We start from the raw sequence: 72089 nt of genomic DNA on the forward strand, positions 1-72089 counted from the left end.
CAATCACAAGTACCAAGTATACATGCATTAGACATATGTATCAGATAAACGTATTTGATACATATCAAAAACTTGTGTTTCCTTCTCATAATTTAAGATAATTTAAGGATGATACATATGTTTGAAATATATATATATATATATATATATATATATATATATATATATATAAAAGATCTAATGAAAAGTTTTAAATTTTAATTTTTCTTCTATTTTAGAGATTCTCTCCATAATTTACTCTCTTAAATAAATGCAATTCTGTTACTTCCTTATTTAACTAACCGATGATTTAAAATGCATCAAAGACGATATGTATCAAGGCTTAAAATATGCATCACATAATGAGATTTGAGATTTTTCATTATTATGCAAAATTATGATAAAAAAATGTTAGTAGCTCCTTAACTTATGAAATTTGTGTAAGTTACCCAATTTAAAAGGTTGACTGGCCGTAGTGTGGAATAACTTTGAAACGACCACTTTCAATGAAAATAGTTTGTAAAACTTACATAAATCCCGATAAGTTTACCCCTAATTATTCTCTATCCGTACTCTTTGCTAAATTAAAATTAATTTCTTATTTTGAAATTTTTAGATACATAATTAACATCGAGAAACATAATTTTGAAGTTGAGATACATAATTTTTAACTTAAGAATGTTATAGTTAGTTACTCCATTTTTGCCTTGGATACATAATTTTGAAGTTGAGATACATAATATATTAACTAGACCAAAGGGAGATACATAATTAAAATAATATATCCGAAAGTTTATGAATTTGTGAATGTATCCAGCTATTTTTATAAAAAGGGATACAGACAATTAATAAAAAGGATAAGGATTTTATGTTGTTTAGTAAAGATAAGTTGTGGTATTATATAATTTTTCAAATAGTTTTTCAAAGCGGTCACGTGGTGGCCTTTTCTCTTTATTAGTAACTTGTCTATATTATTTCAAAATAGTTAATATAAATTGAATCAACATTATCACGGTGTTTAGTTCCGTCAACTTATGCCCCATGTGAAATACCTTACACTGAATTGTTTTTGATTTCTAAAAAGCTCTATGGCTTTTCTTTTATTGACTTTCTTGAGTTAATGTCGCATTTTGCGTGCTTGGTTAGATCTCCTAACTTAATGTAATGAACGAGAAGGTGCAAAATTCAGTCTTAGCTAAGCGGGTAAGAGAAAAAATCTTTCTTTCCCTCTTATTCTACAATATTATTGTTTATTCTGTTAAGTGATTACTTTTCATTTTATATAGTTGTAAAAGCTTCCTTTTTCTTTCCCTCTATAACTCTTGCCTGTGAGGCAATCCATAGGTGAGGGACTCAAAAAGACTAATGACCATGGGCAATATTTTCAAACAAGTTATACGAATCACTTGATAATATAAAAAATTATAGAAAATAATAACTAGATCAAATGTGTTACACTTACAAACCCCCCATCCTCTCTAGGTTTGTGAAGGTCATCACATTGTTCACGATTTGTATCATAACCTCGTTCAGTTGGTACGTTATCATGTTGTTGAGCTGATAGAGTATCACTAATATTTGGGCTTCGGCGCAACACCAATATTTTGGCAAATTTTTGAATGGAGAACATATAGATGTTGGGAAATAACTATGACCGCTTGGGCTCGTTTCTTTCAAATCCTTATCTGGTTTGAACTTTCCTAAGAGCAATCCATTAATTTTTACAAATTTAGACTTCAAAAACTTATTTTCATCTACTTCATTATGTATTAAATTAGGAAATCCTCTATAACTAAGGTAAGACTTTAGCTCAAGCAATCAAAAAGAACAACTTATAGTTAGTTACAATCGATAAAGATTGATAGAGTTAAGTAAACAACAACATAATCACTATATTTTCACAAAACGAGTATAAATTAATTATATATCCAAAAATTACAACACCTTAGAGCTAAATTTATCTAAGAAAATTGTAAATTTAATCAAAGAACATAAAACATACCTATCTTGTTTTGCATATTTTATCCAAAGGAGTTGTAATTTATCCAAATGTACCTTGTAAACAATTTTTAAAAATGTCAGGAACAATGAAAATGAAAAACTTACGAAAAGAGAATCCATATTATTCTGCATATCTATGTCTAGGTTTAGGAGACAAACTCACAAAGACAGAGAAATTGTTAAAGAGAGAAGAGAACCAAAAGGGACGCAAGAAATAGAGAGCAAATAGCTCATGAAAGAGAGGGAGATACGTGAAAGAAAAAGGGCAAAATTATATTTGTCTAATATATAGAGTATAATCGAAGGAAGGTTATTTTGTAGAAGATTTTTTTTTATAGGAGACAAAAAATGAAGACCACCTCCCCATTTAATTTCCTGTATTTTGGGTCAAAGGTATTAATGGCTTAAAGCCAAATTTTATTAAAGATCTTAAATATATACACAATATACAATAATAATTTAAAGTTGCCTTTTTTTAATTTTTGCCTACTACTTGTTTTGGCATACTTCAGGTAATAATAATATTATTTATAAAAGTAAGGATTAATTCTAGTTAATATCATGTTAGTCATTTTCTTGTAATACATTATCTTGAATGTTATTATAAAAATTTTATTTATTAATATGAAAATTTAGAATGTGTAATTCAAAGTTATACAATACCATTTAGTATACGTGCTTTGCACGTGCATATAACGTTAATAATAATAAACACATGAAAAAAATAAATTATTATGTTCATTATATTCTTAAGTACAAAACTTTAAAAATATAATATGAATAGAGAAAATGATTACCTCTTCACTAACTAAATATTATAGTTTTTCACGTACCTTCATTTTGCTAACGACCTTCGTGTTGTTTAACACCTTTTTCGCTCCAAAATATTATCTTCTTTACTAAAAGTAGATCATTTACAATACTTTTTCTGGTCTTTTCTAGCTGTCATGTTTATTGAAAATAGTTGTTCCCAAATACTAATTACTTTAAAAATCAAGATAGAATTAATATGACTATTTTGTTTTCTCAAAAAATAAATTATTTACAATTATATAGTAAATATAATTTTATCTATTGTAGAGTATTATCAAGGGCAAATATATTATAAACCTAAAAAGATTCCATCATAGAAATGTTAGGTTAAGCATATTTATACATTTGTAAAATGGTAAGTTGTTGCTTGTTCATTTTCTTTTAGTTTGTAGTATTTAAATTTTCAAATTTTTGTTGCAATGGTAAGAATTGTAAGAGCATATACTCAAAATATTTAGTGAAAGCTGATTATTGAAGAACCGTTAATTTTGATGTCTTGTATCTAAGTTTCTTGCTTGAAAGATTCAAACTATAGAGGACTAATTTTTAAAATTTTATATCGTAAAAATTATGTTTTAAATATTCTATTTAGTTTAAATTTTCCGTGCATAGCTATTCAAACTACGCAACAAATAAATTTTATTTGAGTGTTTATTCAAAAAATATAATAATTGAAACTTTGAAAAGAATAGACAAGAGTAACTAATTAGTAGTTGGAGAAGACTAAATTGTACTTGAACTACAAATGATAACGTAACATACTTATCCCCACTTGAAAAACTGAAAAATATAGCAAACAATACGACAATCAAGTATATTAGAACAAAATGATTAAATCTAACTTTCACACCAAAAACAACATATATTAACAAAATAAAAACTATAACCAAATAATAAGATAATTGAGATATCATAACAACATGATTATACCAAATCTTTACATAAAAAATTCTTAAAGTCTAATTGATCATTCATCTATCACTTGTAAACCATAACAAATAATACGAAAATTGAGATATAAGAAAAATATCATTACATCTAACCTGTACACAATTCATCAAAGGTCGATCGAACATTCATCTACCACCTCTAAACTAAAATAAAAAATACGATAATCGAGATATAAAAAATAATATGATTAAACCTACCTTTTACGCACCCACCCTTCACGAAATACCTAACAACTTCAACCAAACAACTTCAAACTATAGGCACTATAAGAAAAATAAATATAGTACAAATTAATACAAACATAGGGTACATAATTACAACATATCAAGAACTAAATATTACTAAAATAATATATCAATACATAGTCTCGTATTTAGAATTTTTTCATAATTGCCATCTCTATATGCTCCTAAACCAGGGATCAAAATCATAATTTGTTGTATTTGAACGAAAATCGTACAAAAAATATCATCCCTACTATTTAGAATTACAAGAATAAAGTTATATATAAAAATACTTTTATGCAGTAATTTTATAATATTGAGGAAAGGAATTCAAATTGAAAAAGAAATCAAAGCTATAAAAGTTAACGTGTTATAAATATTGAAAGAAAAATAGAAACTTTTTACCTAACAAGCCTATGCATAATTATGATCTGCGAGCGTCTTTGCATCATATAATTAAAGGTTTTTTTAGGACTTTTTATTTAGTAACATATATTTTAGGACTTTTTTTTCATTTACACGGAAAAAAAAAAGACCCACCAACACTAATTCTCCATATTCTTTTCTTCTCTTACCTTATAATTTAGGACTCCTAAATTTTATAAGATTATAATTAATATTATAAAATTAATTAAATAATAATTGGAGGAAAAGGATAAAAGATAATTTTGTCTAAAGGAGAGACTTTTAATGAAGGGTAAAAAGTTTGAATCACTTTTCTAAGGTTTTCACACTTTTAATATACTAGTTTAGTATACATGCTTTGCACGTGTATATTGTGTTAATTAATTAGTTAATAATAATAATAATAATAATAATAATAATAAGGTGCAAAAATTAAGTGTAATGAAGTATTGATACACAAAAACATAATTTATATAATATGGTAAAGGAAAAACATACTACATTATATATGGGTATAATAATATAATAATTATTCTGCATTTCCAAATAAACTATTAAGTGCAACTTCATTACATGTTAATATACACAATTTGAAGTTACAGAATATACAATATTATATTTATTTAAATAATGAAATGCGTTCTTCTAATTTGAGTATATGTGACTATAAGCATAATTTAGATATGAGCATAATTAATATAATATAATTTTAAGTATTTACCTTAAACAATCATACCAGGCTTTCCAAACATACCTTTTTATTAATTATAATAATTAAATAAATTACTATTACCTTCATTCACAACAAAACTTTGCTTTTGATTTATATTTGAGCTCGTACCTATTTCTCAACAAACTTTTAAATTAAATGATATCTCCATATCTAAATTTCTAATATATGACTTGTTGACACCCAATTTTGACCTCTCGATACTACATTTAGGCTGTTATATTAATAAAATTATTAATTTTTAAATATTAGTATTTTTACACATTTTTCTTGCATCAAACAAATTCCTGACATCTCAAATTCACAATTTAAAAAATGCATAAATTATTTTATTATCTTTTAGCATCATTTTTAAAATCAAATACGACATTTTAATAATTAAATTACGCAATTGTGCACACTTAAATTTTTGAAAATACATTATATAGTTTTTCATTATTTAATGCTATTTGTTGATATTATTATTTTGATTTTTTATTATGTATTGACATTGTTATTATATATATATTATTATTGATTATTATAATTTATTATTTAATTATTATTATTTATTATTTATTATTATTATTATTTGTTATTTATTATTTAATATTGTTATTTATTATTATTATCATATATTACTATCCATACTTTAATTTAAGTAACAGCCTAATTATATTATCCATACTTTAATTTAAGTAACAGCCTAAATTAAAACTACCGTGCACAATTTATTTACCTTTTAGTCCAATATTGTTCAAATTCCTTACAATTATAGCCTGTTCAACTCAATCCATTACAATTTTAACCCAATTCCTTGCAATCCTAACCAATCTAAATTCACATAGTCTTAAAATCCCAGCCGTTGATCAAAATTGGTCTAACGGCTGAGATTTGATCTACACCTCTCTTTCCTTTTTAATCCAACAACCCCAAAGCCCTTAATCTCATTACCATTTTCATCAGCCTCCACCCCTCTCTCTTAACTCTCACCCTCTCTCTCAAAAACCTCTCCCGTCGCCAGTTCCCTCAGATCCCCCTCCCCGTCCCCGCTCTGTCACCAATGACGACAACAACACTGCCTCCCTCCGTCACCCAGCGCCTCCTCCGTCGAAAACAGCCATGCCAGCGCCGACCAGCCATCCCCCCGCTCCGTCGCCGCCAACCAGCCCTCTCCGTCGCCGCCTTCCACCAGCTCCATCAACGACAAAGCCCCTTTCGCCGCCGTCCCCGCTAGCTCCGGTGAATCAGCCATGCAAAGCCATCACCGGCTTCCCTCTCCGCCGAAGACCGCCTCCAAAGGCATCAACAACATCACCGGAAAAACCCCATCGCGGTTTTAATATGATGGATTCTCGAGAATCCATCCCAGGTTTGAGGTTTTGTTAAAATTTCCTTTTCTACTTTTTCTTTTCTTGTCTTCTTTCGATTGATTTAGGAATTTGATGAAATGTGACCTTAAGTGTTGAGTTAAATCTTTGACCCTCATGCCTGTCTGTGTGCTTAAAAAAAAGTTCCAATTTTGATGAATCTCATTAACCCTACATTGCTTCAAGATCGGAACTGATTTGCTTAAACACGTTATCCCGTCTTGTTGGACTGATGTGCTAAGAATGTATCTCATTCAAATACTTGTGGATTTGTTTTATGAACTCCGAACATCCCATGTTGTGATTTACTATGCATGACTGATTGACGCATGATAATCCCGTAACTTAGCCTTCGTATTTGACCTTTAGTGATTTTTTTTACTTAATTCCCTTGATTACTACAACTTTGACATTAGATTTGTTAAATCATTTCGGCAATTGTGGCACTTGATTGACATGCTGGATAATATTTTTCCTCTTTCATTATGATTTGAGTAGGGAACATTTTAGGTGATTGATGAATTTACATTTATGGTAAGCCTACCTGTTTAAAGACTGATTGATTTTCTTTTCTTTGAGACCGACCTTTTGTTCTTCTTAATGGTACTAGAACTCTTCTGTTATTGATAGTTATGGTAGACTTTTGTCTTATTGGTAATAATCGGAATAATTGATTTCCTCCTCCTCTTATATTCTGGCTAATTGACATGTTGATGGATATTTCTTTCCTTCTATTTGTTTGACTGATTTTATGTGGAAACCTTATGTTTAAAAGGAAATCCCTTTGATTGAGGACACAGAATATTTTATTCCCTTCATTGCAACGATACCCTCTCACTATATAAACCCCTCCCCTTTTCATTGAAGGGACACTTCTCACGACTCAAGTTCACAATCCACAAGTTTCACAATCACAATTACTACTATTATCTCTAAAGCAAATAACAACCAAAGGGTTCTTTGGTTTTCCTTCAAGGCTTGCTGAAAACATCTTGTTATTATTCTAAGTGCTTGACACTATTATTATCTTTGTTGCTTTTGTTTGCTGCTTACTGGTAAGTCTTCAGTCGACGCAATTCTCTTTTCTTTGTGTGTTGACTGCATCATGGCGTGACAACCTTTAGAAAACATGTCTATAGAAAATTTCGATGTTTATCATATATTCTTGCTTTGCTTGCCATTACTTCTTATTTCGCAGGTCTAAGTAGACAAGTAGACAATTACGGGGCTCTGAAGAGTTGCTAGAATAGTCATATAATTGGATTGTATTAGTTTAGTTGCTTTCTTATTATTGATTTGTAATAATCTTTAAAGACACCACTTGTTATTATTGTAATAATAAATTTGGGCACTGCTTCGGAGGGCGGGAATTACGTGCCCTGTGAACGATATAAGTAGGCACAACTTTGGATTTTACGTGCTTTATGTGCTACATGAGTCATTTAGGCACATGATTTATTTAACGTACGAATCGTTTAGACTCTTGAACTATGGTTTTATAATTGTTCTTAATCGAATTAAATCAACGCACCGCATTGATCGACATTAAGCACATTAGTACATTATTTGACATCAAGAACGTTAGCATATTAATATATTTGGTAGCATATTAAATATAAGTATTAGGCATGTTCATATATTTTCAGCATGTTGACCCCTATAAAACGAAATATTGATGCAATTTTCACGCATTAGCATATTGATTCAATTTCAAGTATTTTCAGCATAACTCGCAATAGATTAAATAGTTTTGACATTAAGGTTAATTACGCTATCAAATAGTTTAGTATGTAAATACAAGTTTGAACATGTTAGCACACTTCTAGCAGCATTAACATAAAATTCCTGCGCCTCAATATATTTTTCAACACGTTAAAATGGTGTCCTATACAAAATAATTCATTCCCAGCATGTTTTAATTAATTTTCAGCATGTTTTTAATTAATCTTTCAGCATGTTTAATTAACTTTTCAGCATGTTTAAATATAATATCGGCAAATTAACTTTTCAGCATGTTTAAATATAATATCGGCATGTCAAAATGTTAGCTTTTAGACATCTTTAGTATGTTGGTACATTTTCAGCATGTCGCCATGAAAATTCCTGCAATAATAGAACTGTTGGTATGTTAAAATACATATTTTGTGCACTTTTCGATATTTTTAAACACTAGAATAATTATATTATGGCATCCTTAACATGTTAATGCCTATTCTTGTTGACTTCTCCCATTCTCATTAGTTTATAATATTTAATTCACATACATTTCTTGACACATTTACCACACTTTTGACACCCCTCATGAACACACATTACATTGTTGGATACACGAATCACAATCGTCCTCTATTACTACTTGTTGAACATTTAGATATAATATTTATAGGTTAACAACATAATATATAATTATTTGTCTCTGCATGTAATCACACTAGTTAGCGTTAATTAATCAAGAGGCTAACTTGGGATTATTATGTACTACTTGTTGTCCAATATGTTTGCGCTTCGAGTCCTAGGAAACATAGCGTTCTTTCAATCTAGAATACAAATTCAAAATAGCAAAGTTCAATGCCTCTTGGACGATAGGTGGGACAATAAGTATTACTAAAAACGTTAGTTTTATCCTTGTCATAGAACGCTCTTAGACTTGACATTCATCCTAGGTAGGGTGGGACGGGTAGTCATTCGGAAAAGATGATCCCAACAAATATTAACGGCGAGGCTAACGACATTATTACGTGTCTAAGATTTAGTCCCCTGGGTCGGATGATGATTAACAAGTTGGGTTTTTGATTCGAATAAAACCAAAGCATTTCTTTGTTTGACTTGAATAATTTCTGTTTTAGTCTTTTTCTTTACTTTGCATGTTTTTTTTGGGTAGTTAGTTTATTACATGAGCAGTCCCCTTTATCATGAATTGTCTTGCCTTCTTTTTCCTCGCTTGTCTTATTTACATGTTTTATCTATCTTTATCACCTAGATAATTGACAATTAGAATTAACAAATGACATGTGTTTGCTTATTAATTATTTTATCGCTTAGCTAAATAATAAACTAATGATAAAATAAGAGACTTTATTTAAAGTATGAATTCAGTCGGGAACCACCTTTGTGGACCTCGAAAGGTACCTAACACCTTCCTTTTGAGGTAATTTGAACCCTTACCTGAACTCTGGTGAACTAAGACTAAAATGACAAAATAGGTTCGTAGTATCCTAGACCGGTGCCCTAATACACTTTAATACGTTAGGTGGCGAATCTCACACCCTGTTAAATGCATCCTAAAAAGAATTTGTCAAGTTGAATCCTGCCTTCCGCGAGGAAAATGGGGCACGACAAGACCAAAATTATTTTTCTCTAACTTTTTTTTTGGTCATACAAGCAAATTTCTCCACAATTTTTTCTTCACATAGCAATTTTTTTAAAAAGTATTAAAAAAACACCTAATTTTTTTGTGTTTCTGGTAAGTTATATTACATTAATATTTAAATATAAAATTATCATTTTCTAGCAATTTTTTTGATTGAAACAGTTCTCGTAGCTAGACTCTTGAGAAAATTGAAGAAAAGGTGTATTTTAAGTCTTGACTGAAGGATTGGTGACATTGACCAACTTTAAGGGAAAGCATAATTAGAAAACTTGATTAAGTTAATTGTGGACTTGATTAATATTTTTAAAACTTTCTAAATCTTTTAAAAAATATAAATCAACCCAACCCAGACATCTCTTCAATCCAAATAAATCAGTCTCTCTCCTCTCTCTCTCCACAGCTTCTCTCAACTCTCTCTCAACCAACAGTTCTGCAAAATTTCTCCCTTTAATTCCTGGCGACTTCAACCTCCCGTGACAAATAGTCGGGCGAGTTCCTTTTCAACTTTCAACTGTCAATCGACGTAAAGACTTCTCCGGCGACAACAACTTCAAGTTCTTCGTCGTCCCATTTCTTCTTTCATGAGTAAAAAGTTATGTCTTTTTAGTTATGAAGAAACAGAGGAAGTTGAGCCAACTTCTCTTCTAGTATTGGTTACCAATTTCAATATTTCTTGCTTAAATTTAAAATGTGGCCTGAATAAAATCCTAATTTTTGGTATTGTTTCTCCTTGTTGTTGAACTGTTGATTCAATTTGTCAGTGATTTTTGGTCACCGTTGATGTTATTAGAGTGTGTGTGTGTGTTGTGTTGGTGTTGCTGGATTGATTTATTATTTTTCTTGGTAAAAATGATGTTGCAACAGATGAACCAATTGATGCAACAGATGTACCATCTGATGCAACAGATGTAACAATGAAAATCTAATGTAACAGATGAACAATCTAACAGATCATTCATCTATTGTGACCGACGATTCTTCTGTTTGGAAAAAATCTAACAAATAACTCATTTTGCAACAAATAACTCATTTTGCAACAGATGAGTGACCTATTTCAACATATGAGTGATCTATTTTAATTGTTTCCAACGGATAACTCATTCACTGCAACAGGTTGGTTATATGCTGCAACAGATATCCTACCTAATGCAACAGATGAGTGATCTATTTTTACTGTTTCCAACTGATTACTCATCCATTCTAACAGGTTGGTTATATGTTGCAACATATAACCTTCCTGGTGCAACAGATCAGTAATCTATTTTTACCGTTTTCAATAGATTACTCATCTGTTGCAACACGTTGGTTATATGTTACAACAAATAATCTTCCTGGTGCAACAGATAAGTGATCTATTTTTACAGTTTCCATCTTTTGGTGAAAAGATGTAGTCTATAAAGGAGCAAGCCATAAGGACTTTGTAGATCGCGAGAATGCATGTTCTAATACTTGTACGGGCTCATCTGCTTCCAATAATCCAAACGAATTACTCATCCGTTGCAATAGGTTGGTTATAGGTTGCAATAGATAAACTACCTAGTGCAATAGATTAGTGATCTATTTTTATTGTTTCCAACGAATTACTTATTTATTGCAACTGGTTGGTTATATATTTTATTGTTTCCAACGAATTACTTATTTGTTGCAACAGGTTGGTTATATGTTGCATCAGATAAACTACCTGTTGTAACAGATTAGTGATTTGTTTTTATTATTTTCAATGGATTACTCATTCGTTGCAACAGGTCGGTTATATATTGTAATAGATAACATACCTGGTGCAACAAATGTGTGGTCTGTTGGAACTGTTATTTTACTGCTGTGTATGTTAGATTTACTATTATCCTTTTTAATGATGCATTAATTAATTATAATTTATTTTATGTTCCTATTAATTTAAGATAATATGGCTTCAACAGAGCAAAAATTGAATCAAGTCCAAGTAAAGGAATAAGTGAAGCAGCTAGGCTACATCCACCACTCTATGAGCTTGCTTTACAAATGTTATCTCAATCAGGAGTAGAAGATAATGAACACGGGGAGGAGGAATGTTTCAAAAGAGATGATCCAAATGCTAATAGCCCTTCCACCGAAGAGTTGGTCAAAATCTTCAGCATTGATTGTTATCCTGTGAGAATGTAGTGCGATTGTGCGACAGATTTAACAAGTGATTTAGTGGTTAAGTCGGCCATGGAAAAATCTTACAACACATTCAGAAAAATGCTTTGAGAATAAAAATTGGATTCTTATTTCAGGAAAAGGTGCTTTAGGAAATATCTTGATTTGCCGGAGGATAACAATGCTCGTTTCTAGATGAAAATGGTATATGATCTTCTCAAGCGTAGGTTTATGTATGAAAACAAAGATAAGATGGATGATGTGTGGATAAATTACTGTAGCATGCCTGTTTGTTTTGGTTGGAAGGAGTTTGACATATTTACTGGACTAAAATGTTATCCTCATTCTCCATCTCCTTCTCAAGTTATACCTACTTTAACCCAAAAAAAAGCACCCCGCACATCCAAAAAAGGCAAAGGCAAGTCGAGTGATCGTGATAATCTAGTGTCCATTGTTGGTCCAAGCTTCAAAAATAAAAATTTGATAGAAGCGTTGAAAGATAAAGGACTTTCAAAGAAGCACAAGAAATCATTGTGCTTGGTTTGGTTTGTACATAATATTCTTTGGGCGAGAGACGTTAACAACAATATAAGCCTCGGTTTAGGATCTTGAGGCATTTAACACCTATCCTTGGGGTTATGAAAGCTTTAAAATGACTGTCAAATATTTGTTGACTTCTTAATGCCAAAGACAGTCAACTTATATGGCTTTTCATGATCTTTCATGGTAAATATTTCTTTTATTATGATATGATTTATTTTTTTATTCAATAATGCTTTTGATTTATTGATGTTATGTTATAAGCTTGGGCATTTGAAGCCATTCCTTATTTGAGACAACAAGTGAACTACCAGAAAGAAGTTTTCTGTCCAAGAATCTTGGGATGGTTGTCGGTCAAAACTGATAAAAATACAAAATTTCTTGATCTTTTCAATTATTTGAAAAAAGCAGTAACTCTAATTCTAATCAAGCTTTTATTTTAATTAATAATTATTTTAAATAATTTTATCATCATTCTAATATATGTACTGATTTATTTTAGATTATCCATCCATGGCTTGTTCTGACCAATCGAGAATTGAAGATGCCATTTTTTCTTACTTTACGATCTGTGCAAACTTTATCGGACCCTAAGGTCGTTGATAGAATAAAAATAAAATTGTTTGGAGCAACAACCATCATAAGAAAAATAATTTTTGAGGGTGGACTTTTTGTTGTTGATGATGATAGTGGTAGTGGTAGTGGTGCTGCTGTTGGGGCTAATGATACTCCTCTTACAGTTTTTGAAACAACAAGCCATTATGATTATGATCATACTGGTTATACAGATTTTCTCCAGATTTTACCACATCTAGCGAATGTTCTTCATACAAATGTCAAGACTGCAAGACGAAACATGATGGAGTGATTAATGCTATTAATGCACTAACTGCTTTTGTAAAAGAAATGACATCTAAGAGAGGTGTCATTCCATGAAAGAAGATTTCATATCCATACACTCCACTAGAGATCAAGGTGGCTAAGAGGAGAAGGAAAGATATTTCCAAGGCATTACCACGAATTGAAAAAAGCAAAATTACAACGGTTCTTTCTTTGTCTTGCACCGATGTTCAATAGACAAGAGCCACAGAAGAGCAGTATGAGCTGAAGAAGGTAAATGTATATCACTTGTTCAAATAAACAAACAAGCATATATCCGTTTCAACAGATGATACATCTGCTGAAAATTATAAAATAGATATATACATCTGTTACAGCTATTGTCTAACCTGTTGCATCAGATGGGTTATCTATTGTAATATATGTCTGTCTATTTGAGCAAATAAAATAGGTTTTCGTATTATTTTAATTTCTACCAACAGATGAGTCTTATGTTGCAATAGATGGTCATCTGTTTGAAATTATTGTACCACTCTATTTTACCTGTTCAAATTTTTCCCAACTAATGATCCATCTGTTGTAACATAAGACTCATCTGTTGCAACAGATGGACAATCTGTTGTATATATGTAATTAGCATTGACAATTCTGGCTTTCTAGGTGGATGTCACAGTAGAAGCTACTACTGAAGAGCATAATATCACAGTTGATAATCTATCAACTGCTTTCAAAGAAGAAGAAAAAGTGGAGCCTGTCAATTTGGGAGAACAAAAGAATTACCCATTTGAAAGGTTCAATATCTCGGACGAGACTCCAATAAAATAACAAAGTTGATCAACGACTATTCAGAATGGATTGCCGATGGAATGTTAAAGCATCATGCCGGCAGGTACATAAATTAATTTTAAAGATATTGATTTGTACAATTTCTTGTTGTAATAACATGGCATTAACACATAGAAATCATCATTTAGAAAATAAAATAACAAACACTACAAAGTGAACGAATCGACTCTTGGTTTTGATATGTTCAACTTTGTTGTTGCATATCCCAGAATGAAGAATTGGTTCTATTTGGTGTCACAGCCCCAAACTTGTTGAAATGATAAGGTTTAAATGCCATACATAATAGTATTAATTAATACTTTATTTAATTGCATCTGCTTATTAATTTTTTTATCACATAATCTAAAATATTTGATAATATGTGCAACTCATCGATGTCATTTTTTACTACCTCCGAAAGAAGGCCAAGTTGCAAACACAAGAATAATATAGATACACGATAAACAATTATTTGTACAAAGTTTACATCAATAATGCCTACAATAGGTATTGTCAACAACAGTCGAAAGTTTTTCGAAATGAGGAATGCTTAATCAACATCAACAAAGGTTTTAACATTCCAGCTGGCTTACCTTAGCATTTGGTCGACGAAGTGTACATCCCAATTAATTGTGGTGATGAATTCTATTGGGTGCTGGCTGTCGTCGTTCTAAAAGAGAGGCGCATCTAAGTTTATGACTCGATGTTGTGAAGGATACATTTTGGGCCGTCGTCTGAGATACAAAAGCTGGCCAAAATATTACCTACTTACCTTAATATAAGTAACTTTTTGGACCAAAAGGTTCGTACTGATTGGTCAACGATTGAAGTATACCGGGATAAAATGGGTAATCCATTTGACGTACAATATATTGAAGGAATGACTCAACAAATCATAAGATATGGATTTCACAATGCTTACATGAACTATAAGATATGGATTATCTATTTTTTTAAAATGCAAAGATTACGGTCTTTTTATTGCCGCTTACGCCGAGTATTTGAGAGATGGATTATAAGTATTAAATGATAGACTTGATGTCGGATTACTCCGCAAAATATATGCTGCTATTTTATGGAAATACGGAAAAGCGAATGCTCAAAAACTGTATGCAAGCGACATTAAAGATCTACGATGACCAAACCCGAATTTCGTTGCACCGAATGAAGAACAAGTTGTCTATATTGAGTAGATCTTTATAGCCTGAGTCTGTAAAAGTAATAATCTCTCCTCCTTGGTTAACTTGTTGATTTATTTATAGAGTAGATCATTTGTATCCATAATAATTTTTTTACATTTCATTTATTTATTGAGTTATTTTATGTAATTTCTGAAGGCTTTAATTTATTTTATGTTGTCTATGAATATAATTTAATCCGTAGTTTTGTTTTAAACTTGTTAATTAAAATGAAATACTAGATTCAAATACTGCAACAGATAATACATCTGTTGCAACAAATGACATCTTATCAAATAGATTTAGACATATGTTGCAACATGTAGGTCATCTGTTGGAAATTATATAACAGGTCTTCCTATTTTTTTGATTTGTTCCAATAGATTACCTATCAGTTGCAACAGATAGATTATAAGTTGCAACAGATTGTATATCAATTGTGATAGATCGACTGAGAAATATCTGCATAATGCAATAGATGACCAACCTATTGCAACAGATAATCAGTCTGTCATAACAATTATAATTTCTGTTACAACAGATAGACAATCTGTTGCATTATAAAATTCAACTTTCGTCGAACATAAAAAATTGCCACTACATGTAATATAAAGTGAAGTGGCTTGAAATAAAAAATTATTATCGTGTTTATATTTGTCTTTGTACATATACTTCTTTATACGCGGGCTTCAAGCATCTTGTTAGTACCCCATAACCCCAGACCTCTTGCATTTTTATCACAACGGTGTCGCTTAGACCGGCCATTTCTGTGCCGGTCAGCAAACATCCAATGTATGCAAGCGAGTACGACCCGCACGCGGCACCAGTATTATTTTTTTGAAGTTGGATGTTCTTATTTAGACCATCAAAATCCCCATGATTTCTTCCCTAAGACTTTCACCGAAAAATGATCTATTAGCTTACTCTGCGTCAACAACTTGGAGAACAACTTCATGAGTGGCTGCACGTGGGCTAAAAACTTGGCCTCCTTGAAGACAGGTAAGTTGCAGTCATAAACCTTAATCTTTCCCTCGTCGAGTAGTATCTCAACAATGAGAAAATGTTTGACTTCCACGTTCATGACTTCAAGGATTCTCTTTGCCTTGGTCCAGCTCTTGCCGTGTGTATATGGCCTCTTCCCTCTAACATATTTAATTATGTATTTATCCCATTGGAACATAGAAACTAACCGATCAATTCCTGACCGACTGGGATGAGCTTGCCTACTGAGAGCATCGTACCTACTTTGAAATTATTGTAGAAGTGAGGTCCATTATCCTATCGACAGTATCATAAGCATCCGAGTACGCTAATTGCCTGCCCCTCATGAGGCAGAGAATTTCATCAACATAATGTGGTATAAGAAGACAATTTTTAAATAGTTTACTAATTGTAAATAAGAAAAACACAGTGAAAAGATTCTGTTGCAGAGGATTCTCTGAATTAGCTCACAAATTATCTAGCTAACGCAATATGCAACAGATGTATATTATGTTGCAATAGAATACCCAGATGTTGCAACAAATTACATATCTGCTCGTAGCTTCTTCTTCATAGAGTAGATAGGAAGGCTAGGTTAGGAAAAGTAAACTTACATTGTCCACGTACCACTCACGCATATTTTTTATACTCATGAAGTCTTTGGCAGTAAATGAATGCATGGTGTATTCTTCTGGAACCTTTAGCTTATTAGTCATGATTTCTTGCAATTCCTTCTTTTTTTTATAGGCAAGTGTTGTGTATATGTCCACTTTCTTCAGCGGCACCTAAACTTCAACAACTCTTGGAGCGGGAGAAGTTGCAATTTTTTTGGATTTTTGATTGGAGAGTACTTGGCTAATTGCTCTTTTCTTTCTCCTAAACCTTGTTGTAGGAGTGTATGGATTTTTTACCTTGTTGGAAGGTATGACACCCCTCTTGGATTTTAAATCCTCGGCAGCTTCAGCAATAGCCTCTATTTTTCAAGGATTTTATCCTTTCCATCCTTGCACACTTTGCATTTGCAATGAGAATCTAAAGGGCGAGAAGGGGTGAGAGGGACCTGTTTAAGGGATGTTTTCAAACGTATTTATTTTTTCTTGACAACCAACTAGCTCATAATCATAACTAGAAGCAACAACAGTATCAGGATGGCTGTCTCCATCATCAAAAACTCCACCAGAAATACCCCCAGAAGAAGCACCCGAATCTATTGCAGTAAAAAGTTAGTTATGAAGAGCTTTAACATTAGGATGACCTTGCCTAACTTCTCTTCTTATGGCTGTTGATCTAGCCAATTTCTTCTTTATTAACTCCACCGTTGGGTCTACTTTTCTATTAACAAGACCTAGAGTAATAAAAGAAGTCATCCCAAACTCCTGCTCAGTCGGAACGATCCAAGGATGGGCAACCTATATAAAAAGATAGGAGGCATTTAAATCATATAATAATAATTTGCAGTCAGTTGGGTTACTTGTTATTACAACCAACTTATGCAACAGACAATCTAGCTGCCGCAATAGCTGATCTGTATGTCATAATAGATTGACAATATGTTGCATCAAATTACCCATTTATTGCATAATTTGCAGTAGATGGGTAATCTGTTGAGTTGGGTTTAGAGAACCAGAGCAACAGATGGTTAATCTATTGCGAAATATGGATTGCCTGCCACAATAGATTACCCATCTGTTGCATCAGTTGTAGTTGATGAGTAATATATTGTAATAGATAACCCATCTATCACAATAGATGGCACAACTGTTTCAATATCTTTCTTTAAGGCAAATTATTTTAGTTGAAAGAAGACGTACTGCATCATCTGGAGGGTTAAAGAGATCAACCTCCTTAATATTATTTTTGCTGCCGTTTGCAGCCAATCACCTAAGGATCCTTAGATGAGAAACCTTATCCGGGTAATCCTTAAACTGCTTTCCAAGGAAAGGAATGACTTCACATGCCCAAGCCTAAAAAATATAAATAAGAAGCAAGCAAAAAAAATCATAATAACTATATTCAATATAAATTAATGGATGAGTAAAAATAGTGGTCAATTTTACTATGAAAGCCCAAGGAAAGCCGTATAATGTGATCGTCCTTGTGGATAACTTTATCAGTAAATATTGAACAGTCAAGTAGTAGCTGGCATATCCCCATGGATAATCGTTGAATTTCTTAAAATATCAGCAAGTGGCAACAAATCATCTTCTATGACTTTCCTGATGTCTCTTGCCAATAAAATAGAATGAACGAACCAAACTAAGCACAATTTCTCCCTGTAGTGCTTTGGTATGTTTTCATCCTCGAGATCTGCCATCAAATCCTCTGCTTTGTAGCTACGTCTAACAATGCCCAACAACCCATCTTTTTTCCCCTTGCGTTTGTTGGACCCTTTGTGGGGTGTTTCCTTAATGAGAGGTTCTTCTGGATGATGGCATCTCAAGCCGGTCACTATGGCAAACCCTTTCAATCCAAACTAAACCGGCATGCCACAATAGTTGATCCAGATTTTATCCATCTTTTTTTCGCCCTCCTTCAAATCTTTATTAACCCCTGCATGCTTGATCCTGCGCTTGAGAAGACCATATACCATGATCATTGAGAAACAGAGAGTGCGGTCCTTAGGCAGCTCAAGAAAGTATGTAAAACAGCTTCTCTTAAAAAGTTCATCTATGTTTTCACTCTTCATAATACTCCTAAGTTCATCAAAATGTTTCCCCAACTGATATTTAAGTACAAGATTACCAGTTACTTTTTTAAGGCTATCCATCGGCATTACAACTCGAAACCTGTCGATACTAATGGTTTTGATAGAATCATGCTAGGATTTCTATATTAATTCATGCCCCATTGGTGGGAAGGAGTTATCACTTTCCTCATCTTTATTTTTCCTTACTGAGATTGTTCAGGAAGTTTCTCCGAATCTATCTGTACTCTAACCTTTTTTGTTGGGTGGTCAGAAGTTGATCCAGTTTTAGTTTCTTTTCTTTAGGAAGACATCTTTTAACTATAAATAATAGAAAAATAAAAAATACATTGCATTTGACATTTGCATAATCTTTTAAAAAAAGGTAAGACAAATTTCACTAAATTATTCTACGCCACATTACAAATAAATATTCAAACGGATAACCCATCAGTTGGAACAGATGGGGAATCTGTTTGAAGACCTATTTAATATCTTCCAACAGATCTTCCACCTGTTGCAATAGATGTACCACCAAGACCACCACCAACACCATAATTAATGCCACCATCAATGCCACCAAGACAAACACCAATGCCACCAATACCAATACCAAGACCACCAGCACTACCACCAAAACCCCAAATACCGACGCCACTAACTACACCACAAACACCATCCAACAATACCACGATAATCAACAAAATATTGAGATAAAAATTAGGGTTTTCTTGGGTGCTTCATACTTTTTTAGCATCAAAACTCAAAATTATTAACCTATTCTCAAAGATAATACAACTAAAAGTCTTATTTTTTATCATTAACTAAAAGCCCTAATTTTAAGAATAAAAAAAAAAGTAGAATTCTTCTCAAACTCTGTTACCCACAAAGACAGTGAAAACGACAGATAAAAGTAAGAATAAAGTCGAAAGTAACAACTATGTGGTCGAAAATGGGAAGAAAATCAATCGGTTTTGAAGGGTTGAGAAATATGTTGAGTAGTTGTTGTCTGTATTATTGAGAAAGAGAGAGAGAAGAGCAAGAACTTCAGATTTGAAATGAGAAATTTTTTTTCACGCAAATGGATGATTTGTATGGGTTGATTCATAATTTTGAAAAAGAATAACAAGTTTTGAAATTGTTAATTTGGTCCGAGTTGATCTTAATTAATTTTTAAAATTTTAATAGATATAGTTTTTAAAATATTAAGTTAATGAGAATCTTTTCAACTTAGAGTGATCGATTGACGATTCGGGTCAGGATGAGCGCAATACCAACACTATGCAATTGGAAAGACTCAATTGAAGTTGTAGTTGACTCTACGAACTCATTCATCCCTAGTTTTACCTAAATCAATTAAGGTACTATCTTAACATTAAATTAACGAGAATTTTTTCAACTCAGAGTGATCGATCGATGACTCGGATCGGGATGAATGCAATACCAACATCATGCAATTGCAAAGACTCAATTGAAGTTGTAGTTGACTCTACGGACTTATTCATCCCTAATTCCACCTAAATCAATTGAGGTACTAGCTTAACATTAAGTTAATGAGAATCTTTTCAACTCAGATTGATCGATTGACGACTTGGGTTGGGATAAACACAATACCAACACTATGCAATTGAAAAAACTCAATTGAATTTGTAGTTGACCCCATGAAATCATTCATTTTTTCGTAGTTCTACCTAAATCAATTGCCATAATCTTTGTTGCAACAAACGACTTAGCTATTGGAAATTTTCAAACAGATATTCATATCTGTTGTAATAGCAGACATATCTGATTTAATTGTCAAATAGATATTTGCATCTGTTGTGACAGATGACTGAGCTATTGGAAATTTTCAAATAGATATTGGTATCTGTTATAACAGATGACATATCTGATTTAATTATCAAATAAACATTTGCATCTGTTGTTACAGATGACTGAGCCGTTTGAATTTTTCAAATAGATATTTATATTTGTTGCAACAATGACATATCTGTTTGAATTTTTTTTTTAATTTTAAAGCAAGCTTCTGGTCCGAGTAGATAAAGTAGTAATACTAAATATGGTAAAAAATATTTCTTGGATAACTCAAAAATCTCATTGAGTAGTCTTATTTTATCTTTTCAATGTCACCCGTCTTATTTCCCATGCCACTCAAATTATTAGTGAATATTAATTAAAGAATGTTGTAACCCCTAATACATCTAGAATTATCTCATCTCTCCTTCAGCCCTAAATTTGTTTTATTCATCTCTCATCTTTTTCTTTCTCTTCTTTTTAGAGTTATCACAACCTTTTATCTCTTTTTTTTCTTCTCTTTCTCATAAAGATCCTTTTGGATCTAAAACGATCGATAACTTTCCTCGACTGAAATTGCTGTTTTGATCCCCTTTTGACATTAAGGTATGGTTTACTATTGCTCTTTCATTCTCGTCTTCTTCTTTGCAACTTATTTACATCTATTTTTTTATTTAATTATTATTTACCTATATCATATTTATTTAAAAAATTTGAAGGAACTTTTAAGTGTTGAATAAATAAATCAAAAATTTTTATTACAATATGTGAAAAAAGTCATCTGTTGGGAGAAGTTTAAAAGCCTTGTTGGCAGTATCATTTTTTTGTATGTATTTGGTTTGTTTCTTTATTGTTGATGTTGTTATTGATGTCATTGTGGGGTTGGACTTGTGGTGTGTATTGTTGCTGGTGTTGGAACAAAGGATGTTGCTTCTTTATTGTTGATGATATTGATGATGTTGTTGATGGTGTTGGGATAAATGATGTTGTCTTTTTGTTGTTGATGTTTTTTAAGTTATTATTTCTTTGTAGTTTATGCTGTTGTTGATGTTGTAATAGATGAAGCAACTGTTGGAACAAATCAAACCACCAGTAAGGCTAGTTTGATGTATTCCAACAGACTCCACATCTACTGCAACAGACTCTACATCTATTGCAATAAGCTTCACATCTGATACAACAGGCTCTACATTTGTTGCAATAGGCTCCACATATGTTACAACAGACTTTGCATCTGTTGCAATAGATGGATAATGTTCTTTCTGTGATATTAAGTTTTTTCATCTTCTTTGTAGATATAAGGAACTGAAAGTTGATCAACTTTTGCTTAACCAACACAAGAGGCTGCAGTAAAGATGGGTTTAGAGGAATAAGATGCTTGCAGATGAAACCACTTCATATGTGGGAGGTATGTATTACAGATAATGTTATCATTGAAACACATATAGAGTACACAGATTTTGTAAATCCTATTTTTATCGATTAGTCATTGATCAGTTAAATAAGATATCTGCAATTTTACAGTTAAGTTTGGTAGATCCAACTGATAAGGCTGAGGGACCCTGAATATGGTTTTGATACCCTATCAAGATTTAATATCGGTTGTTGCTTATGTTTATGTGTCAATCATTGTGAAGGGATCTAGTTTTGGTGCCATTGTAAAGACATTCAATAGCGATTGGACTAACTTTTAGGGTGCATTGGACCCTGAGAGGGCCTTCGAAGCCTCCCACTGCTTCAACCAAGAATAAAATTAATATAGTTATTGCCCTAGCCTATATTTTTATGGTTGGGTTGCTCGGGTGATGATTATACACCAGAAGGTGTGGTAGAAGAATGCTTTCGAGGGAAAATGGGTGGTTGATGAAAGACTATATCATCTGAGAGCAAATTAAAGAGGACACATAGGGTAGAAAGTAACTTCTAGTGAATCTGACCGATGAAACTATCTTAGAACATGAGAAATATGTATCAAGTGCAAATATAAAATTGTATCCGGTAATGAAAAATCCATCACTTGTTTCTTAAAAAGAAAAATTGTGCATATAGTCTCTTTGCTAGGGAGCTGTGTCTAGGTAGCGTGGTCGGTATTATCACCTAAATAGAAAATAGTAGAAGACCAAGAAAGTAGCCTTATGGGCATCAAGGGTTGTAATGATGTACAGTAAGTCTAGAAAAATTACACCAATAGAAACTGCAGTTAAAATAAGGAATCTAAGCGAAGATGACAATTTTTGAATTTTAAATTGTATCTCATGCCTTCTTATTTGTGGTTTTGATCAGGTCCACTACTGTTGACCTGATCCGAACCACAAACGAGATTGAAAGACAGATTGTGTGTCATTACTTCCTTAGCAATATAGATATAATTGAGTGTGTTTTCTAGCATTAGCATGGTTTCAACATATCTTGGAAAGGCTCAGAGGCTTGCTGTAGTATGTGAAGTTCAATAATTTTCAAGCTTGCCTCTAGCTTGCTAATTTGGTATTCAAGCTTGTCGGTGTCGTCTTTGAAGTTGGTATAGAGTTCCTGATCTCTTGTTAGCTCGATCAGGAACACTATCTTTGAAGTTGTGGCATTTTAGAAGCCCTTCAAAACACTTTCTTCAGAAGCCTTAATGGATACATGTAGGGTCGATGTGTATGTTTTTAGGTTAAAATGTATTGATGCACAATCAAGATGTGGTCCCAACAGTTGAATAGCTCATTTTTATCGAGCGTTGTTCAATGCAGATTGCTCAACAGTCAAGAGAAATTACTATTGATGCTTTTTGAAGACTTTTGCTCTGGCAAGAATTTCTGGCGATGGTGTAGACTTTTGCATGGCGGATATCTTGTCCTCTATATGGGAGAAGAAAGATCAGCAGAAAGACTGAGAGGTTGAGCTAATTTGATTTGTTGACTAACTCAAGAAAATTCTTTGATAGGGTAATGGGCCTAGAGTTACGTAACATTTGATAGGCTTGGTGGAGTTAATTTAGATCAAACGTTACGTAACTCCTTGCTTATTAATTTATCAAATCTCTTAGAGGTTGGTTGAGCAAGCTGCATTGAGCAACACTCAATAAAAGTGAGCTATTCAACTGTTAGGACTACATCTTGACTGTGCAACAACACATTTTGACCTAAAAACTTGCACAACGACCCTACATGTATCTATTAAGGCTTCTGGAAAAAGTGTTTTGAAGGGTTTCTAAAATGCCACAACTTCAAATATTTTGTTCTTAATCGAGCTAACAAGAGATTAGAAACTCTATAACAACTTTAAAGATGACAATGATAAGCTTGAATACCAAATCAGCAAGCAGGAGGCAAGCTTAAAAATTATCGAAATTCGCATACTACAGCAAGCCTTTGATCTTTTCAAAGATATGTTGAAAGCATGCCAAGTCTAAAAAACACACTCAATTATATCCATATTACTAAAGAAGTAATGACACTCAATCTGTCTTTTAATCTCGTTTGTGGTTCGGATAAGGTCAACAACAGTGGACCTGGTCGGAATCATAAACAAGAAGGCATGAGATGCAAATTAAAATTTAGAAATTGCCGTCTTCGCTTAGATTCCTTATTTTAACCGTAGTTGCTATTGGCGTAAGTTTTCTAGACTTACTGTACATCATTTCAACCCTTGATACTCCTAAGCCTACTCTCTTGGTCTTCTGCTATTTTCTATCTAGGTGATAATCCCGACCACGCTACCTAGACGTAGCTCCCTAGCAAAGAGACCATATGCATAATTTTACTTTTAGAGAAACAACAGACGGATTTTTTATTACTGAATATAATTTTATATTTACACTTGATACAGATTTCTCATATTCTAAGAGAGTTTCATCGGTCAAATTCGCTAGAAGTTACTTTCTATCCTATGTATTTTTTTCAATTAGCTCTCAGATGATATATTCTTTTATCAACCACCCATTTTCCCTCGAAGGCATTCTCCTACCGCACCTTCTGGTGTATAATCATCACCCTGAGCAACCCAACCATAGAAATTTGGGCTAGGGCAATAACTATATTGATTTCGTTCTTGGTTGAAGCAGTGGGAGACTTTGAAGGCCCTCTTAGGGTCCAATGTACCCTACTAGTTATTTCAATCGCTATCGAATCTCTTTACAATGCCACCAATACTAGATCCCTTCATAATGCTTGACACATAAACATGAGCAACAACCGATGTTAAATCTTGACAGGGTATCAGAACCATATTCAGGGTCCCTCAGCCTTATCAGTTTGGACCTACCAAGCTTAATTGTAAAATTGCAGATATCTTGTTTGAATGATCAATGACTAATTGGTAAAAACAACATTCAAAAAATTAGTGTACTCTAAGTGTGTTTCCATGATAACATTATCAGTAATACATACCTCCCACATATAAAGTGCTTCTCTCTACAAGCATCTTATTCCTCCAAACCCATTTTTCCTGTAGCCTCTTGTGTTGGTCGGGCAAAAGTTGATCAGCTTTCAGTTTTTTATATCTTTAAAGAAGAGAAAAAAAATTAACATCACAAAAAGAATATTATCCATCTGTTGTAATAGATGTGGAGTCTGTTGGAACAGATGTGGAGCCAGTTGCATCAAATGTGGAGCCTGTTGCAATAGATGTGGACTCTATTGCAACAAATGTGGATTCTGTTGGAATACATCAAACCAACCTTTCTGGTGGTTTGATTTGTTCCAACAGTTTCTCCGTCTTTTGCAATATCAGCAACAACATAAACTACAAAGAAAAAATATCAACAACAAAGAAACAACATCATTTGTTCCAACACCATCAGCAACAAAGAAGCAACATCTTTTGTTCTAACATCATCAACAATACCATACCACAAGTTCCATCAACGCCAACCCTACCAACAACATCAATAAGAGCATCACCAATAAAGAAACAAACAAAATACATATAAAAAAATGATACTACCAACAAGACTTTTAAACTTCTTTCAATAGATAACTTTTTTCGCATATTGTAATAAAAATCCTCGATTCATTTATTCAACACTTAAATGTTCCTTTAATTTTTTTAATAAATATAATATAGGTAAATGGTAATTAAATAAAAAGCAGATATAAATAATTTTCAAAGAAGAAGACGAGAATAAAAGAGAAATAGTGAGTCATACCTTAATATCAAAAGGGGATCAAAACAGCAATTTCATGCGAGGAAAAATATGGATCGGTTTACATCCGAAAGGATCTATATGAGAAAGAGAAGAGAAAAAAGAGAAAAAAGGCTATGATAACCCTAAAGACGGGAGAAAAAAAAGATGAGAGACCAATAAAATAAATTTAGGGCTGAAGGAGAGATGAGATAATTCTAAATTATTAGGGTTTCAATATTCATCAATTACTATTCATTAATAATTTGAGGGGCATGAGGAAGAATGCGGGTGACATTAAAAAGACAACATAAGACTACTCAATGAGATTTTTGAGTTATCCAATAAATATTTTTTACCGCTTTTAGTAGTACTACTTTATCTACTCGGACAAAAAACTTGCTTTAAAATTAAAAAAAAAAATTCAAACTGATATGTCATCTGTTTAAAAAATTCCAACAGCTTAGTCATTTGTTACAACAGATGCAAATGTTCATTTGATAATTAAATCAAATATGTCATCTATTTACAACAGATATCAATATTGGTTTAAAAATTTCTAACAACTTAGTCATCTGTCACAACAGCTGCAAATGTCTATTTGATAATTATATCAGATATGTCATCTGTTGAGACAGATATAAATATTTATTTGAAAATTTCCAGCAGCTAAGTCATTTGTTGCAACAGATTTCATTACAATTAATTTATGTGGAACTAGGGATGAATGAATGAGTTCATAGGGTCAACTACAACTTCAATTGAGTCTTTGCAATTGCATGGTGTTGGTATTGTGTTCATCCCTACCCGAGTCATCGATCGATCACTCTGAGTTGAAAAGATTCTCATTAACTTAATGTTAAGCTAGTACCTAAATTAATTTAGGTGGAACTAGGGATGAATGAGTTTTCATTAACTTAATGTTAAGCTAGTACCTTAATTTATTTAGGTGGAACTAGGGATGAATGAGTTCGTAGGGTCAACTATAACTTCAATTAAGACTTTCCATTGCATGGTGTTGGTATTGGGTTCATCCCGACCCGAGTCATCGATCAATCACTCTGAGTTAAAAAGATTTTCATTAACTTAATGTTAAGCTAGTACCTAAATTGATTTAAGTGGAACTAGATATGAATGAGTTCATAGGGCCAACTACAACTTCAATTGAGTTTTTACAATTGCATGGTGTTGGTATTGCTTTCATCCCGACCTGAGTCATTGATCGATCACTCTGAGTTGAAAAGATTTTCATTAACTTAATGTTAAGCTAGTACCTTAATTGATTCAGGTTGAAATAGGGATGAATGAGTTCTTAGGGTCAACTATAACTTCAATTGAGTCTTTGCAATTGCATGGTATTGGTATTACATTCATCTCGATCTGAGTCTTCCATTGATCACTCTGAGTTGAAAAGATTCTCATTAACTTAATGTTAATCTAGTACCTAAATTGATTTAGATGGAATTAGGGATGAATGAGTCATAAGGTCAACTACAACTTCAATTGAGTCTTTGCAATTGCATGATGTTGGTATTTTATTTATCCCGACCTGAGTCATTGATCGATTACTCTGAGTTGAAAAGATTCTCATTAACTTAACGTTAAGCTAGTACCTTAATTGATTAATGTGGAACTAGGGATGAATGAGTTCGTAGGGTCAACTATAACTTTAATTGAATCTTTACAATTGCATGGTGTTGGTATTGCGTTCATCCTGACTCGAGTCATCGATCGATCACTCTGAGTTGAAAAGATTCTCATTAACTTAATATTTTAAAAATTATATCTTTTAAATTTTTCAAATTAATTAAGATCAATTCAGACCAAATTAACAATTTCAAAACTTGTCATTCTTTTCCAAAATTACAAATCAAACCATACAAATATCCATTTACGTGAAAAACTTTTCCTCATTTCAAATTTGAAGTTCTCTCTCTTCTCTCTCTCTCAATAATACCGACAATAACTACTCAACATATTGCTCAACCTTTCAAAATAGATCAATTTTGTTTCCATTTTCGACCACATAGTTGTTATTTTTGACTTCATTCTCGCTTGTATCCATCATTTTCTCTGTCCTCACATGTAAAAGAGTTCAAGAAGAGTTCTATATTAGTTATTTATTCTAAAAATTAGGGCTTTTTAGTTGATGATGAAAAAGAAGAATTTTAGTTGTATTATCTTCGAGAATGGGTTAACAATTTTGAGTTTTGATGCTAAAAATGTAGAAAGCACCCAAGAAAACCCTAGTTTTTGTCTTAGTGTTTTGTTGACTGTTGTGGTATTATTGGATGATATTTGTGGTGTTGTTGGTGGTGTTGGTATTTGTGGTTTTGGTGTTGGTGTTGGTGGTCTTGGTGTTGGTATTGGTGTCATTGGTGCTTGTCTTGGTGGCATTGGAAGTGGCATTGGTTGTGGTCTTGGTGGTCCATCTATTGCAACAGGTGGAAGATCTGTTGGGAGATATTAAATAGGTCTTCAAACAAATTCCCCATCTATTCCAACTGATGGGTTAACCGTTGGTGTATTTTTTTGTAATGTGGTGTAGAATAATTTATTGAAATTTGTCTTACCTTTTTTTAAAAAATTATGCAGACATCAAATGCAATGTATTTTTTGTTTTTCTATTGTTTGTAGTTAAGAGATGTCTCCCTACAGAAAAGAAACTGAAAGTGGATCAACTTCTGACCACCCAACAAAAAAGGCTAGATGAGGAAAGTGAGAAATCCTTCTCACCAATGGGGCATTGATTAATATTGAAATCCCAGTATGATTCTGTCAAAACCATTAGTATTGACAGGTTTTGAGTTGCGATGCCGATGGATAGCCCTATAAAAGTAACTGGTGATCTTGTACTTAAATGTCAGTTGGGGAAATGTTTTGATGAACTTAGGAGTATTATGAAGAATGAAAACACAGATGAACATTTTAAGAGGAGCTGTTTTGCATACTTTCTTAAGCTGCCTAAGGACCACACTCTTCGTTTACCAATGAGCATGGTATATGGTCTTCTCAAGCGCATGATCAAGTACACTGGGGATGATAAAGATTCAAAGAAGGGTAAAATAAAGATGGATGAAATCTGGATCAACTATTGTGGCATGCCGATTTGTTTTGGATTGATTGCCATAGTGACGGACTTGAGATGCCATCATCCAGAAGAACCTCTCATCAAGGAAACACCCTCCAAAGGGTCGAACAAACGTAAGGAAGAAAAGATAGGTTTTTGGGCATCCTTGGATGTAGCTACAAAGAGTAGAATTTGATGGTAGATCTCAAGAATAAAAACATACTAAAGCACTACATGGTGAAATTAGGCTTAGTTTGGTTTTTCCATTCCGTTTTATTGGCAAAAGTCATCAGAAAAGTCATAGAATATGATTTGTTGGTGCTTGCTGATAATTTTGAGAACTACTACTTGACTGTCCAATATTTACTGACAAAGATATCCACAAGGACGATCACATTATACGACTTTCCTTAGGCTTTCATGGTAAAATTGATCACTATTTTTACTCACCCATTAATTTGTATTGAATATAGTTATTATGACTTTTTTTTTACTTGCTTCATATTTATAATTTTTAGGCTTGGGAATGTGAAGTCATTGCTCCCCTCCGAAAGTAGTTTAAGGATTACCCAGATGAGGTTTCCCATCCAAGGATCCTTAGGTGGTTGACTGCAAAGGGCGACAAAAAAAATATTAAGGAGACTGATCTCTTTAACCCTTTGGATGATACGGTACATTTTCTTTCAACTTAAATAATTTGCCTCAAAGAAAGATATTGAAACAAATATGCCATCTGTTGTGACAGATGGGTCATCTATACGAACAGATTACCCGTCAACTACAACTGGTGCAACAGATGAATAATCTATTGTGACAGACAATCCATCTGTTGCAATAGATTAACCATATATTGCTCTGGTTCTCTAAACCTGACTTAACAGATTACCCATCTACTGTAACTTATGCAACAGATGGGAAATCTGATGTAATATATTATCAATCTGTTACAACATACAAATCAGCTGTTGCGACAACTAGATCGTCTGTTACATAAGTTGGCTATGTTAACATGTAATCCAACTGACTACAAATTATTACTATATGATTTAAATGCCTCATGTCTTTTTTTATACATTGTGCATCCTTGGATCGTGCCTACTGAGCAGGAGTTGGGGATGACTTCTTTTATTACTCTAGATCTTGTTGATACAAAAGCAGACCCAACAGTGGAGTTAATAAAGAAGGAATTGGCTAGAGCAATAATCATAGAAAGGGCAGGTCAACCTAATGTTGAAGCTCTTCATGACCAACCTTTTACTATAACAAATCCGAGTGCTTCTTCTGGGGGTGTTGCTGGTGGATTTGTTCATGATGGTGGAAGCATCCTGATGCTGCTACTGCTGCCAATCATGATTATGAGTATGTTGGTGCTCAGGAAAAAATAAATACGTTTGAAAAAACCCCTTGCACAGGTCCCTCTCACCCTTCTTCACCCTCATGTTCTCGTTGCAAATGCAAAGTGTGCAAGGACAGGAGGATAAACTCCTTGAAAAAATAGAAGCTATTGCTGAAGCTGTCGAGAAGTTGAAATCCAAGAGAGGTTTCATACCATCCAACAAGGTGAGGGAGCCATATACTCCTACAACGACGATTAGTTGGAAGAAAAGAGCAGTTAGCCAAGTAATCTCCAATCAAAAATCCAAAAAAATTATAACTCCTCTCGCTCCAAGAGTTGTTGAAGTTCAGGGGATGATGAAGAAGGTGGACATATACGCGACACTTGGCTATGAAAAGAAGAAGGAACTGCAAGAAATCATGACTGACAAGACGAAGGTTCCAGAAGAATACACCATGCATTTATTTACTGCCAAAGACTTCATGAGTATGACAAATATGCGTAAGTGGTACGTGGACAATGTAAGTTTACTTTTTCTAAACTATCCTTCCTATCTACTCCATGAAGAAGAAGATACACAACAGATGTGTAATCTGTTGCAACATCTGGGTGTTCTATTGCAACATAATACGCATCTGTTGCATAAGTTGCATTAGCTGGGTAATCTGTGAACTTATTCAGAGAAACCTCTGCAACAGAATCTTTCTAGTGTGTTTTTCTTCTTTACAAGTACTAATCTATTTAAAAATTATCTTCTTATACCACAGTATATTGATAAAATTCTCTGCCTCATGAGGGGCAGATAATTAGCGTACCCGAATGCTTATGATATTGCCGATAGGATAATGGACCTCAACTTTATAATAATTTCAAGAGTAGGTACGATGCTCTCTATAGGCAAGCTCATCCCGGTGTCTCGAGAATTGATAGGTTAGTTTCAAAAATCCAATGGGATGAAGACATGATTAAATACGTTAGAGAGAAGATGACATATCTACACGACAAGATCTGGACTAAGGCAAAGAGGATCCTTGCAGTCGTGAACATGGAAGTCAAACATTTTCTCGCTATTGAGATACTACTCAACGAGGAAAAGATTAAGGTTTATGACTGCAACTTACCTGTCTTCAAGAAGGCTAAGTTTTTAGCCCATGTGCAGCCACTCATGAAGTTGTTCCCCAAGTTGTTGACACAGAGTAAACTGATGGATCATTTGCCGGCGGAAGTCTTGGGGAAGAAATCATGGGATTTTGATGGTTGAAATAAGAATATCCAACTTTAAAAAAATAACACCAGTTCCGTGTGCGGGCTGTACTCGCTTGCATACATCGAGTATTTGCTGACCGGCACAGAAATGGACGAGCGATGCTGTTGTGGAAAAGATGTAATAGGTCTGGTCTTATGGGATACTAAATAAATGTTTGGAGACCATGTATAAAGAAGAATATGTACAAAGACAAAGATAAGCACGATAACAATTTTTTATTTAATCCACTTCACTTTACATTACATGTAGTAGCGATTTTTTATGTTCGACGATAGTTGAATTTTATAATGCAACAGATTGTCTATCTGTTATAATAAAAATTATATTTGTTGTAACAAATTGATTATCTATTGCAATAGGTTGGTCATCTGTTGTATTATGCAGATGTTTCTCAGTCGATCTGTCGTAACATATATACATTCTGTTGCAACATATAATCTATCTGTTACAAATGATAGGTATCTATTGGAACAAATAAAAAAATAGGAAGGCCTATTATATAATTTTCAATAGATGACCTACATGTTGCAACATATGTCTAAATCTATTTGATAAGATATGTCGTCTGTTGCAGCAGATGGATTATTTGTTGCGATGTTTAAATCTAGTATTCCATTTCAATTAACAAGTTCAAAATAAAAATAAGGATTAAATTATATTCATAGATAGCATAAAATAAATCAAAGCCTTCAGAAATTACATGAAATAACTCAATAAATAAATGAAATGTAAAAAAATTATTATGGGTACAAATGATCTACTCTATAAATAAATCAATAAGTTAACCAAGGAGGAGAGGTTATTACTTTGACAGAATCAATCTATAAAGATCTACTCAATATGGACAACTTGTTCTTCATCCGGCGCTACGGAATTTGGTTTTGGTCGTCGTGGATCTTTAATGTCGCTTGCATACGGTCTTTGAGCTTTCGCTTCTTCGTATTTCCATAAAAGAGCAGCATATCTTTTGTGGAGTAATCTGACATCAAGTCCATCATTTGGTAATTGTAATCCATTGCTCAAATACTCAGTGTAAGCGATAAAAAAAGATCGCAATCCCTGCGTTTTAAAAAAATAGATAATCCATATCTTGTAGTTCATGTAAGCGTTGTAAAATTTATGAAATAAAACTCATCATGATACTTATACTTACAGTCTACCAATGGTTTGTTGAGCAATTTCTTTAACATATTGTACATCAAATAGACTACCCATTTTATCTCGGTATGCTTCAATCGTCGACCAATCAGTACGAATCTTTTGGTCTAAAAAATCACTCATATCACGGTAAGTAGGCGATATATTGGCCAGCTTTTGTATCTCAGATGATGGGTTGGAACGCCTCCTTCGTGACATCGAGTCATAAACTTGATGCGCCTCTCTTTTATAACGACGACAGCCAACACCCAATGGAATTCATCACCATAATTGATTGGGATGTATACTTCATCGACCAAATGCCAAGGTAAGCCAATTGGAATGTTAAAACCTTTGATGATGTTGATTAAGCATTTCTCATTATCGGAAACTTCCGGTTGTTGTTGACAATACCTATCGTAAGCATTATTGATGTAAACTTTGTATAAATAATTACCTATCGAGTATCTGTATTATTCTTGTATTTGTAACTTGGCTTTCTTTTGGAGGTAGTAAAAAATAACATCGATGTGCTGCACATATTATAAAATATTTTGAATTACGTGATGAAAAAATTAATACGCAGATGCAATTAAATAAAGTATTAATTAATAGTAATATGTATGACATTTAAACCTCATTATTCCTACAAGTCTGGGGATGTGACATCAAATAGAACTAATTCTTCATTTGGGATGTACAACAACAAAGTCGAACATATCAAAACCAAGACTCAATTCGTTCACTTTGTAGTGTTCGTCATTTTGTTTTCTACATGATGATTTATATGTGTTAATGTCATGTTCTTACAACAAAAATTGTATAAATCAATATCTTTAAAATTGATTTATGTACCTGCCGGCATGATGCTTTAACAGTCCATCGGCAATCCATTCTAAATAGTCGTTTATCAACTTTGTTAGTTTTTTTGGAGCCTCGTCCGAGATGTTGAACCTTTCAAATGGGCAATTCTTTCGTTCTCCCGAACTGACAGGCTCTACTTTTTCTTTTTCTTTAGAAGCAGTTAATGGATTATCAACTGTGATATTATGCTCTTCAGCAGTAGCTTCTACTGTGACATCCACCTTGAAAGCCAGAATTATCAATGCTAATTATAGATATACAACAGATAGTCTATCTGTTGTAATAAATGAGTCTTTATATTGCAACAGATGAATTATCTATTGGGAAAAATTCAAACAGGTAAAACAAAGTGGTACAATAATTTTAAACAGATGACTCATCTATTGCAACATAAGACTCATCTGTTGGTAAAAAATAAAATAGTACGAAAACCTATTTGATTTTCCCAAATAGAGGGACATATGTTGCAACAGATAACACATCTGATGCAATAGGTTAGACAATAGTCGCAACAAATGTATATATTTGTTTGACAATTTTCAGCAGATGTATCATCTGTTGAAACAGATATGTGCCGTTTGTTTGTTGGAACAGATGATATACATTCACCTTCTTTAGCTCATGATGCTCTCCTGTGTCCCTTGTACATTGAACAACGGTGCAAGACAAAGGCAGAGGCATTACAATGTTACTTTTTTTTATGCTTGATGATGCCTTGGAAATATCTTTTCTTCTCCTCTTAGCCACCTTGATCTTTAGTGGAATGTATGGATATGAAATCCTCTTTGATGGAATGACACCCCTCTTAGATGTCATTTCTTTTACAGAAGTAGTTAGTGCATTAATAGCATTAATCACTCCATCATATTTCGCCTCGCAGTCTTGACATTTGCATGTTGAATATTCACTAAATGTGGTAAAATCTGGAGAAAAATCTGTATAACCAGTATGATCATAATCATAATGGCTTATTCTTTCAAAAACTATAAGAGGAGCATCATTAGCCCCAACAGCAGCACCACTACCACTACCACTACCACTACCATTATGAACAACAAGAATAATGGACAATCTTTACACAGACCATAAAGTAAGAGGTCGAAACAAGCCACAGATGGACAATCTAAAATAAATCAGTACATATATTAGAATGATGATGAAATTATTTAAACTTATCGTTAATTAAAATAAAAACTTGATTAGAATTAGAGTTACTGCTTCCTTTGAGGGATTGAAAAGATCAAGATTTTATATTTTTATCAGTTTTGGCCAACAATCATCTCATGATTCTTGGACAAAAAACTTATTCTTGGTAGTTCACTTGTTGTCTCAAATAAGGAATGGCTTCAAATGCCCAAGCCTATAACATAACGCCAATAAATCAAAAACATTATTGAATAAAAAAATGAATCATATCATAATAAAAGAATATTTACTATGAAGGCCCATGGAAAGCCATATAAGTTGACTGTCTTTGGAATTAACGGAGTCAACAAATATTTGACAGATATTTTGAAGCTTTCATAACCCCAAGGATAGCTGTTAAATGCCTCAAGATCTTTGGAGAGATTTATTAAACCGAGGCTTATGTTGTTAACGTCTCTCATTCAAAGAATATTATGTATAAACCAAACCAAGCACAAAGATTGCTTGTGCTTCTTTGAAAGTCTTTTACCTTTTAAAACTTCTATCAAATTTTTATTTTTGAAGGTTAGACCACCAATGGACACCAGGTCATCACGATCACTCGACTTGTCTTTACTTTTTTTGAGTGTGCGGGGTGTTTTTTTGGGTTAGAGTAGGTGTAACTTGAGAAGGAGAAGGAGGATAACATTTTAGTCCAGTAACTATGGAAAACTCCTTCCAACCAAAACAAACAGGCATGCCACAGTAATTTATACACACCTCATCCATCTTATCTTTGTTTTCATACATAAACCTACGCTTGAGAAGATCATATACCATTTTCATCTGGAAACAAGCATTGTTGTCCTCCGATAAATCAAGATATTGCCCAAAACATCTTTTCCTGAAATAAGAATTCAATTTTTATTCTCGAAGTATTTTTATAAAGACGTCGAAAGATTTTCCCATGGCTGACTTAACCATGAAATCACCTGTTAAATCTGTGGCAGCATCACACTGCATTCTCATAGGATAACGATCAATGCTGAAGGTTTTGACGAACTCTTCGGTAGAAGGGCTATTAGTATTTGGATTATATTTTTTGAAATATTCCTCCTCCCCGTGTTCATTATCTTCTGCTTCTGATTGAGATAACGCTTGTCAAGCAAGCTCATAGAGTGGTGGATGTAGCCTAGCTGCTTCACTTGTTCCTTTACTTGGACTTGATTCAATATTTTTTCTTTTGGGAGCCATATTATCTTAAATTAACAAGAACATAAAATAGATTATAATTGATTAATGCATCGTTAAAAAGGATAATAGTAAATCTAATATGCACAACAATAAAATAATAGTTCCAACAGACCACACATCTGGTGCACTAGGTATGTTATCTGTTGCAACATATAACTGACCTCTTACAATGGATAAGTAAACCATTGGAAATAATAAAAATAGATCACTAATCTGTTGCACCAGGTAGTTTATCTAATGCAACATATAACCAACCTGTTGTAACGGATGAGTAAACCGTTGGAAACAATAAAAATAGATCACTAATCTGTTGCACCAGGTAGTTTATCTGTTACAAATTATAACCAACATGTTGCAACGGATGAGTAATTCATTGGAAACAGTAAAAATAGATCACTAATCTATTGCACCATATAACCAACCTGTTGCAATGAATGAGTAATTCGTTGGAAATAGTAAAAATAGATCACTCATTTGTTACACCAGGAAGATTATCTGTTGCAATATTTAATCAACGTGTTGCAACGAATGAGTAATCCGTTGGAAACAATAAAAATAGATCATTGATCTTGCATCAGAAAGGTTATCTGTTGTAACATATATGTAACCTATTAGAATAGATGAGTAATCCATTGGAAATAATAAAAATAGATCACTCATCTATTGCACCAGGTAGGATATCTGTTGCAATATATAACCAATGTGTTGCAGCAGATGAGTAATCCATTGAAAACAATAAAAACAGATCACTCATCTGTTGAAACAGATCACTCATCCATTGCAAAATGAGTTATCTGTTAGATTTTTTCCAAACAAAAGAGTCATCTATCACAATAGATAAATGATCTGTTAGATTGTTCATCTGTTACATCAGATTTTTATTGTTACATCAGATTTGTGTTCGTTGCATCAGATGGTTCATCTGTTGTAACACCATTTTTACCAAAAAAAACAACAAATCAATCCAACAACACCAACACAATAAACACATACTAATAACATCAACGGTGACAAAAAATCACCAATAAATCAAATCAACAGCTGACAACAAGAAGAAATGCCAAAAATTAGGGTTTTATTCAGTTTACATTTCAAATTTAAGCAAGAAATATTGAAATAATTAACCAGTACTAAAAGAGAAGTTGGCTCAAGTTCCTCTATTTCTTCATAACTAAAAATACATAACGTTTTACCCATGAAAAAAGAAATGGGACGATAAAAAACTCAAAGTTATTGTCGCTGGAGAAGTCTTTACGTCGACTGACAGTTGAAAGTCGAAAAGGAACTCACCCGACTATTTGTCGCCGGAGGTTGAAGTCGCCGGGGATTGAAGGGAGAAATTTTACAGAACTGTTGGTTGGGAGAGAGTTAAGAGAAGCTGTCGAGAGAGAGAGGAGAAAGACTGGTTGATTTGGATTGAAGAGGGGTGTGGATTGGGTTGATTTGTATTTTTGAAAAGATTAGAAAGTTTTAAAAATATTAATCAAGTCCACAATTAACTTAATCAAGTTTTTTAATTATGTTTGACTCTTTAAGTTGGTCAATGTCTCATTCAATACTTAAAAGACACCTTTTCTTCAATTTTCTCTACTAACTTTTTACCCTAGTTCAGGACATCTATGCCTTTCTATTCAAGGTCATCTCCTTAATAAGATGAAGTTACATTATGTGTGTCTAATCACTTCTCTCAAGTTCTTATTCGCCCTACCTCTACTTCTCCTCATATCGATTATGTCCAACCTCTTACAAGTCTTACTGGGCATCTAAACTTCTTCCCTTCATGTGTACAAAACCATCACAAACCGCACTTGTCTCATCTTGTTTCTCGAAACATATCAAGCCTAGATGTTAAATATATATTATGGGGGCATAAGAACTATTTCTAATTATGGATATCATAAAAGATTCCCAACATGACATATAATTTCTTGTATTTGAAATACCTTAGAGGAACTAATTTTGAGACTCATTCAGGCAATTGAAATATATATAAATACATACGAGTACAAATCTCATTTCACTTGAAAATATGTAGCAATTTCGTATATTTTTGTTTATTCCATATGTTATCTCTTTGTTCCTTCATTTTTAACCAGAAATCAGGATCACTTCAGTTCTTGTTGCTCTTGCTCCTCCCTGCTGAGCTTTCTCTAGAGTGATTTTTGTAACAATGAATGATTTAAATACTCTCAGTAAATAAGCCTAGTAACCCAATGATGCCTTCATAGACAACTAGAACAATGCTTAAAAAAATACAAAAATAACTCACTAACCTGCTTTGAAAGGTTAAATGGGATGTACTTGTGTTTGATCATCCGTCTAATCTGAAATTCCCTTGTAGTGACAAAGTAAAAAATCCAGTAGATTAACATTACATGCTAGTACAGAGGAACATCCAAGATGGACAAGAAAGTAATGATACATACCACATAGAAAGCCTTTGTTATGTAATACCTGAAGAAATCGAAAAAGAAAGTAGAGATTAGCATAACTTAAGTGTCACAAGAAAGTTGTAAATAAAATTGTACGAAGAATATCCCAAAAGGCCCACCAGCAATGCCTTTTCCATTTTCTTGGTGAGCCCTTTGAAGCTCTTATCACAAATAGTTTCCTCCAAATAGTTTCTTTTCTAGTTTCTCTGGAGATTAATAAATTCTAATTAAGATGATCCATTACTTTCTTAATATCTAGTTTACATAATAACATGAATATAGCCTTGGGTCCACCAACTCGTTACTATTAATACAATAGCAAGCATTTGTCTTCCACTAACATAAACATTCTTTTAGGTGTAAAGAGAGATTATCCATTACTATTCAGACCTACTTCCCAACATGTTTCTATAATTTCGTGAACACTTACCAATGAACCTCACTATAGAATATCTTTGATTCCAATTTCTCCCTTTCAATGATTATGTATAAAAGATAGTATGATTTAGACATTATAACAATAACCACAACACACCTGTGATATAATTGGCTCATAAATCGTAAGCAATGTAAAATAGCAATAGTGTGACTGTAATGTCACCTAACCGATTACAAGGGTGATTTAACTTACACCAGGCAACAGTAAAAAATAACTAAATAAATAGTGATACTAAGTTCTAATAAAAATCAAAATAGCAACCGAAACTCTTATAGGTACGCAAAAACTAAGATGAATGTTTTCCACTTGCGAAAAGAATAAAAACTGTACATTTCATATATGATCAGAAGAGTAATTGATAAGCAAATGATTCATCAATTAAATTTTGTGTTGAGAGTGAATAGACTTTTAAATCCTAAAGGAATACATCAATTCTTGGTGTCCTTTAGCTCAACCAATCTAAACTAAAATAGATAGATCCTAGGACTATATTTTAAAAGTTTAATACACGGGCACTAATTGTACAATACCGGCATGAACATAGAAATACAACATAAAACTTTGGTCTTCTAAAACTGCATGAACATATATTTTGTCTTCTAATACTATACAAAACACATCTCTCATTGAAACTAAAAATATTCTTTTACCTAACAAAGAAAAATTACTACACAAAGTGTAAAATGAAAGGTTGAAAATCCAATTCAATTCATATGCAAATTTATGTAGGTGCAAGCTTGGTTTGACTCAAAGTCCTAATTATTGGAAGAAGTCCAAATAAAATATTACCTTGCTATACAATGCCAAATAATATTAATAAGAAAATAAAATAATTAGATAACATTATTTATTAATTAAATTCGGGACTTCTAAATACCTAAAATAGCTCCTAAACCTACAATAAGCCAACATGTTCAGTAACGAATGGAACCTTGATGGTGCCACCCGCAATCTCAAGCTTTCCCTTCAAACTTTGAGTTGCCTTTGCATATTCAACTTGAGCGAATTGGACAAACTCAAGTCCTTCGCAATGTCCTGTTTCAGGATTTGTAGATAATTAAACAAGTGGGCAATAGTTTTCAAGCCAACAAGTTGATCAACTAATTAAAGATTCTAAATAATTAACAGAAGTACTAAGCAGTTCAAAAATAAAAGTAGCAAAAGTATTAAAAAAAACAACAGGTAATAACAAAAATAACATATAGTTATAGAACAAAAAAAATTACAACAAAACAAACGATAATCGAGATATCAAAACACTAAACCTAACATTTATACAAAAAATCCTTATGGTCCGACCAAACATTCATCTAACACCTATAAACTACAACAAAACAATAAAATAATAGAGATATTAGAAGTTTAAAACAGTACATTGAACCTACCTTTACACAAAAATTCTTCAAAGCCCCACTGCACATTCATCTACCACCTGTATTAAGTAGAAAATACAACAAATAGTAACAGATCAAAAATTACAATAAAATAAAACAGTAATATAATAAAGGTGCTCGTTATGATTTGTTTTATCTCAAGTAAAAATTAAATCTAACTAATTTCAACATGTAACTATATTAAGATCACTTTTATTTCAAATTAATCTCCTCAATTTCTTGAATACATTTTGCATCAAAGCTTCACAAATATCATAAAAAAGTTGATGGTGAACATGGAATAATGGAACTCTTTATAGAAGTACATGGTTGAATTCTTTTTCAAATGGACTTTATTGTTCCATCTTTATGTATAACTCAAATATCAAAGGAAAAAAACACGACAAAGGTAACATTTTTTTTCGGTAGCCAAGATTACTACTAGTATATATTAAAACAGTACAGGGAGGCACCCGACCGCATATTACAAACAGAGCCATTAGAAGTACTAGGTGCATAACTGACATCAGCAGTACAGGTAGTGTGGCAAAAACCTAGGGAATTAAGCCTACTGACACTAAACTGTTTCCTATCTACGTGTAGTATTTTCAGTACAAAAAAAGGAGCTGTGAACCAAAACGTTATTTCGCTTCCCATGATTGATGCACCAAAATTTGCCAAACTATCTGCTACCATGTTGGATTCTCTGTACATGTGGTAGATAGGTGGATCATGAAGTAGCTTCAAGAGGGACCTGCAATCGTCAATAATATGTGAGTAGATTGGTAGTGGGTCAAATAGAATATCTATTACTTCTATAGAATCCAGTATACTGCATAGAGAAAAATATTCATGTTGGTACGCAAGTTGGAGCCCTCGGAGTAGCGCTACAAGTTCCTGCATAACTGTGGACGTTTCAGTAGTACAGCCTGCTAAACCTATTAACCAATCACCCAAGTTATTTCGAAGGAACCCTCCGATGCCTGCCAAATCGGACATAGTAGGTGCTGCGGCATCAGTATGGAGGTAAATAGTGTCAGGGTGGGAAGTGGGTAGCCTTGGAGGAGGATAGTGGCTGCGAGATAGAGGATTCGAGTTAGTAGAATATAGAGCATGATAAAACTCACGGCTAAGCCTTAGAACTATATGCAGCGATGGTTGAGAGTTGGTTGTCTCGAATTTATTTATATTTTGAGTTAACTGGAGATGCCAGAGTAAGAAAGGAAAGAAAATTGTTTGTGGTAAGGTAGAGACATGGATAGGCTTATGATGCCAATAAAGTAAACGTCGGAGCCAGGTAGTTGGTACTAGAGGGGTAAAGCCTAAAATAGAGGGAATATGCTGTAGTAGATGGAGTTGGCGCCAGAGGGGTTTGGCGGCGGAATAATGGAAGAAGATGTGGTCGATGGATTCAGATAATGCGTGGCAAGTCACGCAGAGGGGGGACTGGATGGCTCCAATGTGATGAAGGTACGCAGAGGTTGGCAGACGTTGATGAGCTATAAGCCAGAGAAAAATGTGAAACTTAGGAGGGAGCTTAAGTTTCCAAATCTAGGTATATAAGTCCGGGGTTAAGGGAGTCTGTGTGAGTGCCTGATAGCAAGATTTGACAGTGAACCTGCCTGTGGGAGTGAGACCCCAAACGATCTGATCATAGCCCGTATTGCTGTTGGGAATTTGTGATATGTAGCAAGAGTTAATTAATCGCGTAATCTAGAGAGGTAGATCGAAAGAAAGTGAAAGGTAACATACCAAAAATAAACAACAAAATCAACTCTTTTTAAAGGAAAAGTCAATAGACTATTTTTTCGGAGATACACACACAATAAAACATTTACAAAAATATTATCATAGATTTAGGAATTCAGCTATAAATAGAAAACTTTTTTTCAATTTATTCTTTTATATATTTATTATAATTACTATTCAATATAGGTGAAAAGACAATTTTGTCTATAGCGAAATCTTTTAATGAGGGGCAAAAAGTTTAAATAAAATTTTTAATATTCTTTTTTAAAATAATTTTCAGTATTATTTTAAGTGAAAATAAAATCATAAATTAACTATTAAAAAAAGAATATTTTTGGCGCTTTACTCACTAACGTCTTTCCCTTCTGAATTCGAACCATCATTTCTGTTTGAGAAAGTTTGACACCGTTTCCTTCTCTTTAAAACTGAATTTCCCTCCCATGTCTCTTTCTCCTCACTACTGCTACTCTTCCTCTCCCTTTCACTGCAATACTACTTTCTTCTTCGTTGTCTTTATTTTGCAGAAAAATTATCAGAGAATTAAAGTGCAAGATGCCTCGCAAACGTGGATGTTCGTTCTAAATTCTTCTTACTTTCTGCTTAATTAATTCAAATATATATAGCATGACATTTTGTTGAATTTGGTGCCAGCGGTTCCTGTTGATGCAAAGAATAAGAGGATGATGAAAGAAGTAGTAACGGAGGAACCTTCTTCTGCAGCAGTGTCGCAGCAGCAGCGACGAACGATGCCCATGAACTTTTTCCCCCACCAGCCTCAGCCTCACCTCCAGCAATTACGTCAGTCTCCGTTTTCATTCAACTTCAGCAGCCAACAGCAGCAGCGACCAACTGATCAACCCGAAAATCTGGACAGATTTTTGACGAGGCCCTTCACTTCCTACACTGCTTTATTAACTGAAGAAGATGATTGTGTCCCTGGTCCTCTCAGACGCATGTATGACCACATTGATCAGATTACAAAATCCCACGTACGTAAGCGTCCTCTTCATTCATTTCTTCTATCGTCGTCCTGTCTTTTAATTTTGGTCAACATGTTTATTCATTGCAGAGTGGAGAAGTGAGAAACATGTTGTTCGATGTTTATAGGCGGTACTACAATAGTCTTATAAGCACTGTGAATCAGGAAGCAGAGAAAAAATTGATAGAGAAAGAAGAAGAGTTGAGGCAGGCGAAGACGAAAATTGTGGATATGGAGCAGACGATACGCCAGTTAACTTACCAGGGTCGGCACTTGCAAACAAGAATTAAGAATCTTGACATGAGGTCTGCAGCACAGGAAGCTCGTCTTTGTGCGGCTGCTCAAGCGGGGGCAGCACAACAACACGAGTCCGCCGAGTCCTCTTACTTTGATCCCAATAGGGTGGATCCTGTGGCCCCTTGCAGAGCCTGCTTCAAGGCAGAGGCGGCTGTCATTATATTTCCGTGTCGCCATCTTTGCGTCTGTGCATCATGCGCTGCTACTGTGAATGTTTGCCCTGTTTGTCTAACTCCCAAGTGTGCTACACATGAAGTCGTTTTTCCTTGATGCCCCATTTTCTCGAGTTAGAAATTATTAGTATATAAAGAGAAAAACAGAGTAGTCTTATTGTTTGTTCTTCACATTTTATTGACTCGGTTTTTACTTTAGCATGGATTAATCCTATTGCTGCAATGTATTAACCTTATTTGATTTTGTTTCTCTTGATTTACTTTGCGATAAAAATTGTTAGTCTAATTACCCTATCAATATCAGAATGCTCCCCCCGTGTGCCTGGAACATACTTTCGTTTGTATTTTTATCTTATCTTCGTTATTTTTTACTAGAAGTTCAAACTTTTGTTATGATATATATAATAATACAGATCGCAAACGGGGAGATACAGTGCAAACAGAATTTTGGAAAACAACGTAAAAACCTAAGTAGGACAGTTCGTTGAGAAAAACGAAGTAAAATACATTGTATGAATAACCAAAAAAAATTGAAGATATGACCTTCATATGCGTTGAGGATTGCTATTATGCTTTTGGATTCATACTATTGTTCAGAGAACTCGATCATGGCTAACCGTTGTCTGTCGACTAAGTTTTTAGTTTAGAATGAGTTATAAGTTAATACACAAAAACAATGCGATAAAAAATCCCTGGCCATTGCTTAGACAAGGCTTTTGTTCACTGAAAAAGAAGCAACTGCAATTCTGGAAACTGTACTACGAGCGATTCGCAAAGCTATCGTCATCACGCCCAGACTCTTTTTCTTGGTATGAGGTCCGATGTCTTTACCTGATCTATTTTAGCAGCTACAATGAAATCATTCACGCTCAAACCTCCTGCAATTAGAGAGTACCAAATTGATCATTAAAGAAGTTCAACACAAGTAAAAGGGACACATTCATCAACACTAGGAAGGAGGAATAAGATGTTACATATTTCCAGTAGGATATCATTATTTTGCGAAAAGATAATCAAAACCACATTGTAGAAGTAGAGTAGGCCTGATTATAGACGTAAAACATTCAGATTAAGAGAATTTCCAAAATATTTGCTAGTCGGAAAGTATCATTTCAAAATTCATGCGAGGGTAAATGATTTATGAATTAACTTGATTTTCGGAAACAAAGACAATCCCTCCCAGTGAACTGACTATTCTAAGCTTTCAGCTGAACGGACTTTAATTAAAGGGAAACACGCTTATATTGAAAAATAAGGCTTATATATGTTTCACAAGGGAACTTGGAGCAAGTTCGTTAAGAAACCTAATTTGCCAAGTGCTTTACCCTTTCTTGTTGTAAGTCCGCATGATTATCGCTTAGAACACCCTACAAATGAATTTGTAAACAACGGTCGAGATGATGACAACAGAAAGGCGGAAAGAGGGGGGCACAAAAAGGGGAAAGGGGGGGGGGGGGGGGGGGAGGGGGGGGGGGGGGGGGGGGGGGGGGGGGGGGGGGAGAGACTGAGAGAGAAGGTGCACTCACCAATGGAAGGAGTCCACAGCTCAGCATGCACTTGATTAGACTGCTCTAATTGATGAAGAGTGGGTAGGTGCCCTGTGCCTTCCACCACCTTGCCTATTCTATTGATCAGTTCAACCCCACATTCAAAGTCTCTTAATTTCCATGTACATTGCAGTTTAAGCACCCCATCATCATTTGCTAGTTTCCAACCTACAACCTGCAGCAAAATGGATGAGAGAAGAAACTGAGAAACAAATTGTGCGGTAGAGCAAGGCATGCTTTTCATTTATCCAAAACACAGTGTGGTCGTGTGCTATGTTATCCAATTCAACCTGACAGAGATCTTATGTTTTACTTGTTACACCACGGTTCTCGCTGATACAACATTACAGTAATTCTCTCAGCCAAACCACCAACAGACATTGTGATAACGAAATCAACCCACAACACGGAAACAAGACACAAAACACAAGACAAACCGAGGACCAAAAGGGGAACAAGTCTCGGCCAACAATAATACCACAAGAACGAGATGATACAAGGTGTACTTTACACCAAAAAACAGCCAACAACAAGATGAACACGAGATGATAAGACAACAACAACAAGATAACAACAATACACGGCTTTACTAGAAAAGAACACAAACACGATTACAAGAAGTGTAAGGATAGGAAGTGAGACATCAACTCTCACAAGAAGTAAGAACCTAAGTGTATGTGACACGCTAAGACCCTTAATACTTGTAATAGGCAACACCAACACTCTTACAATGCCACAAGAGGGCGTGAACCACTCAAGCGCCAAGATTTCTAACAATGTTTGGCAATACTAGCGATTCCACTCTAGCATCTCCCTCTTTTAGGATTTGATGGCTTTTCCAAGCCCTAAACTAAGGTTGTACACTCCTCACACTAGAAAGAGTTTGGTTCAAGTGTTACAACTTTCAATATCAATAAACAACTAAAGAAATAAAGACCTAATACTAGCCTATTTATAGACTTATTACAACATAAGTGAAATGTCCAAAAACCCTTAATGAAGGAAAGACAAAAGGCACCTATGGAGTGTAGTCCAAGTGTAGTGTATGGACGGTTTTTGGTGCATAATTAAGTCCTCTTTGTCTCTTCAATTGCACGCACCAAGTCTCGGGTCCAACGCGTACTCTCATAAGCCCATATCCGTGATTATTCTTGTATCACATTGATCTATTATTACCTTCTGAGTTTCCACCTGCCCAATGTAGTTCCATTAAAGGGTATTCTGTTAGAATAACAATGACAGACTAACAGAAAAATGACAGACCTTAGGCTCTAGCTTCTCGTGTTCAAGAACTTTCTTAATTGCTACAATTTCCCTGGCCCCTGGTAAATGATTCAAAATGTGAAATTCTACTGATGAATCTTAGAATTCGCAACCCCTCCAAAATCCTGGCTATGAAACAAGAAGAGATGTAAGAGGCTACATTTCTCTCAATTGATAGTCGTATAACCTTGTGAAGTACTTCAACTAAAAAACTTCCCCCAGTTCAACTTATATGACATTTTTTATCCTTACTTTTCAAAATGCTTTCCACAAATAAGTTTATTTTATACAAAGTAAACAACTCCATAACTTTCAACAATTCAAGTGGATTAAGCACTCAAATATGAAAGATGTTTTCCTGTCAAATAACTTTCCAACCACAGCCTTAAATTTCTTTTTTCCACCATCACTAATGTAATAATACTACATAAGTATCGTGCCTATGTTGGGGATAAACCCCGCCACAGAAGTAATATTTGCGGTAATATCAATAGAATAATAACGTAGCACCAAGATATGGTAATCAACAAAATTAATAGAACAACAAGGACACCGATTTTTACGTGGAAAACTGTTCTGAATAAAGGAAAAAACCATGGGACTGAGAGGAGTAACTTAATCTACTATAATGAGGAGTTTATACTTTGTAGGTTAGCGTAAATACAGTAGGAACCATTATACACAACACACAAAAAAGAAGCCCTCAGGAGTAGTGAAGAGCATTTCACATATTGTGTGAGAAAAAATAGTGTAAATTCTTTGCACAGAAATATCAGTTTCCTCTTGGTCCATTGTTTTTCCCTTATTTAAAACATTTTCCACATAAAATTCTTGATGTCATTATTTTTCTATTTTATTCTCATTATTTTATTGCCAATACTTTTGTTGTTGTCAAACAGTATTTTATAAAGTGAAAGGGGAGAAGTAGGACTTCCCCGTTTCAATATAAGTGTCTTACACCCCTCAACTTGATAGTAGCTCTGTAATTCCAGCATATTCTATATAGTTTGTTTAAAACCACAAAAAGGGTATACATTGTAAACATTTTTAATTTAATACCACCAGATTAAAAGGTCTCTTTTTATTTCTGTAAGTTGTGCGTAGCCACAGTAAGACACTTACTAAAACGGAGGAAGGAGTAGTATTTATTGTATGGGTAATTGGTATAGCTGACCTTGAGGAGAAGCTGTTTAGCTTCAAACTCAGACAAGGGAGTCTGACTGGGAGAGATGGGAGTGCATTCCTGTTGAGCAAGGGAGAGAGCAGAGGCAGTTGGGATAAGAATTTTGTGCTCCGTGCTAGCAAAACCCAAAACCTTTTCACCGAACTGGCTCTCTATTTCAGCTGGAAATGGATCTCTCGCCCCAAAATCACCTAATGGGTTTACATTGCAATATATTCTAGATTGAGTGGTCTGGAAATTGGGTGTAACAAAGCTAGCTGCTTTGCGTGAAAGGACAGGAGAAATTGAAATTGGTATAGAAAAGCAAAGATGAGTCGCAGTAGCCATGATAGAGATAAGAGGGTTCACAGCTCTGCTCTTACTAGTAAGGATATGGTGGTGATTTTATCCGCGGAATATTTGAAGGAGACCGTCGGTTTGAACATTAGCATCCGGTTCACGAGAACTTAAACGGGTAACTTCTGGATTTCTCAATCAGCTTGCATGTGTGTCCAACGTGGCAAATTGCAGGCCGTAGGTATATCCACATGGACAACCACAGGTTATGTGGTTTTTTTTTTTTCTTGGTCTTCGTTAATGTAGAATTATTTTATTTTATTTCAATCAATGTTTTTGTGGTGGTATTTTGGTCTGATTCCTTTTTGACTAATACGCTACAGTTTAAGCGATGCTCTATCGGTATAAAACTTTCAAATCTGTTAGGGGAGTGTTGGAATTGGAATGCGCAAATCCCCTCCGTTAAAAAATCACAATCCAATTAGTACAATATTACGAATTTAAATTATATAATGTTACTAACTATTTGTACCTCAACTATTTACCATTCATTCAAATTGCATAATCATTAGTTACACTACCACTTGTTTGGATGGTAGTTTATCGTAAATTTCATAATGTGTGGTACAGTATGGTATGATGTTGTACTATATTGTATAGTACAATACAATATTTGAATGAATTGTATCATCTGTAATTTAGTAATTGTTTTATTTGATGGTATAGTACTGTATCGTAACTGAGAAATTTACTATAATATCCTTAATTATTAGAATGTTAAATTTATCAATAATTTTTAATAAAGTAATTTTCCTCCTACCAATTTGTCACAAATTATGTCATGTAAATATATTAAGTTATTAAATTCATATAAATTCTAACAAAATGAATAAAATAGTAGATCAAAATAAATGCAATGTCAATCATGTGTATTTGAAGAATTCAAATCGGTGGCAGTATGTTGCACCTAAAGATTCGTGTTGGTCTTGGAAGAAAATTTGTGATGTTAAGGTAATGTTTAAGCAGGTTATATGTTGAATGGTTGGCTAAAAATGAACAGGACATATACGATACAGAGTGGCTATGCGTGGAGAAGGGGACCTAGAGTGACCTAGCTACATTGGAGGGAGGTATGGAACACGGGCAGCATACCAAAACACCAATTTATCTGCTATTTAACAATGCATCAAATGTTGTTAACGCATAATAGACCGAAGAAGATAGAATTGATCACGGATGAGATTTGTACACTGTGTTGAAGGATGAATGAAGATATTGATCATCTATTTTTTCAATATGATTTCTCTCAAATTTACCTGACAAGGATAATGAAGTGGCTTCAAATAATAATTAGGAATCAAATGTTGCAAGGTTGGTGGATGAGAATTGCGTGAACGGCTAAAGGTAAGGTGAGCAGGACGTTTTTATTGGCAATTACTGCTGCAACTATCAACTATATATGGAAGGCTCGCAATGAAGCGGTGTGGAATCAGAAGGTTTCTAGATAAAAAATAATTTGTAAGCAGATCCAGATGGAGTGTAAATACAATATCACAGAGATATTAAATAGAATGAAGATATGTTGAGACAAAAAATGAATAGAAGATATTCTAACAAGAATTGTTACTGAGAAGGAAGGGTAGGGAGATGTAACTACAATGCCTGGGTGTATTGGTTACTCTGTTTTTCATGTTTGTTATGCTTATTTTTGTTTTGTTTATTGATGGAACACTGGATGTATTAGTGTTGGGTATATGAATAAAGAAAATGTTGGTTTGCTTGACCAAAAATAAATAAATAAATAAATGTAATTAGATTCATGTTTTATTGTAACAAATTTTATTTATGGTGTTTTGAGACCTGACATCAACGACAAGTACAAAGTTTGAATGCATCTTTTGTGTATGCTACAAGTGTGTTTAGTATGGAATCAGAAAATTTTTTTTCTAGGAAAATAAATTGTTTCTTTATTATTTTCTTGTATTTGTTACGTAAGTAGAAAAATATTTGTATAATTTATCACAAAACAATGAGAACAGATAGGATGAGAAGGGTGCGGCAAGAAACATTGATATTTAAAAAAAAAATATCTGACTGTGGAGGTAGTAGAGTGGGTGAGGGTGGGGTAAGAAATTTTTTTGAAATATTTTTAAAAAATAAGTTTTTTTAAAAAAATATTTGGGAAGGGGGTTTTGTAGGAGGTGAGGTCAGGGTTGAAATAGGTGGAGTGAGATAAGAAAAAATTTAAAATTTTTAAAAAGAAATTAAAAAAATAATTTTTGGAGGGAAGAGAGGGGTGGGGTACGAAATAGAATTAGATAATATAAAATAAAGATTAAAATAGGATTATATATTAAGTAAGAATATGATTGGAAAAAAAAAAGTAAATTTAGATACCACTAAATTGATGATTATTTAAAGTGCGGGGTTTCAGAAAACCACCATTCAAACAGAGTATAATAAAATAATGAATAGTATATTTTGCATCGGGCAAGAAAAATTTAAATAATGCCAACAAGACATATCTGAGGAGGTGTTTTGTGTGAAGGAGATGCATCATTTAGTTGAAACAATGTAAGTTAACCGTCGGAATGCATCAAAATGACTTTAAATTTCATTTCAGAACACAATCGGACCATTCAAAAACAAAAGGGTAACTAATGATGGACATCTCTCTCTCTCTCTATATATATATATAAAGGAGACATTGGAGGATGCTTATGTGGCACCTCTCAATTGTCTCTATTTATATATTTTTTTCTCCTTTTTTTGAGAATTTCTCTCATATATTTTGTATTTATGTGTTAAAAAATCCCCCAAAAATGCTTAATCAATTTTCATAAATCTAATAGTATTTATTTCAATTGATTAACTTTCACTAATTTAACATAATTGTAGAGTGGTTTCAAATCTTTTCATCTTTCCGTTTCTTCTCACATTCTCATTATAAAGTTTACATATTTTTTATTTTTTTTATTTTTGTAAAACATCAAAGAGTGATAATAAGGAAGAGTAATAACAATATGTTTATATTATTCCTTTCATATGTTGTTTTCACAATATCATTTTGAGAATGCTTCTAAACATATTTGTATATTATTTATATCAATCTTGAATTTTTTCATTATTTTAGTATGTGTAATTTTTTTTTCTAATTGACTTATTTTGGTGTTTTTTTTTTTTTTTGAAATTATTTAGGTCTTCAATTTAAAAGAGCATGACAATCTAACGCTTGTCAAAGTTGCCTCAATCTGACTGTGGATTAATGTACAAATTTAAAAGAACATGTATCATATACTCTCATGGATGTTGTGTTTGAAATATATATAAGGTAATGTGATATATGCTTATAAACTTATCCAAACAGACTCATAATATAATTTTTATGCTGGTATGTACCATAATTTTTTTTATTCTTGATTGATATAATAGTTTCATTCTTTCTCCATGTTGATACTGTTCGTTAATCTAAATTTATCATATTAACATTATAATAAGTGTCTGCAACATGTTGTTGGCTCTTCAATTATCAACCAATATACAACAATTTACTAATTGTAGAGTTTGTCTATTTATTTTTTCTTCAATTTATGTTTAAAACATAAACAAAGTAATGTCGTATCTCTAACAAGTTTTTCTTCTAATAATTTTTATATATCCAAAAAAAATGAAGAGTAATATTGATTGTGAAATATCAATATCTATGTCAAAGATATTATCCTCATTATTTTTTTCTTTATCCATTTACATAATGTTTTATTTTTGTATCAATTGAATTCTACTACTCTTTTTGGGATATATAAGTATTTGATTGACATTTAAATGCAATCATTGGATCAGAATGTATGTCTATTTTTTGTGCATATCGATTTTTAATTTAAAGCCCTATGCGTGTTTATGATGTGAAAGCAAGAGTGGAATTGGACTTAATTTTGCATATGGTGAGTGGATGAGTGAAGTTGATAAATTTCATTTTTGTTCCAGACCTAAAAGTATTCTGTTTACCGTAAAACTAAATGGTTCTGTATATAGGAAAATGATTTTCCAATGACTAACTGTTCCAAGTTATTCTTTTAACTCTTAACATTGAGATATTAAAGTTTCTATCTTTGAGTGGTTTGTGATTGTTTGAACTTAACAAAAAATGATGAGACACTTCTCAGCAATTTGACTTTCAAATGTTTAGTAAACGAGATCAAGAATTGACAAATGCTTAAATTATGTTTAGTGGCTTCTTGAGGTATCTTGCTCCGTGAACCTAGCTACTACTGAAGCCCGATGAAAAACGTTTAAGTAATACGTATTTTGTATAATTTTTCCTCCCATCGATATGGATTATAAAATTTGAATAATATCTTTAACATATTTTTCTATTGAGAAATTGTATTTTTTTATCACCGTCAATTTTGAGTGACAGTCATATCATATGTTTTCACTGTGACAAATTATAAATATTCCGTTTTGATAATTAATTGAAAAAATTTGTCCAATCTTTTAAGTAGATATATCTTTTGCTAACATGAAATATTCAACAGACACAATCCTTAGTATAGCTAATATCTATCCTTGAATAAAAAAATTTCTTTTTGTGTGTTTTCGTAATTATGATAGTTTGAATGTTGTTTTTGTTTGATTTTTTTTAGTAGGATGTGAATTTGGTATACTAAGCTTTTAAAAGCTATTTCTATGTGTTGTATTATTTCAAAATTATAGGGTTTCAGATAGTACTAACTAAAATTAATACGAAAAGTTATAGTCAATATCCAATTTAAATATTATCTTACTTAGTCAGTATTAGAAGGCCCATGCCAAAAAATAGTAGTAATGGATGAAGAAGAACACATCATAATACAAAACATTGAAAATCATTTCATACTAATTAGAAGACCTTATAGAAGAAGTTTTGGACAAGAAAATAAGAAATGGTCTGCATTTCTAGATTTTAACCTTACTATTTCTTTTCTTTTTAATTTTCTTTCTTTATTATTTAAATTCACACATAATGATTTAAATGAGACATTAATTATGACATAGGTTCAGTTATTTTTTATTTTTATTAATGCCTCATTAAAGTAGTGTAAACGAATAAGAATGATGTGACATCTTTTTTAATCAGAAATTTTATTTATGTTTTTTTAAAATTTTTCTTATTTTTTATTTATTTTATTGTAAAAATACATTTTTTTGACTTACACCTCTTGATCTTCACAACTTTCAAATTTTTTATGTTTATAAGCTCTCAATTATTTAATATGCAAGTTTATGATACCTTAAAATTACACCAATATGATATTACTTAATTTCTTTTATGCCTAGCAAAATTTTATTATGTGGAGTGTCATATAACAGCAACAACAACATACCCAATATATTTCCACCAAATGAAGTCCGAAGAGGATAAGTGTACGCAATCTATATCACTACCTTTAAATACTCCAGTAAAGGTCTTAACCACAAATACAAAAATGCAAAATTGAAAAACTTACAAGTTGCATGTTATGCAGAGCAATTTATGATGAAAATTATTTATTGAAACAACTAATAACCCTTATTAAAGAACAAGTTCAAATTGCAGATTTTATACTGGACAAAAAAATATAAAAAGAAAAATGATAGAATATTCTAAAAAAAGGCAACTAATAAACCAACAAAATTTCAATGAAAATATTTATGTGTGTAATTTATCAATTTAATTAATATTTAATAATAACAATAATACTTTTATGTATTCATCACGGCTAAGTTTAGAAAAAAAATTATTTATCTATTTATTAATTTCTTATGACTGTGCGAAGCGCGGTTATATTCACTAGTATTCTAATAAAGTGGTGAAATGGAGTTTTGTCTCCTTTGAATTATTTCTACTCCATACTCCATAGGTATTGGGTGTTCCAAGGCTCTTTGATTTTGAGGAGCAGAATGAAGTATGAAAATGAAAGGTAGATGAAAAGAGGATTTGTCTTACTAATATTCCTACTCTTTTTTTGTGATGGCAACTTGGGGTAAGTAAGGTCAAGCATTCTTCATTTAGAGAAACAACCAGGAGATTGAGTTAGTAACATATGGTCTAAGTTCTCCCATAATGAAAAGAAGGTATATGATCTATACTGAAACATTGAGCCCTCAAACTTTCTTTGTGAATGAATATTTGATTCTCTTCTTCTATTTCTTTCTTTGGGGTGTTTGTATTCATAATTTATTTGTGTTGGTAAGTGTCTCATGATATGGCTATTAAGGATGATACTAAGAAGTAGGGCTGTCAAAAATAAGCTCAAGTGAATCTTCCAATTTAGGAAATTCCGTGGAATGATCTCATAGTGATGGTTTTGTTTGTTTGCTTCACATAAGAAAAAAATCTTTAAATAGTAGTCTTTTTTTATACATATAATAGTACATTTCTTTTCATCTACACCTCAAATGTTTTAACATTTTTATGTTTATTTATCTCTCAATCTTTTTTTTTTTAATTTTATCTTTTCCTTGTTTTTTCTTGTTTTAATTCATTTTCTCAACCTTTAATTTTCTTTTATTTTTTCTTATTTTTTTCTCAAATGTTATTTATTTTTTATTTATTTTTCCTCTTTTAATTCATTTGTTTCAACCTTTACTTTTTTTTCCTCAAACTTTATTTTTATTTTTTCTTCTTATTTTTATTTTTCTCAACCTTTATTTTTTAAAGTTTTTATTATTTCATTTATTCCTTTTTTCTTTTTTCTTAACCTTTATGTTTTTTCTCAATCTTTATTTTTTTCTTCTCTTTTTACTTTTTTTTTATTTCTATTATTTTTTGCTACTGAAAAATAAGTTGGATAATCCACAAAAAGAATCTTCTTTTTTTGACATCAAAGTAAATTTAACGGCATGATTTGTTATTCGAAAGTTCTTTGAAATAAGTCTTGCCTCTAAGGTAAGAGTTATAGGATGTGTCATAAATCAAAATACAATGTGGTAGTGTCAACTCTTGTCCATAGGCATAATTTGTGGTTTGAAAGTCTTTGGGCTAAGGTTTGCCTCAAAGATAAGAGTTATAGAACATATCATGAATCAAGACGCAATATTGTAGTGTCAATTCTTATCCATGTGGTATAACTTGTTGTTTGAAATTTTTTGGGCTAAGTCTTTCCTTTAAGGCAAGAGTTAAAGAAAATTTAATAAATCTCGATACAATATGATAGTGTCAACCCTTACCCAAGAGGCGTAATTTTTTGTTTGAAAGTTTTTGGGCCAAAGAACTGCCTCTAAGGCAAGAGTTATAGAATATCTCATAAATCAAAATACAATGTGGTATTGTCAACTCTTGCCTATGGGGCATAACTTGCTGTTCGAAAGTCCTTTAGGATAAGTTATGCCTCTAAGACAAGAGTCATAGGTCATCTCATAAAACAAAATACAATATAATAATGTCAACTCTGAAAGTAGTAAGAGGGTGGTGAATTACTCTTTTTCGATTAGATGGTCGAATTGCTTTGATAAATAGTCAACTTCTATAGTAGTATTATGTAATGCAAAAAGTAAAGTACAGAAAAAAGAATGATACTAGATATTTTATACTGGTTGGGACCTCTAATAGGTATTACTCTAGTCCCCTTGAGTTGCACAGAATTCTATTAGCTTTTTTTCAAAAAAAAAAAAAGATTATAGTATTTGAGTTAAGCTTTTTGGCATTAACTCATACTCTTTTTCTTTCCTCTCTTTGATACAAAAGTCTTACCAACTATGTGTTTCTTTTCTTTCTTTTTGAATATATAGTAAACTAGTAGAATGCAATGCTTAAAGTAGAGAATAGAGCTAGAGAAGGTTGAGACAATACATGTCTCTTTCTTTGTCTTTCATTGTTTAAATAGTAGTGATTAAACTACTCCTAGCCATTGGAAGATAAATGTAGAAGGCAATACAAAATATTTTTTTCTTGAAAATAAAATAAGAGATATCTTATTTCCAAGAATAAGTAAAGACTATATAAAAATCTAAACTAACTAAATCCTAAAGAGATAGGTGCGATAGAATCTTTTTGGTACAAGGAGAATTATTTCCTTCCATAGGAGAGATATGGAGCATTAAATACTTGATGACTACACACGAATCTTCTTCATTTTTGAGATCTTTGATAAGTCGTTAATTTGACGACTTGCTAGCATCTTTTAAGCCTAAATTATCATGCTTTTCCATTGATTTGATGGTACTCTCTTACGTAATGCCCATTTATGTAGGTAAAAGTAAAAAGAGAAGATTGGGCAAGTCATTCAAGTCATCAAGGGACCAAATGTGAAGGAAATAAGTCATCCACTTCACACCCGTTTTGCGTCCGCTTCACATCTGCTTTGGAGCTGCTAGCCATCTGCTCTATGTCTGCTCTTCATCCGCTTTGGATCTGCTTAAGCAGATCAAGAATAAGATGACAGTTTTGTAATTTTTATCAAATGTAGAGTGGAGTTTAAAAGGAGGATTTTAGCTCATCTTTTAAGACCTAATTTTCATCTTTTGAAGATAGCCTTTCTTTTAGCTTTTTAGCTTCTCGCTTCTCTTTTAGCATCTATTTTTCCATATTTTGAGAATTTGGTACTAAGCTTGAATGAAAAATATATGTTCGTGACTTTCCATTGAAGAATTATTGAAACCCCAAGTATGGAACTACATTATATCTATTTCTCATAGATGAAGTTAATGATAACTTTGGTATATTCTTATCCCTTTTATCTTTGAGTAGCTAATTTCCAATCTTGGGGTTATGGTTGCTTAGGTAGTGGTACTGCATGGGTTTTAGCTAATTAATTTTTTAATTAGTTAGTTGTGATGGGTGTTGCATTTATTTCAAGAATTAATTGAGAGTTGGGGGTTGCAAAATCCGACCACCCTAGAACCCATGTCATTATTGAAAGAGAGGACATGGGTGAGGAATAAATACAACCAATAACTTGATTCATTTCATTTAATGATATCTCTTAGACATAAGAATGTCAATTAAGACAATAGATGTGGGAAATTATCACACTTGTGAGGTGTTCGAAAGAACCCATTTGTGAAATTTGGTGTTGTAATTGAAAGATTGACATCAATACATTGACATCTATCCTATCCATGACTTTTAAATAAAAGTTGAATAAATGGCCAAATACCTATGCATGATCCCACACTTATAGTTGCATAACCCTAAGGCTTATTCTCAATTGAATTCACTCTTAGTATTCTTCAATGTCAATCTAGTGCACTAAAATTTAAGTAGTTGTCATTTATAAATACATTCAAACTAAATCCCACATTTTACATTTATGCTTGCTTTATTCATACTACGGGTCATTTTTAGTAGACTATCAATACTCTTGAGTTTTGAATTCCATGCTTTCACTCCTTGTGGATTCGACCCCAACCTAAGTTGGGTTATTGTATTGACAACGATCGCTTACACCCATTCGCTGTTGCCGAGAAGTGAAACATAGTTTTTACTCTTGTTGCATTTTTAGTTACTTTGGGTTAGCCGTAGTGTTTTATTTTAGATTGTTTGATGTTTTTGTTCTTTCTCAGGTGTGCGTAATAGTATACATGATACTATGAGTCAACATGGTAGTCATACCGGGTCGATTGATGGGTATCATGAGGATGAGGATCACCTCGGTGATGCAGGTTGAGCTAGTGCTATTCGTATTCCACTGACGAAAGAAAATGGAGTATTTCACGATACTAGCATGATGATTCACTTGCTTCAAATGAAAGGGTTATTTGGAGGCCAAGCACATGAGGATGCTAATCTACACTTGATGAATTTTAATGAGGTGTGTTCTCCATTTGACATGCCCTACATATCTCAAGAGTCGATCCGGTTGCATATTTTCCCATTCTTTTTAATAGGAGAAGTGGTCTTATGGTTGCAGTCTTTATTCGCGGGGTCTATCACTTCATGGGTTGGGCTCATAGAGGCATTCTTGGAAAGATATTTTCCCTCTTCTTGGATGTTGCAACTAAGGGATGAAATCATCAACTTTTGCCAACTTAATGACAAACCATTATATGAGGCTTGGCAATGATTCAACAAGAAGTTAATGCAATATCCAAATAATGAGGTTCCGGATAAAATGCTCTTTCAAATTTTCTATAGGGAATTGGATCAATTAAACAAGATGGTAGCTGACAATGCGGCCAGGGGTTCCCTAATTAGATTATCATATGGAATTGCATAAACGTTATTAGATCAAGTAGCCAAGCAAAGTAGAGGGTGGCACACAAGAGATATCGAGGTGGCCGTGGGTCTCCCTCCACATCTTTTATAAGTCAGGAGAAAAAGAAAAAGAATGAAGAAAGAGATGCAAATATGGCTAAAGTGATGATGCAACTTGATCTTCTTACCAAGCATATGATGGGAACTCCTTCTAAAACGGTTAACACCATTGCTTCTAAGAGTGTTAAATCTTATAATGATGAGGAAATAGAGTCCATTGATGAAGAAATTTAGTTTTTATCGAACCAATCAGGGGGTTCCCACCCTACCTATCAAAGGCAAGGTGGGAATCAAGGTTAGAAGGATAAAGATTGTGATAAAGATTGGCGTGATAGAGATCATGATATAAAATAGGATTAGAGAGATAAGGAGGGAGATTATAATCGGTATGTACCTCTACATGATCGGTCAAAGGGTAAAGAGTCAATTTTTACTGTCCCAGATAAGCTTAAGAATGAAGACATCCTTGCTCGAATTCTAATGAGTGTTGAGGGGACCTATAAGATGGTGAGAGAAATAAAAGGTGACTTCTCACAACTAAGTCAAACGGTGATATCTCACTTGACCTCTATCAAGCAACTTGAATCTCAATTGGGCCAAATCTCGGCATAACTTAATACAAGACCAAAGGTTAGATTACTTAGTGACACGGTTGTCAATCCTAAAAATGATGCTCACATCATGGCTATTGTCACTAGGAGTGGTCAGACTCTTGGTAAAGATATTGTTGATCTTGGTGAAGACCCCAATGAAAAGGCAAATGAAGAACAAACCAATGCAAAGAGAAAACGGCTAGAAAAATCAATTGATAATGACCCAAAACCTAATAAGACAAGTGTTAAATGACCAACGGTAGTTGAAAAAAATGTTGAAAGTGAGAAAACTCTGAAGTTGATTGATGATGATATTCCAAAAGTGGATGAAACTCCAATTGTTCCATTGCCACAAATCAAAATTCCTCCCCGTTCCCACAAAAGACTCAAGAAGAAGGATGATGATACCAAGTTCAAGAAGTTTTTTGTGAAGTTTAGTAATTTTTTGGTGAATATTCCTTTGCTATAAGCCTTACAAGAAATGATTGGATATGCTAAATTTATAAAGGACTTGGTTACAAAGAGGCTAGTCATAGATTTTGAAACAATTGAGGTAACCCACAATTGTAGTGCTATAATGTCTAGAACAATGGTGGTTAAGAAAAAAGACCTGGGCGCATTCACTATTTCTTACACTATCGAGGTCTACAAATTTGGAAAAACATTGTGTGATCTTGGGGCAAGTATTAATTTGATGCCATTTACCATATTTCAAAAGTTAGGCTTGGGTGCTCCTAAGCCTACCACTATGAGGCTTCTAATAGCCAATCTTTCAATCAAAAAACCTGTTGGTGTGTTATATGATGTTTTGGTGAAAGTTGATCGGTTTATCTTTTCGGCCAACTTTGTGATTTTCGATTGTGAGGTTGATCATGAGGTCCTAATCATTCTTGGTAGACCATTCTTGGATACCGAAAGGTCCTTAGTGGATATGAAATATGGGGAGATAAAATTTTGGGTGAACAATAAAGAAGAATCCTTCAATGTGTGTAAGTCCATGAAGCAACCTATGGACTTACAAGTTATTTTGGTAATTGATGTGGTTGATGATGAGGTAGCTAACACCGTTTAATTGGATCTTATGAATGACCCCTTGGTGGGTGTATTATGGAACTTTGGAAGTGAGGTGGTTGAAGAATAAGATGAGGTGGTAGCTTCATTTATGGGTCCTGGATCTTACACCAAGAACCTGGTCAAATTGGATCTTAATTTGAAAAATTGTGAGAGTCCTCCTACCAAGCCGTCTATTATTGAACCATCTCAACTCAAACTTAAGCCGTTACCATCCCATAGCCAATATGTATTCTTGGGTGAAGATAATATATTTCTAATCATTGTAGCGGGTGATCTTGAACCTTATCAAGTGGATGCCTTGAAATCAATTGTGAAAAAGTTCATTCGTTCTATTGGATGGACTATCGCGAACATTATAGGAATTCCTTCTTGAATTTTTTCTCATGAAATCAAGCTAAATGTTGATCATATTCCTAGTATGTAATATCAAAGGCGACTAAATCAATCGATGCAAGAGGTGGTCAATAAGGAAATTATTAAGTGGTTTGATGCGGGAGTTATCTACCCACTTTCAAATAGCACGTAGGTAAGTCTGGTTTAATGTGTTCCTAAGAAGGGCGGCATGACGGTGGTCCCAAATGAATATAATTATCTTGTACCTATGCTCTCGGTCATGGGTTGGAGAGTGTGTATGGTTTATTGCAAACCAAACTCGTGGACCAAAAAATACCACTTTCCTATGCCATTCATGGATCAAATGTTGGATAGGCTAGCTGGTCGAGGTTGGTATTACTTTCTTGATGGTTACTTGGGGTACAATCAAATTTGTATCACCCCAGAAGACCAAGAAAAGAACCCTTTCACTTGTCCCTATGGCACATTTGCTTTCAAGCACATGCCTTTTGGGTTATGCAGCGCGCCGGCCACGTTCCAACGATGCATGTTGTGTATTTTTTCCAATATGGTAGAGGATACAATGGAGGTTTTCATGGATGACTTCTCCATGGTTGGGGATTCATTTGATTCTTTCCTCGCTCACTTAAGTAAAGTCCTTGAACGATGTGTGGAGACTAATCTTGTTTTGAATTGGGAAAAATATTATTTCATGGTCAAGGAAGGCATTGTTATAGGACACAAAATTTAAGAAAAGGGCATCTAAGTGGATCAAGCAAAAGTTGAGGTGATCGCTAAGTTACCTCCACCGATCTCCATGAAGGGCGTTAGAAGTTTTCTTGGTCATGTCGGGTTCTATCGATGCTTCATTAAAGATTTTTTGAAGATTACTCACCCTTTGTGCAAGCTTCTTGAAAAGGAGACAAAATTTGAGTTTGATGGTGATTGTGTAAAATCTTTCAATTGTCTCAAGGAATTCCTTGTATCGGCTCCTATCATAGTAGCCCCGGATTGGTCGTCGCCCTTTGAATTAATGTGTGATGCAAGTGGTGTTGCTCTAGGTGCAATTTTAGGCCAAAGAAAAGAGAAGTTCTTCTACCCAATTTACTATGTAAGCAAGACATTGAATGTTGCTCAATATAACTATACGGTTGCGGAACAAGAGTTATTAGCGGTGGTGTATGCTTTTGAAAAGTTTTAGGCCTATTTATTGGGCACGAAGTGGTTGTGCACATGGACCACACCACTTTTTGATATCTCATGGCAAAGAAAGAGGCAAAACCTCAATTGATTAGGTGGATATTGCTCTTGCAAGAGTTCAATTTTGAAGTGAAGGATCGAAAGGGGTGTGAGAATTAAGTAGCCAACCACCTTTACCACCTTGAATCCAATCATGAGAAGTTGGGTGAGATTGATATTGATGACACCTTCCTCGATGAGCTAGTCATGTCAATTTTGGGGATCATTACACCTTGGTATGCGGAATATGCAAACTATATTGTGAGTGGTGTGCTTCCCGATGAGTTATATCATTATCAAAAGAAGCGGTTCCTATTTGATGTGAAAAAGTATTTTTGGGATGAACCGTTCTTGTTTAGGGAGTATGTGGATGGTGTGATACGTAGGTGTGTCATGGACGCAGAAATAATAGATATTCTTGAGGTGTGTCACTCTTCTCTATTCGGTGGTCATCATAATGGTATTCGAATGGCCGCTAAGGTTCTTCAAAGTGGGTACTATAGGCCTACCCTTCATAGATATGCTTATGAGTTTGTTAAAACGTGTCCTCAATGTCAAATGCAAGGTGGTGTTTTGAGGAAACATGAGATGCCTCTTAAGCCCAATCTCTAAGCTGAACTTTTTGATGTGTGGGGGATCGACTTCATGGGTCCCTTTGTGAGTTCATATGGTAATAAATATATCTTGGTAGTTGTTGATTATGTCTCAAAGTGGGTGGAATCCATTTCTTTAACAAACAACAAAGGCAAGAGTGTCACTTTTTTCTTGAAGAAGTACATATTTACAAGGTTCGGGACTCTAAGGGCAATTATTAGTGATGGCGGCTCTCATTTTTTTAATCGGGTCTTCGGTGCTTTAATTGATAAGTATGGGGTGAAGCATAAGGTTTCTACTTCTTATCATCCCCAAACAGTGGCCAAGTTGAAGCCTCAAATCATGAAATCAAGTCCATCCTAGAGAAAACCGTGAATGTTTGTCGTACGAATTGGGCGAGACATCTTGATGATGCTCTTTGGGCATATAGAACAGCCTATAAAACTCCTACCAGTATGTCTTCTTACCAATTGGTATTTGGGAAGTATTGTCACTTACCTGTTGAGTTGGAACATAAGGCTTTATGGGCTTTGAGAAAGTTGAATATGGATTGGGAGGACGCTTTAAAATCGAGGGTCAATCAACTTCATAAGTTGGAAGAGTTTCAGCTTAAGGCGTATAAAAGCTCTGTATTGTACAAAGAGAAGATGAAGAGGTGACATGATGCCAAGATCCTAAAGCGAGAGTTTCAAGTGGGTGATGATGTCCTCCTCTTTAATTAGAGATTAAAACTTTTTGTGGGAAAGCTTAGATCGAAATGGTCGGCCTCGTTCGTGATCTCATATGTTTACCCAAGTGGAGCTATTAAGTTAGAAGATCACGAGAAAAAGAAATTCATAATGAATGGGCAAAGATTGAAGCACTACTATATGGGTGGACCCGGAGCAACTCAGGTTGAGTCACTTCATTTCAAGGATCCAAAATAATGGTCGAGTGATGTCGTTCCACAACTTTAACTAAGGCTCTTCTTGGGAGGCAACCCAAGGAATTTTTCTTAATATTTTCTAATGTTTTTTATTCACATTTTAGTTTAGTGTTGTTTCATGCAGGTAATATCATAAAATTTGGGTGCATGAAGCTAAAGTCGGAGGCTCAAAAGCGAGTCCCAAACCATATATCTTGTTCAAAGAAAATATATGTTTTGAGTAGGCCAGCCACATGTACAAGGCAAATAGAGTGTAGATTGCTCGAGTTTTTGGCCAAGGAGAAGCAGCTATTCTGCCTCAACCTATGCTGGACTTGCTCAAGCAGTCCAAGCATAGTTTAGATGTACTTGGAATGCATCACCTGCTGATTTTCACTGGTAGTTACTGTCCAAACCTGCATCTAGACTGCTTTAACAGTTCCAGCGCAGGTCCGTCATATTTTGGAGTGCAAATTTGGGCCAAGAAGCTTAAGGTACTGCTTGTACCTATGTTGGACATGCTGCAGCAGTCTAGATGCAGGTCAGCCACACCTTGGAAGCACATCAGGCTGCTATGGACTATTTTCAGCTGCTAAGGATCTGCTTGCACAAATCAGGCGCATCTCAAGCGCAGGCTGGACACAGGTGCCTTAAAACATGAAAAATATGCATCTGTTTTCAACAACAATTTTAGGACGTGGTCAAATCTTATTGGGTTGACCCAACCCAATCAACCCAAATCACTTTAAACGCGTAAAAAAGGAGCCAAAAATAGTCGATACTTAGCATTTCTCATTACACTTCACTTTTAACCGATCCTTTCTCTCAACTTTAACATTCTCTCTTTGTCTTAACAAGAATTGCATTAACACAAACTGAGAAAATTCTTTTGGACTTGTTCTTTATTTTTCTCCTTTCTTAAGTCAAGAAAGGTATGTTCTTTCATGGTTTCACTTTTAAACTCTCTTAAGGGATGGGCGTAATACTTGATACCTCATGATAGTTGGTCATGTAAAGTTGGTTTTTGTGAGATTATATGGGTGATTAACACTTGTTGTAATAATTATGTGGTCATGGGTGCTTTGTTTCACTAGTTTGATTCATGATACTCTCTTAAATGAAGCTAGTGCCCCATGTGCTTGATAAATGTCCATTAAAGCCGTTTTTGCTTATTTTGTGTGGTGGGTGGCTCAAGTACGATAGTAAGAACATCTTGAATATGTTTGGTGATGATGTGATGAGATGAGCTTGCTCTCTTGTGCTCTTATTCTCTTTCTCCAAGTTCTCGATTGGCATGCCTACTATGTGTTTGTTGAAATGACAATAAGAGAGGAATGTATTGTATGCTTATAATGGCCAATGTGACTTTCCTTAGGGCATGGTGTGGTCATTTTTTATGCATCATTTTGAGTCTAATTGAACCTAATAATGATATAGTTGGTAGTCATTGGTTGAGGGAGATCATTGAGAAATACGGCATCCATGGTTCTTGTTGGTCACTATGCCTAACCGGGAAACGTGAATGTTTTCCTTTCCCTATGATAGATTGGATGACATCATTCTTAAGGGTATTGGTCATTCTTGTTTCCATTGGAGGTTATGGATGTCCTATGAGCTAGTTTTGAGAAATGTGAAGAATGTGAGACAATGTCGTGCCTAAATGATTAAGTGTTGTAATAAATGAAACCTATGGACTCTAGTGATGAGTTACCTTGCATCCTATTTTCTTTTCTTATATTTATTTTTATTTTTTCACTTACAAAATTCCAAAAACATGTTTTACCTTTTGTCTTTTGTTTTGTTTGTTTCTCATAGGTATGTCTCCAAGGATAAACTTGCCTTGAGAAATTATCTAGGGATGATGAGTCATCCTTCATAGTAGACTCGATGAGAGGAGCCCATTCTGACGAGGCTCATATTGAGATAGTATGATTATTCACCGACATGGACCCTAGTGCCTAGTGCGCCACAAGGAGTCTTTACCCTCCTTTACTCTCTTTTATTTTTTCATTGGGGATAATGCAATGTTTTTAACGGGGGGTGGGGTATCGATATGATTCATTTAATGGTTGGTACCTACTGTCTCATTTTATGGCACGTGGTTTGATAAATTGTGAAGACATATTCTATTTTATTACTTTGATGTTTGTGTACTTTAGCCCTTGTGGGGCATATTTTTTTTTATTGGCATTGCTTTGGATGGGCGCTTGTTGGGAATCTTGATAATCATGACAAATGTCATTTTATTTTTGAATTTGTGTTATGCGCTTAATTTAAATATGGTATCCGATGGTGCGCATTGCTCTTGTCGCCTTTTGTATATACGAGTCTAATAAACTCCAAGGGTTTTCTTTCAAACTCGGTTCTTTCCTGAGGAGCAAATTTTTATTTTCTCTTTCTTTTGATCTTTTATTTTTACTTTAGTTTAGTTTCTTTGTCGAATCGAGTGATAATTCACCCATGAGGGATGATGAGGCGACATCCTTAGGTGAAGTATCTAGTCGTTTTGGTTAACTAGGAAGAAGCTAAAATTCAAAAATACTTCCAAAATGTCATTGGCAAGGAATGAAATATTTTTGAGAAAAACCAAAAATATAGTTTAAGATCAAGGATGTCTTGAGTTTTCTTTTGAGTGAAACCATTAAACTCAATTTTTGGCTCTCTCTTTAGAAGGATGAGCCGTTGACTCAGAGTAACTTATGAAGCACAAATTTCTCAAATTGGTTGGGAGATTAAATTTTTGCTCTATGAGTACGATGCCATGAATGGTGAGACTTCTGAAAAATTCTTATGCATTTATGTAGTCTAGAACTTGCCGCGAGTGTATTCAAAGCAAAATTCTAGACAAGCTTGGTTTGGAGGATGAGCTGAGGCCCTTTTTAACCTGTCACAAAGCCAAATTCCCACCTTAACATTGTTCCCCAGTTAACCCATTTGAACCCTTTTGCCCTTTGTTCTTTCTTATCGTAATGATTACCATTATAAAATACCTAAACCCTTTTGGAAACCTATATTTTGGAGCCTAAACTCCTTTGATGTGTTGCATGATTCTAGATAATGGATTATAGTCAAAAGCCTAAGTTTGGGGGGGTGTGTGTATTTAGGATAAAATGATCAAAAAAAAGATAAGAGAGGTGTATGTAAGGTTGTCAATACATGTGCTTAAAAGACAAGAGATGTTCTTGATGATAAAATTGAATAGCCTAGCCTATAGAACTTGATAAAAAAAAAGATAAATTAAATGAGTGAGGGGCTAAGAAAGGCTTATAGGTATAAAATCTCTTGAAAAGGTCAAAGAAGTGAAAGAAAGAAAATGATGGCTTTGAATGGTTTGGTAAATGCTAAACAAATAGTTAGGAAAAATGGAAAATGATTTGAAAAAGAATAAGGTGGGTGGTTTGAAAATTTTGAGGGTAGAAAGGATTAAGCGATTGCATTAAAGGAGGTCCCTTAGTCACTTGATCTATATTTATTCCTTCCCATACCTTAAATCTTCATCTTGACCTGCAAGACCTTGGTGATTCCAAACTAAGTAAGTCTACATTAGTGGCAAAAAACACAAAGGGCAAGCCTATGGTTCTATTCAATGTACTTGAATTTCTTTATGAGAGTGAGTGTGAATTTTTTGTTTAGTTGAGCTCCCTTAAGCATTGAAATGTCTTTGGTGTATGGAGCTAACTCTTGCATGCGAGCGGCATCGGTACTTTTGGGTAGAGGGTGATATTTTACTATCGGTTTAAGTAAATGAGTGAAGTAAGTTACATTGTGAAGATTGAGACAATCTTTAATGATTTTGTGTGTTATCTTAAGATGTTTTGTGATTTGGAAAATTCATTTGATACAAACTTGCATCCTTGCTTCATAAATATGTGCTTATTGAAAAGTTTTGATTTACTTGTTGCCATGACATGTGTGGAAAGTGTTTCTAGAGTTTTATTAGCCTATTCCTTTAGTATAGATTTATTCTAGGTGGATTTGAGTTAAATACCTTATCTCATTGAATTATTCTTAGTTGCTTGAGGATAAGGAATAGTTTAAGTTTGGGGGTTGATAATTCGTCAATTTGACAACTTTCTAGCACCTTTTAAGCCTAAATTATCATGTTTTTCCATTAATTTGATGGTACTCTCTTACGTAATACCCATTTTGTAGGTAAAAGTAAAAACGAAAGATTGGGCAACGCATTCAAGTCATCAAGAGACCAAATGTGAAGGAAATAAGTCACCCACTTTGCATCCGCTTTGCGTCCACTTCACATTTGCTTTGGAGCTGCTAGCCATCTGCTCTTCATCCGCTTTGGATCCGCTCAAGCAGATCAAGATAAGGTGGCGGTTTTGTAATTTTCATCAAATGTAGAGTGGAGTTTAAAAGGAGGATTTTAGCTCATCTTTTAAGACCTAGTTTTCATCTTTTGAAGATAGCCTTTCTTTTAGGTTTTTAGCTCCTCTCTTCTCTTTTAGCATCTATTTTCCTTTAGAATTTGTACTAAGCTTGAATGAAAAATATATGTTACTGACTTTCCATTGAATAATTATTGAAACCCTAAGTGTGGAACTACATTGTCTCTATTTCTCATGGATGAAGTTAATGAGAACTTTGGTATATTCTTATCCCTTTTATCTATGAGTAGCTGATTTTCAATCTTAGGGTTATGCTTGCTTAGGTAGTGGTAGTGCATGGGTTTTAGCTAATTAATTTTTTAATTAGTTAGTTGTAATGGGTGTTGCATTTATTTCATGAATTAATTGAGAGTTGGGGGTTGCAAACTCCAACCACCCTAGAACCCATGTCATTCTTGAAAGAGAGGGCCTGGGTAAGGAATAAATACAACCAACAACTTGATTCATTTCATTTAATGATATCTCTTAGACATAAGGATATCAATTGAGGCAATAGATGTGGGAAATTATCACACTTGTGAGGTGTTCGAAAGAACCCATTTGTGAAATTTGGTGTTGTGATTGAAAGATTGACACCAATACATTGATATCTAGCCTACCCATGACTTTTAGCTAAAATTTGAATACATGGCCAAATACCCATGCATAATCCCACACCGATAATTGCATAACCCCTAGGTTTATTCTTAATTGACTTCACTCTTAGCATTTTTCAATGTCAAGATAGTGCACTAAAATTTAAGTAGTTGTCATTTATAAACAAATTTAAACTAAATCCCCCATTTTACATTTATGCTTGCTTTATTCACACTACGAGTCACCTTTTAGTAGACTATCAATACTCTTGAGTTTTGAATTCCATGCTTTTATTCCTTATAGATTCAACCCTAACCTAAGTTGCGTTATTATATTGACAATGATCTCTTACACCCATTCAAGAGTGCTTGTATTGATACTTCTTCCTATTTGATCTTTGACCAAGAATTCATTGATTATTCTTGTAACAACTCAAATTTTTGGTCCTTGGAATTTTTCAAAATTTATCCTTACTGTCTAGACTACGACTCCCCTTATAAGTCATAGGGAGTATTGTCGGGTCTTATGGACCCAATCATAGCTTGGACAGTATGTTGTCCTGGAGTTTTTATCCTAAATACGACTTAGACCCTATGAGTTGTAGTGTCTTATAATGAGTCGTATGGTGCCTTCCGTAGCCTAACTAGTGTGCTGCCTAATTATTTTTACTTTGATAATGATTGGACTATGCGATTCATAATGACTGAGTATAAAACACCCAAGGTTTGGGTCCTTGAAAATTTTCTAGGTTTTGGACTTTTTTGATATCATATGACTCACTATACTAGTCGTATAGTGTGGGCAAGGGCCAGGTGATCCGGTCGTATATTGTCCAGTGTTAGGTGGTATTGGGTGGTTGAGTTTTTGGTATGGGTATGATTCGTACGATTGGTGATGGGTTATTGGGTTGGGTGCTCCTTCACTTAATCTAAAGCTTAGCAACTTAACTTGTATCTGAGTACGAATGGCTGACCATGAGTCATAAGGATAGGATACGAGTGGTATAGTCCAACTCGTATGTTGGACAGTGTCAATCTCTTTTGATTCTATTATGGGTATGAGTTAAGGGTATTAGTCATATGCTTAGGTATGAGTGGCCTTGGCGGTCGTATGTTTAACTGTGTTAGTAGTGGTGGGGGGGTCTACTGGATGCCTAGGATATAAGTAATGGATACCACTCGTATGCAACGATATGAATTGGGTGGTGGAATCATACCCTACTACGGAAATTTTATATAGTTTAAGTTGGGGTAGTCTGAACATTTCCCCTTATAACCTCTTAAGGTCCCACGATAGAAAGCATCTTTTTAGGTCTTTATTAACCTATTTTGCAATCAATCAAACTCTCTTAAACACTCTCAAATCCTCTCAAGGCACTTGGGACAAGAAAATTTAAGGTTTCTTCAATAAGATCAATTTGGGGCATACAAGGGTGGTTTATCTTTGTCTTCTTTATAATCTAAGGCAATTTACTCCTCCCTCATTTTTAATTCAACTAAAGGCATGATTTAACATATGGTTTTCACGGCACAATATGGTATGGTTTTGGGTTTTGAATTATATGTTCGGGATTTTGGTTATAAATAGTTGGTAATGGCTTCCCATGTATTAATTATGGTTTATCATATTTTATTTGTGGTTTGCACATGTGGTAGCATGGGAATGGTTAATTGTACTTGGTTTTGATTTTGGAAACCATATGCCCTCAACATGTTTGATAAAATGCCTATGAGAATGCTTTTGTTACATTGTTGAACTTTTATTGAAAACCTTGCATGGTATAAAGTGGTAATGGATCCCTGAATTGGTTTGGATGGTTTTGAATGGTTAAATAGTAAGGCCATGGTGGTCATAGCTATGGTTTAATTGAAGCCTTGCGGGGTACAAGGGAATCCCCCAAGCACATATAATAATGAACTATGTGTGGGGTACATGAGAATCCCCAAAGTAAATTTAATGATAATGGAATCTCCAAGTACATGGGAATCCCATCTTTAACTAGGTTAGCTAAGGACATTGCTTGCAAACGATAGTCGATATGCTGATACCACTTCTTATAGCCTTGGATAATAATAAGAAAATTGGTGATTTGGTTAGGTGACAATGGTTTTAATTGGGAAATAATGGCGGGGTGTGATAGTTAATCGTGAAGGTGCGCATTCAGTGGACGAACACTGGAAACTCTTGTTTTTCGACATGAGGATTGGTCATAGCGACCACATACTATACTTATGAGGTACACGGAATACCCTAGGTTATACTTGTATATATTTATCATAGAGTAAAGGGTAAACGAGAATCTCCTACTCCTATAGTATCATTGGTTCGTGCGGCTACACACATCAAGGCCCGTTTAGGGGGTAACACTGGACCCATATAGCTTATGGGTGGTTCTAGGACAGTCAAGCTACACATACCCAGGTTAATGCTTTTAAAGGTATGTTAAACCTGGTTTCATATATATGGATATTATATATATATATATATATATATATATATATATATATATGTATGGTTATGAATGCATATGGTTGTTTGTTTGGTTTTAAAAGTTGGCATTATTTTATCTTTATCTTGAGTGCTTGATATCATTCACTCACTAACCCATCTTTGGGCGTCTATATCCCCATGCAATGCAGAAATCGGCTATACTACTTTTCCTACTCAGTGATCGGATTCGGGATCAGCTTGTATTGGATTGAAGTGGTGATCTTCCATGCTCTAGAAGGCTCCATTTTATGTCATGGATTTCTTTACATACTTTAGTTATTTTATAGACTTTAGTTTTGGCTATGGTCGGGGGCATGTCCTGATTGAATATTGTTTTACTTTTGGATAGAGGCTTTGTGGGACTACTATGGGTTGGTATGGGTGGTGTCGGTATTAGTGTCATTCTTAGTATTGGTATTGGTATTGGGGTTGACACCTGTTAACTGTATTTGATTAATGATTTTCCTATTTTGTTTTGAATTATATATATACACATTTGGAACTTATCTGATATGGGATATGAGGTGGTTACGGTAGGGTATTAGGGGTGGTCTCCGATCTCGGTTGGGATTGAGGCACTCGACATGACGAGGCCCTAGTTTGGGTTATGTCAGATTGTATCAGAGCCCTAGGTTCATGTTCACTTGGGAGTCCATAATGTCGTGTTGTTTAGAGTTTCTTTTAAGAATATGTAGTGTGCCACACTCAAAAGGGAGATGTTGCAAGGCATTTAGGAACTGTTTCTCTTTCTTGTGATCTGTTTTCAAGCTTTAGAGTCTAAGTCCTAGAATCTTCTCTAATTCTTATTTGTTTGCTTTTTAGATCATGCCTCGATGATCTGAAGTTCACAAAAACTCCTCTATCCCAACTGGGAATAATATTGATAGGACACGTTCTACTCAAGGGATCTATACCTGGTCTAGGGGTCCAGTCCCTGATTTCTCTGGAGTTTTGCCTGTTCCCTTTAGTCCTCCTCAGGCTGATGGGATGAATGTTGAGTTTCATCAGTCGATTCATAGGATTTCTCAGTTGGTAGCTTCTCAGGCTGAGCATAATGTTCCTGCTACTCCATCTTTCGAGGCTATAAAGGTTGGCTAGTTTATGAGGTTGAGTCCTCCAACTTTCACTGGTGTTAAGCTGGAGGAGGATCCTCAAGGTTTTTAGATGATATGGAAAAGATTTTCAAGATTACATATGCCATGAATATGGAAGTGGTAGAGTTTGCTGCCTACCAATTGAAGGATGTGGCGTACTAATGATTGAGGATTGGGATAGGGAAAGGGGTGATGTTAAGGAGTCATCTTTGTGGGAGATTTTCTCCAATGCACTTTTAGACCTCTTCTTTCCTCAGGAGTTGTGGGAAACAAAGGTGGAGAAATTTGTTAATCTGAAATAGGGAAAGATGTCAGTCAAAGAGTTTGCCTTAAAGTTTCACCAGTTATCTCGGTATGCTCCAAAGATTGTATCAGATATGAGATCCAGGATGAGAAAGTTTTCCTTAGGACTGTCTTATGAGTTGATCCTTGAAAGTAAGACTGCTTTGCTGATCAAGGACATGGACATCTCTAGGTTGGATATTTATATGCAACAGGTGAAGGAGGAAAAAAAGCAGGTTAAGATAGGAGAGAGGCAGGGTAAGAATTTTAGATTCTCTGACCAAGGTAGTGGCCAACAACAAAGTGGTAGAGATGGTGGCAAATAACTGAAAAAGATATAGGGGAGTTCTGGTTCTTTCTCCACAGATAGTGCTCCTTACCTAAAGTAGTTAGGAGATAAGCGTCAGTAGGGTGGCGATAACTTCAGGGCACAGGATGCCCAATCTCAGGCTAGTGGGGCCTAGCCAGCTTCATCATGTCCTCCTTGTAGGTTCTGTGGTCGATTGGATCAGGATTTTTATGATGAGGTGAGAGATATATACTTCAAATATGGTCATCCAGGCCATATGCTTAGAAACTGTCCAGTTCGTAAGGTTGCTTTAAGAGTAAATAAGGTTTCAGTTGCCTCTTCATCTATTCTCGTATCGA

The 72089-nt window shown here is 34.0% G+C and overlaps 2 protein-coding genes across 2 annotated transcripts; one reads left to right on the forward strand and one right to left on the reverse strand.

Moving 5' to 3' along the window:
- The first annotated feature begins 41600 nt into the window (after window positions 1-41600).
- Window positions 41601-43477, forward strand: LOC107874139 (probable BOI-related E3 ubiquitin-protein ligase 3). Its single transcript, XM_047408432.1, has 3 exons — window positions 41601-41652; window positions 42583-42920; window positions 43001-43477. The coding sequence occupies exons 1-3, from the start codon at window positions 41601-41603 to the stop codon at window positions 43475-43477; spliced, it is 867 nt and encodes a 288-aa protein (XP_047264388.1).
- A 453-nt stretch (window positions 43478-43930) lies between these two features.
- On the reverse strand, window positions 43931-47981 carry LOC107873095 (probable pterin-4-alpha-carbinolamine dehydratase, chloroplastic). Its single transcript, XM_016719820.2, has 3 exons — window positions 47365-47981; window positions 44907-45102; window positions 43931-44258 (listed from the first exon to the last, which is right to left on the reverse strand). The coding sequence occupies exons 1-3, from the start codon at window positions 47698-47700 to the stop codon at window positions 44167-44169; spliced, it is 624 nt and encodes a 207-aa protein (XP_016575306.1). The 5' UTR covers window positions 47701-47981; the 3' UTR covers window positions 43931-44166.
- Window positions 47982-72089: the final 24108 nt, after the last annotated feature.

The sequence above is a fragment of the Capsicum annuum genome, chromosome 3, assembly GCF_002878395.1.
Source record: "Capsicum annuum cultivar UCD-10X-F1 chromosome 3, UCD10Xv1.1, whole genome shotgun sequence".
NCBI classification, from domain to species: domain Eukaryota; kingdom Viridiplantae; phylum Streptophyta; class Magnoliopsida; order Solanales; family Solanaceae; genus Capsicum; species Capsicum annuum.

Coding starts and splice junctions, on each gene's coding strand:
- LOC107874139 (XM_047408432.1), top strand. CDS start 41,601: ATGCGTGGCAAGTCACGCAGAGGGGGGACTGGATGGCTCCAATGTGAT. Junction 41,653..42,582: donor ATGGCTCCAATGTGATGAAG/GTACGCAGAGGT, acceptor ATTTGGTGCCAG/CGGTTCCTGTTGATGCAAAG. Junction 42,921..43,000: donor ATCAGATTACAAAATCCCAC/GTACGTAAGCGT, acceptor TATTCATTGCAG/AGTGGAGAAGTGAGAAACAT.
- LOC107873095 (XM_016719820.2), bottom strand. CDS start 47,700: ATGGCTACTGCGACTCATCTTTGCTTTTCTATACCAATTTCAATTTCT. Junction 45,103..47,364: donor CTAAACAGCTTCTCCTCAAG/GTCAGCTATACC, acceptor ATTTTGCTGCAG/GTTGTAGGTTGGAAACTAGC. Junction 44,259..44,906: donor GCTGTGGACTCCTTCCATTG/GTGAGTGCACCT, acceptor CTCTAATTGCAG/GAGGTTTGAGCGTGAATGAT.